We start from the raw sequence: 60948 nt of genomic DNA, 5'->3' as shown, positions 1-60948 counted from the left end.
CGCCAAATACAAGCCCAACGTGCACCCTATCCATAATAAGGAGTCATTCCAAACTAATATTGGTAATAAGGATAAGTCCCAAAAGGCAGGAAGGAGGAAGAAAAGATAAGACGTCCAGGGGGCAGCCACAACTGCCGCATTAAATGCAGGAAAACTACTTTCCCAGCCGCATTAATGTAGAGAAGACAGGCGAACAGTGTTACATTGGCCAATGCAACTCACAGAAAGATAAGGTGGATGTTCGATGGGACAGGCACTCAAGTGTAAGGTTCTTATCAATCTAAGGAGGCTATATAAGAGAAGGAGATCCTCATGAAAAGGGGATCGGAAAATTTAGAGGGAAAAAAGAGAGAGAGAGATTAAAGAATTCTGTAGTCTTTAATCAGAGCAAGAGGTGCACTCATACGTCTCCTCGGAACGGTATCCTGTGGACATAAATGAAATATTCTTACGTTCAGACTGTTGCATGACATATAACTAATTAACGTTCACTTCGTCCAGCCTTAGTTCTGTAACCCGCTCTCTACAAATTCATTGTTTAGGGTCTTTTGGGCCAGAACCACTTACTTGCTGGGCCTGGGCCCCAAAAACCGCCCCTACAATACCTTTAAGAAATATATATATATATATATATATATATGTACGTATGTATGTATAATTTTTATTTAAATTAATTATTCAAATTGTTCACTTTCTCAAAATAGATTATTATTGTAGTTGCACGATTTTCCTGGTCCAAACCCTATTGATCAAGCCTTGGCCCGAGGCGCAACACACAATAAATATTTGTAGAGGATGGGTCAAAGAACTTAGCCTCAGTGAGCTTAGTCGGTCTGATGCATGGACACTATTATTGTAGGTATTGGGCACGCTAAATCTAGAAATATTCAATTAGTCAACACACGTGAAATCTTGTTAAGTTGCATTCCAACCTATATTTGTGTCCATTCCCACCAAGTCTTTTGGGTCCCTCCCTATTATTTGATTTCCCCACGTGAAATCTTGTTGAGTTGCATTCCAACCTTCTGAATCTTCCCACCAAGTTTTTTGGGGCCCCCCATGTATCCCAAGTGGATAATATTTTATACTTAAAAAAAAAAAGATCCTTCTTTGTATTACCCTCCGGCTGCTACTTGGAGGTACTAACTAGCCAACCATATTGGACTATAAAATATTGTCAAAATTAATATATTATTTCCTTAAATTTTTTTTTTTAATATATTATTTTCAGAATGAGTTAGGATTGTCACAAAGGAGGAAGCGATGTCAAAACAATAATGCATCTTTTCATAAAATACTGCAACCTTGAAATGTCTCTCTCACATACATATATGAAAATATTCACAAATGAATTAGAAAATTTATTGTTTTAATTAAAAAAATTTTAAACTAGAGAAAATTTATGTAATTTGCAGCAACAAGCTTTTCATTATTCACCGAGGAAGAAAATCATTTAGCGAAAAGGGTCAAATATATGTGGGCAATAATGTCTTTTTTTTTTGGCTGGAAAAAATATAATAAAAAATTGAAGATAAATGCATTTAGAGGAATAACAATACTAATTTACTAACAGCTCTCATTTTCAACTCTTCTTATGGTTGATGGAAACATCATCCTACATTGATAAGATAGTACCATTGTCATCATTGTGAGCAACACTCTAGAAATTATTAGCTCTGGATCTAAAATTTTCATTAATGGTCTCAAGAATTAAAGAAGGAAAAAAAAAAAAAAAAAATCCCTCAAGGCGTTTTCCATATCAATGGTACATACTATTATATACTGAATTATATCAGCATATTGTAATTATTTCTAAAAAAAAAGAATTATATCATAATATTGATTAAAAAAAAAAAAAAAAAAAAAAGAAGGAAAAAAGAAAAGAAGGAAGTCAAAGAGACTGTATAAAGAGAACTTGGCCCCTTTCCCCCATCAACGAAGGCCATAATTGAGCTTAACTATTTACTCAGTGGTTGGGCAAGAGTTTTGATTATGCTGATTTGCCCTCCAAATCAGGAATCTTCCTGTGCCAAGTGGAGAGGTATAGATATACTTTTTTGGTATACAAAACAATGTCCTCAGGCTTATCTAAATTGGACCAAGCATGTAACGAGTCAACAAATCAATATTAAATGTTTGTTGGAATGTGAATACAATCAGCCATCATAATCAACGGTTTGCAGAAAATATTCAAGTAAAAAAAAAAAAAAAAAAAGAGTATGCAGAAACTAGAGTTTTTTTTTTTGAAAAATCACGTATAGAAAATCTTCATTTAGAAGTTGGTCCATATGCGTAGTCTTTTGCCTTGTTTTTATTTATTTATTTTTTATATTTTCTTGGCAATGCATCATAAAAGTCTTGGTGTGCGCAACTAGTGGGCAGGCAAACAAGCAGAAAGATTATTTCAACAAGTGAGCAGTCCAGATTTTGTTCTTCAATTATATATGACGAAGAATATTTAAGAAGTAGAAAGATCTCAATCGTGCAATACCTCTTGCATTTCCTTTGGATATCTCAATTTTCTTCCTTCTTTTATGTCTGCTACAAACTCTTTCTCTATCTTCATCTAATACATTAGACACTCTTAAAGGCACATCTCTGTCAGTTGAGAAACCAAGTCACAAATTGGTTTCAGAAAATGGTGAATTCTCTGCGGGGTTTTTCCCTGTTGGAGATAATGCGTTTTGCTTTGCCATATGGTTAAACAAGTCTTCAACTCCCACAGTTGTTTGGATGGCAAACCGAGATGAACCTGTTAATGGAAGAGGTTCAGTGCTTTCTATTTTGGCAGACGGCCAGCTTATACTAACCAATTCACTTGGTATCACCATTTGGACAACTAGAGCAGCAGACTTGACCTCATTAGAGGTCACCGATTTGCAACTACAGCTCCAAAACACAGGCAATCTCGTTCTTCATAATTCCAAAGGTGTTGTCATCTGGCAGAGCTTTGATTCACCATCAGATACGCTTCTACCTCAACAAGCACTCACCATGATGTCGAGCCTTATCTCAAGAAAAAGCCAAGATGACCATTCATCTGGCAACTATAAGCTCTTTTTTGACAATGATAATGTGCTCAACCTGCTTTTCCAAGGTCCAACAATGTCCAGTCTCTACTGGCCGGATCCATGGCTTGAAAACCCTGGACAAGCTGGAAGGTCTATGTACAATACTAGTAGACGTGCACTACTACACGACTCAGGTTATTTTGAGTCATCTGATCATTTTCAATTCAATGCAACAGATTTTGGTGTGGTAACTCACAGACGATTAACACTTGACCCTGATGGCAACCTTCGATTATACAGCCTACAAAAGATGAATGGGAGTTGGGATGTAACATGGCAAGCCTTCTCTGACCCATGCAGGATTCATGGCATATGTGGACCTAACAGTCTTTGCAGTTATGATCATGTTTCTGGCAGGAGATGCTCTTGCTTAAAGGGCTTCAAGATTAAAGATCAGACTGATTGGTCTTATGGGTGTGAACCAGAATTCAGCATCCCTTGCAACCATACAGATGAGTCTAGCTTTGTCCAACTTGCTCATGCTGAATTCTATGGCTCAGATATCTTCTTCTATCCGAATGTTACCTTTCAATTTTGTCAAGAACAGTGCCTGAATAAGTGTGATTGCAATGGCTTCCAATATAAATATGATGAGGGTAGTGGTTACTATAATTGTTACCCCAAATATCTACTAATGAGTGGACACCAATCACCAAATTTTGTTGGAGATTTTTATTTAAGACTACCAAAAGCAGGTCTTTTTCATAGCAAGACCCCTGGTGAAGAATTCAAGTTACAATGTTCTGCCAAACTATCCAAGCAAATCGTAAGAACGTATGAAAATAAGACGGTAAGGCTTTTGCTTTGGTTTGCCACTGCAGTGGGAGGTTTGGAGGTGACTTGTGTTTTTCTGGTCTGGTTATTCTTGTTAAGAACTAGTAAACATCCTAACCCAGATCCTACTTCACAAGGATATCTCCTCACAGCTAAATTTAAGCGATTCACCTTTGATGAGCTAAGAAAGGCAACGTGGGGATTCAAAGAAGTGATTGGGCGAGGAGCAGGAGGGACAGTATATAAAGGTGTACTGCCTGATCAGCGGGTTGCAGCAATCAAGCGACTTGATGAAGCTAAACAAGGAGAAGCAGAATTTCTAGCTGAGGTAAGCACCATTGGGATGTTGAACCACATGTACTTGATAGAGATGTGGGGATATTGTGCGGAGGGAAAGCATAAGCTTCTGGTGTACGAGTACATGGAACATGGATCTTTAGCTGAAAATATTACTTCTAATGCACTTGATTGGAAGAAGAGGTTTGAAATAGCAGTGGGCACTGCAAAAGGCCTAGCTTATTTGCATGAAGAGTGCTTAGAGTGGGTTTTACATTGTGATGTAAAGCCTCAGAATATATTGCTAGATTCCAACTTTCAACCAAAAGTCGCAGATTTTGGCTTGTCTAAACTAGTAAGTAGAAGTATGAGTGATCATTCAAGCTTCTCAAGGATGAGGGGAACTAGAGGTTACATGGCTCCTGAGTGGGTTTACAATCTTCCCATTACTTCTAAAGTGGATGTCTACAGCTATGGAATTGTGTTGTTGGAAATAGTCACTGGAAAGAGCCCAGGTGGCATGCATACCTCTGACAATGGAGAGACAAGAGAGCATAAGAGGTTGGTCACTTTGGTAAAACCGTAAAAGAGTATATAAACATTGGAGTTGCAACAAGGAAGTCATGGATCGAAGAAATTATAGATCCCATGATGTCTGGCAATTATGACAAGGTTAAGATGGAACTTTTGGTCAAGGTGGCCTTGCAATGTGTGGCAGAGGACAGGGATGAGAGACCCAGCATGAACCAGGTAGTAGAGATGCTTATAGGCCATGAGGATTAATATTTGTTGAATAATTTATAAGTTTTGTTTAATTTGAGTTGTAAAAAGATTTCATTATGCATTCCTATTTCTTTTTCGTGGAAGAATAGAAATTTATGAACTGTAATAAAGGAATTTATGGATTAATCTTCTCTCCATTGTATATAGACTTTTCTTTTATTTTTTCCAACATGTAAAATTTGATAAGGAGTAATGTTACAGTGACAAACAAATTGGCAATATTTTTACAAAATGTTGATGTGACAAACCTTTTATTAGTTTTCATTATGGCCCACAATTAATATAACTTTTTCATTTACCAATGATTACTTACCACATTAGCAATTTGTAAAATTTTTTATAAAATAATTTGTATTTCTATATTATTCTTTGATAAGTACATAAAAGAGAAAGCAGAAAATGTTGGATGCTTTTGGCCTATTGGTTAATTAAACATGCTTTACAAGGTTGTTACTAAGCTGTTGGCCAGACATATGAAGCCTTTCCCATATGAACTAATTAATCCACTTCCGGCAAGCTTCATCTTCGGCAAGAGAGCAATAGATAACATTGTATATTCCAAAAGGCTGTTATGAAATTCAAGGGAAGCAAGCCCAAATGTCGATCAAGATTGGTTTTGTGAAATTTTATGACATGCTATAATGGAGTTTCATTCCTTAGAGTCTAGAAATTGGTTTTGAGAAAGCCTTCCTCTTACTAGTGATAGGAATATAAAGGAGTACACATCCTAAGCTCTTGTGTTTCTTCCGTGTAAAGCCTTGGACCAGAGGGAGCTGGTGGTCTGATTAGGGTTATGACAGTAAGGGATAAATGGCTTTTCGAGGAATGTTAAGATAACTTTGGGAGAACCATGACCTGAGTGGGTCAAAGTGAGTTTCAAAATAGTTAATTAATGAAAATTTCCCATAGATAAAGGGTTTTTACATTTGCATTTGTCACTAATTATTTTAAGAAAAAACCAAGTAAAAAAAATTATAAAATATACATATTTATCTATCTATATACGTCTAAAAGCTGAAGTTTAGTATTTATTATTGCTATACTCTTGTTGAGCAAAATCAACAGCTACATCATCTACCCATTTTCAACATATGTATTTATATATATATATATATATATATATTTTTTTTTTTCCATATTAATTTCCCAACTTATTGTTATACTTTCTCCAACTTTTTCCCTCCCTTTTACATTTTCATCTTCCTGTTACTATCTACCTTAGTAACCGTTTGGATATTGCGTCTACATTCCATGTCCAGGGTTTCACCTTTTTTTTTTTTTTTTTTTTTGAGAAGAGCATTAATTGAGTTCCAGTGGGTCCTGTGCACTGTTCACAAGATCTACAAATCTCTTTTTTCAACAAAACTTTCATTAAAAATGGATCCCACAGCACTATTCACACATTCAAAAATTATTTTGCTACAGTGTTTTCAATTTTCAGCAAAATAAGCGATATCCAAATGGACCCTTAATATCACTTTTCCTCTATCCCTTTATCTTTATTTATTTTTGGCTTTATCTTATTCCCTTTTCTTACTATAAATTTACAATTATCTTTCTCATTCTATATATAGTTTTCCTACAAAAAAAATGTTATGTCTCTCTCTTTCTCTCTCTCTCTCAAAATTTTGTTTTCTATTTTTTGGTGGATTTAAAAAAAAAAATTCTTGCATCTCTAGATTCTCTACTTTAGGCTAATGAAATTTTGTATTATTTGGAACTCTAATTTGGGTTGATTTGATTAAGTTGTATTTTTAAGTTGTTTTCTTTTTTCTTCTCTCTGATTTCATAGAGGGGTGTTATCATATTGCATTATAAATATATTATATAAGAATATAATGTTATTTCATTACAAACATAACCTGATTTGGATAATTTAATACTCCCTCCGTCCCACTTTGTTTGTCCTCTATTCTATTTTGGGATGTCCCAAAATATTGTCCTATTTCTAAAAATAAAAGTCATTAATTTACTAATATTCCTATTATACCCCTATTTTATTAATAATTCAATTTTTTGATAAATTTATTTAATGGTAGTTTTGGAAACTTGTACATTTTTAAAAGATAGACAAGACAATAAATGATGTTCCCTTAAAAAGTTTGACTTTTCAAACAGGACAAACAAAGTGGGATGGAGGGAGTATTTATTACTATATATATATACTAGCCGCTAACCCGTGTGATGCACGGGATAGTTTAACAAAATTAAATTGTTGCACATCAATTATTGCAAAATGGTAGAAGAACTAAGAATAGTACATTGTACTCATATTCTGCATGATGACAATAAGGTTAAAAAATAAGAGTTGACAGGAAAAATATCAAAAGAATACAATTTGACTGGAGAGATACAGAGAAAAGCAACTCATATCGAATATCAATTATCAAATAACTCTTGTATGTAAATATCGTACACTACAGCATTAGAGGGATAGATATCATAATGATGATAACCGACTAAATCACATATAGTGGAAAGTCTTGTGCCACTTAGTTATAAGCTAACAAACATTAACAACCTCCACATCATTAGGTTTTACATGGATTGAGGCATTGTGTACACCATATAAACTTATCAAGAATTACCTCACGATGCTCCTAATTGAACTGCATTGGTTTGGGGTAACCTCTAGCAAAATAAGAAAAAATAATATCTATCAAAATAAAAAGTTAAGTCAAAAAAATATAATAGAAGCCATGAAGTCAATAAAAACAAATTTTAAGGATAGTTCAAGCTCAAAATTAAATGTGTGTCGGTTTTTTCCAACTTAATTTTGTCATTAAATATCCCTATTCAAAACTGAAAATATTAATGTTGTCTACTATTCAAATTTGTGTAGTAGTAATTTAAATATTCTAGAGCTATATCCAACCAAGAACCATAAAGAAAGGCAGAGGGAGGCAGACTAATTTAAATGAAGAAAAATGAAGGCCTCTAGCAGAATTCAAACTTGTAACAATAGTGAGCATCACCTCCAACTTAAACATTAGAGCCCTTATGTATGCTAAAATTATCATACATGAATATGTTTATGGAGTGGTCTCACACCCTTGGCCCAAATGATATGCATTTGGCTGTAGTTTTTATTGAAGTCTTTGACTATATAATTCCTCAAGGGTTTACTTTTGGGTGGGTATACAGTCATGAGGCCTCTCCTAAATTTTCAATAAAACCTAAAAACCAATGCACTATCATGGGCTTTCAAGTGGGAAATCATAATTTCAGCTATAATACTTAAGCTTATAACTTTAAATATACATGCAGAATCACTACTTCTCTTTTGCATAATTGTATGCCAAACGCAAGCATCAAAATGTGATTTGATTAGGTCTTTTCTTTATTCTGCTTGATAAAACATGTATTTAGTGCTCAATGTTTGTTTTGTAATTAGAAACTCTTCTCAAAATAGTTTATGAATTGAAGCACACAAATAACATTAAATCTCATGCTCAAACATTATGTCCAGTTTCATAGCAGTTACCTGCAAAACTATTGAATCTTTGACTTGTATAATCCTTTTCATGGCCAATTTTGGGTATCACTATCACTTCTTCTACCTAAAAAAACAACAAATTCCAAATAAGAAATCTTAACAACAGCAAACCCATGTCTCCAAGACATTTAATCAAACAGGTAGTATGTACAAACTCAGAAAACATAAATATTAACTTAAAGGGAATCCAAAACCATGTTAAATGAAAACTGATATTTTTCACTATAAACAATACATCACTAGCAACAATGACGATGAAGACACAATTAAGGACATCAAACATGCTTAGAATAACATGTGTTATATCATACCTTTACCAAGTGTAATACAAGACAAATTATTGTATCTGTCCAAAAATATGTCTAATTCCTCTATCAAAATTATTCATTGACTGCATGCCTTCGCACATGATCAGTTCTCTGCATACAAAACTCCTCAACAACCACCTATTATTTCATAATACAACTCTACAAAGTTAAGTTGATAATCCACTACTTAAAATTTTTAAAAATCAAATGAACTAACGACGAAAATCTAAAGATTTTCTAAAACAAAACCAATAACTATATAGCATCAAATCAATTGTGCCTAAAATTTTTATTGAACCCCATAAACAAAATCTATTTGCAACACTCAGCCCATATATATAACTGAAAATTCTGAAACCACCATCTACATCAATGCATCAACTTCAATTAAAAATAAAAACAAAAATAAAAAGAAAGAAGAAGAAATCAAAGACAAAACAAATGGAGAAGGAGAGAGACTTTTACAGGAGTGGCAAAACTTAAATAGATTACCAATCTAACAAAATAAATTTAGAGTGACCCTCCAATGAAATAAATTTAGCCCAAATAATCCATTTAAATTTTGAAATTTAATCCAAATAATTCAAAAAAAAAATAATCACCAGGCCCATTCTTAGGCCTTTCAAAAACATAGGAACAAAAAAACCATTAAAAAAAACACCATGGCTTTTGCCAAAACCTACAGCATGAACTCTAATGGCATGACCAGCATTGGCCTCTCTAAACAGGCCAAACATGTGATAAAAATAGAGATTAGTGCAACAAAGATCTCCTCCACAATGGCATCGAGAGTATAAGTATTGTCAGCACCACTGGCATATGCACTTGGTGCATGTAATTTTAGAACTAAACTGGCCTATCTAAGTAAAGCTAAATCAGATCTGCTAAGAAAACCTAGATATCAAAATTAAGCCGAGCTTGAAGCTAAAGCAAAACCTGTAAGGTTGCTGTCAGATTTTAAGGGTTGGGAGGCTCTTCATTACTATCTCCACTACGAAACCCATCCATATCCAGAATATTTTCCTACAAAACTTGTAGAATTTGATTTTCTATGATTGTTTCCCTCACTTCAAAAGAAAAAAAGAATAGAGAGGAAAAAGGGTTAGGAATTGAAATCCCTAAATTGATAGAAAACCTAATTGAAGACATAATTAAAACACAACTTCGAGCCTATGTTCTATTTAAAACAATTTCAATTTGAATTTTAAACCATATCAATAAAAGAAAATTGAAACTTGAAAAAGATCAGTAACTATCATTTCATCAAATGAATAGCATGCAAATTTCATCATTTAAATTGGAAAAAGTAGCTACTTGGAAAAGGTAGAAACTATCATCAATATACAATTTAAAATAAACAAAATGACTAAAATTGTATTATTAGTAAAATCTAACAAATCACTACTAAACTGTTCCAGTACCAGAACTTATCTTGTTCCTAGCAGGGACATAAAACATGGTCTCAATCAACACACCTCATTCTCCCTCGAATCTACATTTTAGTAGAAGGATCCCATTCCTAGCCAAATCATTTTTCCTTTAATACCAAGCAAAACAAAAACAAACAACAAAAGGTATATTATGTCCAGATAAAAGCAATCCTCAAGATTATTAAAACCTGATGTCAGTAATAGCACCTCAATCTAATTCCACACATTCAGCGACTATGCAACAATATTGGTTTCAAAGGGGAAAAACAAAAATGCACAACCCAAATGTATAATCCAACAATATGCAGAAGATGCTCTTCTTTTCTAATAAATCAGATCATTCACATAAGGCATAAAAGAAATTAGAATTAGAAATCTGAATAAAGAAATGCAAATAAGAAAACTAAAGACAACCTAAAAGAAATATGCAACAATACCCACAAAAAGAAATATTGCTATATTTCAGTCATATAGCAATATGCAACAATACCCACAAAAATAAATTTTGAATTTTGGGGTTACACCATCCTCCTTTCCTCTCATCCTAATAATTCCAATTCTCCAACACTACCAACCATGAACGGCTAAATAAAAACAAATCTCAAGAAAAACCCAAAACCTAAATCATAATGTCCAAAATTTTAAAATAGAAAATAATTACCAACAGTAGTCTGACGGTGGAGGAACAAATGCTCTCTGCCTTACAGACTTGCTTCGCTTGATCTCTCTTTACCTACTGACTTTCACTCTTAGTATTAGTTATTTTTCTTAATATAAGGCGAGCAAATACAAATTAGAGAAAATCAGCAGTGCCGCTGTCACTCTCGCCTTCAACGGACTGCGGGGAAGAGAGGCTTGGACGGTATTGAGATTGAAGAGGCGTTGGTTCAGAGATTGCGTTAGGATTTTTGGATTGCTCTCTTTTGATCTTAGCTTTGACTAATTCTGTAAGAATCTGAAAAGAGAGTAGAAGGCATCGGGTATTTTTGGGAGAAAAAAGAGTACCAGATTTAGGGGAAAAAAAAAAAAAAAAATACCGGTAGCGGTTTAGGCGACCTGATGTTGGTGAGCGACTGGCTTGCCGGTGGATGATAGTCTGAGTGTCTGACACTCCGAAGATTACTCTCTCAATTTCGTTTTTTCTGCCTCTTTTTGTCTGATGGTGAACGATCCTCATATTAACTTCTCTCTTTCTACGTTTCACAGATTATGGGTTCTCTCTGTTTTTTTTTTTTTTTTTTAGTTAAATGGTTAGTTAAAGGGTCCGTTTGGATTGAGCTTATTGTTGCTGAAACTGAAAACTGAAAACTGAAAATACTGTAGCAAAATAATTTTTAAATGTATAAATAGTATCGTGGGACCCATTTTTAATATTTTTTAATATGTAAACAGTAACAGCACAGTGCGTGAACAGTGAATTTACTGTTCAAAATAGTGAAATTTGTCTCCCAAAGTCAACAAAAGCAGGCCAAAAAAAAAAAAAAAAAAAAAAAGGAGAAAACGCGAACGGGAAAAACGCAGACGCAGCGGACGCGGAGCCCAAACGCTCACAAAATCCCAAAAAGTTACAATGTTTGGTGTTTTAAAATGTAATGGTGGCAACGTGGCGTAATGAGGTGCGATCAACAAAAAGTCAAACGTTTCGACTATGAGTTATTATATAGATTTTTTTTATTTTTACCTTTTTCTTCTCATATTATTTTTTGTAGATTTCTTATTATTCTCTCTTGATTTTTTTTTTTTTTAAAAATTCTTTCTTGCAATTCTCCTTTATACTAATGAATCATTGTGATTTATAAACTCTAATTTGGGTTTATATGTTTTGGTGTTGTATTTTTTAGTTCCCCATTTACAAGTAGTATCTCTCTCTCTCTCTCTCTCTCTCTCTCTCTCTCTCTCTCTCTCTCTCTCTCTCTCTCTGTGGTTTGATTTATTTATTTTTTTGAGTTAATACTTGATAATTTTGGAATTAAGAATTTGAGTTTATATCTAATCACAATTTTGGCTATGCTAATTATAGATTGACATTTAGTTCATTTTGGTCTATTTGGGTTCACTTCATCCACTTCAGTCCAATTCAGTCTACTTCAGTTCATTTTGGTCTACTTCGATCCACTATAGTTCAATTAGGTCCATTTGGTCTACTTTAGTCAATTCAGACCAATTCGGTCTAGTTTGAATAACACTAAAGCTACATTGCTGATTTGAATAAAATACATCTTTATTTATAAAAAATAAATAAATAGATAAATAAAATAAAGCCTTTTTGGGTGATTCCGATGTGGTTGGGTTTGTTATTCTCCAATTTGTTGATTTGAGTGGTTCTTCAATCAAATCAATACACGATTGGCTTGAATTAGTCTATATATAATTGGAACCATGATCATGAGAATGGCGATGGCAGTGCTTGACATTGCAAAACATCAGAGAGATGGAAGAAAATTTTTTTAGAGCCCAGACTCTTATACAATGAAAAGGCTAAATGTTGAATTGTGTATCAAATTTGTACAAAGGAATGCCTTTGATATACGCATAGAAGTATAAGTATAATATAGATGATGTCACTGAAGCCTGAATAAAGCACATATAATACTCTCCTAATGGAATAGAAACTAAACTATTAGCTTCTGGTATTAAATCTCAAGTTCACGAGGGGCTTCCCTGAATCCACAAGGCAATAAATTAGAATCCACCAAAGAAAGAATTTGACAAAAGTCTGTGTTTATTGATAATAGTCTATTTTGCCTTTGACGGCTACAAAATATATAAATATTAAGAAAAACGTCTAAAACCCTAATTTGCACTAATTATGTGATTAGGTGACAAAATATCAAAATTTACCAAAAATGGCAAAATTGAGTTAAATGAAGAATCATAAACTACTAACCTTAAGGGTTGTCCCAAAACAAGCGGGACCTTATTTTGACTTTTGAGAAAAACGTTTTTAAGGAAATAAAAATTACTATAAATGGCAAAATTGCAGTTTTTGAGGCTTAAATGAAGGAATTCGCCATTTTAGGGGTACCTCATGGAAAAGCAATGTCTATTGCTCAGAAGGTTGTTTCACTTCAGTCTGCCAAATTTTATGCAATTCCGACTCCGAGGCCCGTGATTTCTACTAGTGTCTTTTTGCCTTGTGCGATGATCTCAGGCATGCGTGAGAGTCTAGGAAGGCTATAATGGTTTGTATTACATCAATAGAAGTATAAATAAATGTGAAGTAAAAGGTAAAATGAAGTATACTGTATTACATGACTAGAATGAGCATAAGCCTATTGGACTTATATTTTAACATCCAACGAAAAGAATGAAAGAGAACAATTTTGAAAAAGTTTTCATAATTTAAATTACAAACAATTTCTAAATTATTTTTTCAACAACATTAATCCACATTCTAAGAAGCATCTCTACTACTTGGTTTATGTTGGGTCTCTCATCCTTGTCTTTTGCCACACATTGCAAAGCCACTTTGACCAGAAGTTCCAACTTAGCTTGATCATATTTGTTGGCTATCATGGGATCTCTAATTTCATCAATCCATGAATTCCTTGTAGGTGTTCCAATGTTAATATAATCTCTTACCAAAGTGACCAACCTCTTATGCTCCCTTGTCTCTCCACTGTTAGAGTATTGCATGCCAATTACTTTTAATCTTTATACACAATTACTTTTAAAAATCTAGTGAACAATGCTACATCTCATTTACCACCTCCTTTATGCAAAACATCAACCATTAAATATATGATAATAGTAAGAAACATTACAAATGAGATTACGAAAAAGAAATGATAACATTAACTAGATCCTATCATTATGAAGTAGTAGTCTATGATTTAACACATCTAAAGAAATTGAATATATAGAGTTTACTTAAGATATACGTAAAGATTCACATTAAAAAAAGCATATGAAAAGGTTTAAAAAAATGTATATTCTATAAATAAGAAAAAAAGGTATTTGTAAGGTTTTTATTGACTTAAAAGAATATGGAAAATTCAATTATTAATAACTAAAACAACAACAACAACAACAACAACAACAACAATATATATGGGTAATTACATTCTCCTTCCTTGAGGTTTGGAAAAATGATAGTCCACCGTAAATTTGAAGGGAAAAAATATTTTCCCCCTTTACATTTGTTTGGCCAAATTTTGTTAAATTAATATTAAAATATTGTGTACTAACCTGCCTATGCTTAAGGGTAGGTTTCTGAAATTATCCTTGTGGGGGTGAAAGACTAGGGAGCCCATATCTATGTATATGTTGGGCCAAGGGCCCAGTCCGAGGAAGAACTCCTTCTCAGCCAGGCAAGGTCGAGGACAAAGGGAACGGTCTGCCATTGAGAATGACACTCCAGACAATTCCATGGAAGATGATAAGTATTAAGAAAGAACAGAACAAAGGAAGACATGGAAATATCTAAGAGAAAGCTGTTACTATTGCATTAAATGCTCTGCAACTAACTGAACCATATTTTTCAACCTTTACAACCACTCCCAAAGACTTTGGGGAGGGGCTGATGGGACAAGTACCAGCACTATCAATCTAAATCTACACGTGGACGGTGGAAATGAGAGGATGATAGTATAAAATAGAGGAGAAGGGAAAAAGAGGGGGGGGGGGAGAGCAAATCTGGAGACCAAACTTATAATAAAGTATTACGAACTTTATTTAAGAATCAACCTCCTCGGGTAAAATCCGAGGACGTCTCTCCCTAGTAAACCTATGTTATCTTTCTTTTTTTATTATCAATATCTATTGGTCAATCATCTGATTCGCTAAGGTCCAAGTTTCCAACCAATTCTCTACAAATTCATTGTATAGGGCTCATTGGACCAAGACTCCATACATTTTGGGCTTGGGCTCCAAATTATGATCCTACAATTGGCGTCGTCTATGGGAACTTGGTGTTTTAGTGAGTTGAACACTCGACATACTGAGGCGATGCAGCGATATATCGACCATTGGTGGAGGAGACCATTTTGGCCATGGCGCATGCTACGCAGAGGATTGCTCCACATGGAACTATATTGGGGGCTTTTAATATCAAATATATATCTCGTGCCTTCATCAAGGGCCAGGTTCTCACGGACCTGGTGGCTGAGATCGCTGAACCCTCGCTAGATGAAATGATAGAAGCACAACACATAGATGGAAAATTAGTTGAAATGGTTTCACTGCGTGGGATCCTTTGTCTAGAATGGTACATGTTGATGGCACTACAAATTGAAGGTGATCCGAAGTGGGGCTAGTTCTATACTATCTCTTTAAAGTGCTTAAACAGAACCCACCGCATGCCTGAGTCCTCGGCTCGGATGCTTGGGGGAAGTTAACACTATACTATCTCTTTAAAGTGCTTAAACAGAACCCAATGCATACCTGAGTCCTTGGATCAGATGCTTGGGGGAAATTAACACTATACTATCTCTATAAAGTGCTTAAACAGAACCCAGCGCATGTCTGAGTCCTCGGACTAGATGCTTGGGGGAAATTAACAATATACTATCTCTTTAAGTGCTTATTAACATTATACTATCTCTTTAAAGTGCTTAAACAGAATCCAGCGCATGCCTGAGTCATCTGACCAGATGCTTAGAGAAATTAACACTATACTATCTCTTTAAGGTGCTTAAACAGAACCCAGTGCATGCCTGAGTCCTCAGACCAGATGCTTGGGTGAAATTAACACTATGCCATCTCTTTAAAGTGCTTAAATAGAACCCAGTGCGTGCCTGAGTCCTCGGACCAGATGCTTAGGAGAAATTAAAACTATACCATTTCTTTAAAGTGCTTAAGTAGAACCTAGCACATGCTTGAGTCCTCGGACTAGATGCTTGGGGGAAATAATACTATGTCATCTCTTTAAAGTGCTTAAACAGAACCCAGCGCATACTTGAGTCCTCGAATCAGATGCTTGGGGAAATTAACACTATGCCATCTCTTTAAAGTGCTTAAACAGAACCCAGCGCATGCCTGAGTCCTCAGACCAGATGCTTGGGAGAAATTAACACTATGCCATCTTTTTAAAGTGTTTAAACAGAACCCAACACATGCCTAAGTCCTCAGACCAGATGCTTGGGGGAAATTAACACTATGCTATCTCTTTAAGTGCTTAAACAGATCCCAACGCATGCTTGAGTCCTCGGATTAGATGCTTGGGGGAAATTAACACTATGCTGCCTCTTTAATTGCTTAAACAGAACCCAATGCATGCCTGAATCCTCGGACCAGATGTTTAGGGGAAATTAACACTATGACATCATCATAAATGTTGAATAGAACCTTAGCACACGATGGTCCCCTTAGATCATTTACTTTAAATTCCACATTTTTTGATGGCTACATTGTTTGTAGTATAGAGCACACGGTTAATTTTCTTGATTATTTCTACATAGTTAACTTCTTTAAAGTTAGCAGTCGGGTGCCACTGTCGGTTTTGATAAAGTCAGGGTGACAACTTTTCGTTACTGTCAACAGCATCAATTCTAAGTCCCATTTGAGGGAAAAATACCAACACACCCATTCGTGAAATAATTATTGCAGAAAAGGAAAGATTCATAAAGTAAAAGTGCAACCTTTTTTTTTTAATTAAATAAAGGAAAAATACATCATATACAAAGTGGCTTAGGCAGGCTTGTTTCAAAAGCTAGCTATAAAAGAGAAAGCTCATAGGAATGGTAGATCCACAATCTTGTTCTAGCAGCAATCGAGCCTGTATGGATGGTACCGGCGATGAGAAAGAAGAAGAAGTGGAAACGCTTGATCCACAATCTTGTTCTAGTAGAAATTGAGCCAATATGGATGGTACCAGCGATGAGAAAGAAGAAGAGGCGAAAACGCTTGATGGACTCCTCTTCTCCTAACTACAAGATGTTCTGCTATCAAGGCTGAGAAACAGGAAACTTGTCTATCCTTGTCCTTGTTGATTTGCTTGATCAACCTTGTATCGTTTTCACATCTGTGCACACATGATATATGTCACCAGATGAGACCCAGACTCTGTTGCACCAAAAATCTGATGTGATCTACACCTGCTTTGGGTCTTGGCTGAAGGAGGAGGGACTTCTTTCTTGCTCGGTTGAAAGGATGGAACGTCCTTGGCCTTTGTTTCCCTTGCCTTAACTGCGTCATCCCGGATCTTGGCAGTATCCTTGGTTTTTAAGGAGGGCTTGGTTTTCTTGCCCTCATCTTTATCCTTGGCCACCTTATTCCCTAGACTTTGATCACCATCTTGGCAGGGTCCTTGGGAATGCCTGAAGGGTTAAGAACTTGAGATTCCTACAAAACTCAAGGATCCGTAAATGAGGAAGAACGATTCCCCCAAAGTTGTCTTATATATAAGGCAAAATTTAGTGGAAATTAATTCGCCCGAATTTCAAAGAAAGAGTTACGGGCGAGATAAGTCTCGCTCAATTTCCAAAGAAATCCTCAATCGTTGGATTTGCGTCACTTCATAAAGACATTAATGAAGGCGCGCCTAGTGTACTGAAAACGTCAAGAACGCGACCTGGATATACTAAAAGATATCTTGCAATCAGAAGTGGTATAAAATGGGCGCGAAGGGGTTACTATCACATCGAGATCCTTCTTTCCTCCCATGGAGAAGAAAAGGAGAATTCCGAGGGGCTATTGTGGGGGTGAAAGACCAGGGAGCCCATACCTATGTATATGTTGGGCCAAGGGCCCAGTCCGAGGAAGAACTCCTCCTCGGCCAGGCAAGGCCTAGGACAAAAGGACCGGTCTGCCATTGAGAATAACACTCCGGACCATTCCATGAAAGAGGATAAGTATTAAGAAAGAACAGGATAAAGGAAGGCATGGATATATCTAAGAGAAAACTGCTACTATTGCATTTGATGCTCTACAACTAATCGAACCATGTTTTTTAGCCTTTACAACCACTCCTAAAGACTTTGGGGAGGGGCAGATGGAACAAGTATTAGCACTATCAATTTAAATCTACACATGGACGGTGGAAATGAGAGGAGGATAGTATAAAATAGAGGAGAAGGAAAAAAAGGGGGGGAGGGGGGAGCAAATCTTGAGACCAGACTTGTAACAAAGTATTACGAACTTTATTTAAGAATCAACCTCCTCGGGTAAAATCCGAGGACGTCTCTCCCTAGTAAACCTATGTTATCTTTCTTTCTTTACCATTAAGATCTATTGGTCGATCATCTGATTCGCTAAGGTCCAAGTTACCAACTCATTCTCTATAAATTCATTGTATTGGGTTCATTGGATCAAGACTCCATACATTTTGGGCTTGGGCTCCAAATTATGACCCTACAATCCTCAATTTCAAAATTAAAATCTCATAATTTTAAATTTTAAATTACAGTTTATTTTAAAATATGAAATAATGACTTTTGCTTTTTTCCTTTTTTTTTTTTCTCAATAAGTTATGGAGAGATTTGTCATTTCAAATGTTTTGGTACTTTATATATTTTGTATTTTTATTCTAAATTTATGAGTAATGTTTTTACTAATTGTGGTTAAATATTTATAAAGAAATTCTTTAAAAAATTTAAATTATTTTGTGATTAATATATACAGAAGGAGAGAGTGTTAATTTCTTCAAACTCTAAGGGAGGGAAGTGTTATTTCCCTTTAGGTTTGGAGTGGAGGGTCATTTCTCTAAACCTCATGGGAGGGGAGTGCAAAAAATAAATACCATCTTGGTCATTTCTCTAAAACAAATACCATCTTCTTCAATTGCATTAACTGTTCTTCATTGTATTGTCTAGACTATCCTGTTGTTTTCCAAATAAACTAAAACCTGATAACAACACAAAATATAGACATTATAATATGATTTTCCCTAAATCTGGTCAACAACATTAAAACTATTTGTGTTGTAAATAAAATGATAAAAAATACTTGCATCAAATAACACATATAAATTAGTCTATAATAAGACAATGGGAGTACAAACTTCATAAAAAATCCAACAAAAAATGAGAGAGAGGGTGAGAAATAACCTTTTTGTTTGAGAAAAATATGCATAAAATGGGAGAGCAGAGTGACAAATTTATAGTAAGATGATGAGAATAAGAAGAGCCAAAATAAAGGAAGATAAATGGACAAAATTATATGTAAAGTCAAAACCTTCTTAGAGGAATATGTATAGACAATACTTAGTTATAACATCAAAATTAAAGTAAGTGAATATGTAAAGTTAAAACCACCTAAGATGAATTTGCAAAGCCAATGTATTTATATATTTAATATTGTCAAAAATAAATAAATATGAAAAACAATAATGATGTGACAATGATGTAGACGATGATGTGACTTAATAGAAGCGTAGTAATAATAAATGATACGTTTCAGCTTTTAGATATATATATATATATATATATAGAGAGAGAGAGAGAGAGAGAGAGAGAGAGAGAGAGAGAGAGAGAGAGAGAGATTAAATAGAAGATCGTATATCATCATATAACAACTTGATAATGAAAGGAGAAGATTCTTTCAAACAACATTACATTCATCCTAAACCGTGCCCCAAAAAGCTGGAGCATGTTTATATTCACCATTTCGAAACAATGACTCCTTTCCATCTAGGAGAAAGTGACCCTTATGAAAATGGTTCGCAACAGATGAAGACCAAGTCGAATAGATATTCCGTGAGGAGTAAGTATGAGAGAGATTAAATAGAAGATCGTATATCATCATATAACTACTTGATAATGAAAGGAGAAGATTCTTTCAAACAACACTGCATTCATCCTAAACTATGCCCCTAAAAGCTAGAGCATGTTTATATTCACCATTTTGAAACAATGACTCCTTTCCATCTAGGAGAAAATGACCCTTATGAAAATGGTTCGCAACAGATGAAGACCAAGTCGAATAGATATTCCGTGAGGAGTAAGTATTGCTACACGCACAATACTTTTTATCATAGCTGAGTTAACAAATTTTTATAGGTTTCATCAAGATCTACCACAATATCACTTTTTTACCTATTAATAAGAATTTGCCCCCATGAAAGTTGTGAAAATTTTCATGTTTTTAAACTTATTGTTCCTAAATTCACCCACCCTCTCTAATGATAGTGTGCATTTTTTTATTATTTATTTTAAGATTATTAGAAATTTTTTGATTGAAACGAAAATCCATTCCCCCAAAAACTAAGAATCAAAATATACAATGGGTTGGAAAATAGGTGGACACTCCTCAATCCAGATTTGAGGATCCCCTATTCCAACAAAAGCAGCTGCTAGCAACTTTATTACAAGATTTGCTAATTTGTAATTACATAAAAAACAAGTACAGTCAAAATCATTGCAGCAATCACGAATATTCTTCACAATATCGCCATAAATTGTCAAGCTTGGTCTTGCATCACTAGCATTGGAATTTGAAATGTTTACATTTTTCTTTTTTTTAAAAGTCAAATATTATAGTTAACTTTCCCATAATCTTAAAATATAGTTACTATTTCATTATATATCCAATATTGTGTTTAACCGAAAAATTAATTAGCAACCTGATGGTAGGGAGGATTCATGGGGAATTGAAGGACTGTTTACTGATTCACATTAGGTTGGCATCTCTCTCTCAGAATATATATAGTTTAACTGGTTTCAAGAGAATCACTTTTTAGCAACCTGGTCTTTATCGAACGAGTTAGCTGATTCATTTGTTTTAGGCTCTGCCCCTCAAACTTAGTTGGATAATATTTAGTGTAGTTTGTTTAATTTTTGTTGTTTCAATAAAATTTTTTTATTCTCAACTAAAAAAGAAAAAAAGTTCTGTAAATAAAAAATAAACAAAAACTTTGACTAATTTTAATTTTTGTAGGGCTAGTTTTAATTAGGAGTGAGGAGCAAATATAATTTTCTTCAACCTATTTTTTTTTTTTATAAAAATAAAAATAAAAATACAATTATTCAAAAAAATTGGGGGCCTAGTCTCTTACATGGTTCTGTCCGGTGGGGCTTAATTGAAAGCTTTCTCCTCGCCACTTTGCTTCCATGTACATAAAATATGCACATTTTACAACCAAAAATAAAATAAAAATTGCCCTTATTTAGTCCTGCTCCAAATTAATAGATCAGTAGGTCTACAAGCACTGAAAGGAATTCGTTTAATCAAAACCTGCATCAAGTCAAGTGTGAGGAAAATCTCATCAATTAGTGGTCTCATTACATTAGATGATTGCCCATCTATATTGAAGTATATAAATCTCTAAACTCTTTCATTCTTGGTCTCAGGCCATAAGTCTTTTATCTTTGGGCCAAGGCTCTAAAGTCTTTCATTTTTGGGCCGGTGCCTTTGACATTCGTTTGATCTTTATTTTGGATTCTATTTTAGATGGATGCTTCTTGGATGGTGATTCTTTTGAAGTATGTATACAACCTCCTTTAGCTCCTGTGCATTCCTCAGGTAGAGTTTGCCATGACTCAAGTAGGCTATTTGATTTGTCCAATTCAGGTTTGTAATTGCTCAACATGGTTTTATCCCTAACTCTTATGGTTCTACACTCTTCATCCTCAAAATGACTATCAATATACTCTAATATATTCTTCTTTTTATGTTGATGCTATAATCATTATTGGAGATGATGACATTGTAGGGATATGAGCTCTTCAAAATTTTCTCAATAAGAACTTTGAGATAATTGATTTGGGGAGTTTGAACTATTTCCTTGGACTTGAGGTCACTTCCACCCATAATGGGTATCATCTCTCTTAGGCTAAATATGCATATGATCTTCTTTCCAAAGCCATCTTGACTAATTGCAAGACTGTTTCTAGCACTCTAGAGGTTAAGGTAAAGCGCCTAAATGCTTTTTGGTGGAGAACCACGCCTATATGCCAGTTGGTTTGGCAATTTTATCCATCTCACAGTACTTACAAGGACCAACATTTCCTATTTGTTCACTTAGTCAACCAATTTTATCCATCTCACCGTTGTTCTCTCTTATTATCACCAAACCAGAGATCAAGAAAAATCGATCTAAAGAAGGTTCCATTGAATATTGTAGATCAATTGTTGAAGTCATAGAACCATTGAATTTAGTTGCTATGAAGAGAATCTTCGAGGTGGTTCTCGAAATAACAGACGAAGTTCATGTGAAAAATCCATTTTGTCACTCTCTTTCTATGTGCTTTTCTTTATTGCTTTATTAGTTTATTTGCTGACTTGTTAAATCTGTGATAATAACCTAAAATCTATTGATAATCATAATTGGTTAAATTTGGTTAATTTATTTATTTGATGGAAAAAAAACGAGACTCGTGTGGTCATTATTTTGGCCCACTTAAACCTTGTCATACATGGTGTGGGACCACTTGCCCGATAATGGTGCTTGTTACTATTGTTCTTGATTCAAGGCTAATAAAAAGCTTCATACAAAGATTGCAATATTCAAACCTTCAAGAATTTTATTTAGAATTTTGTTTAGTCTATTCCTTTCAAATCTATAAATAAAAAACTGATTTCTCATTCATGGAAGAATTCTATAAAATATATAAACATAATAAATTTGTTAGGAATACACTAGTTAGTGAAGTCTCATATTGGATGAGAATGACCAAAGGAAGTGGTTAATACTTAAGAGGCTGTTTGGATTTTCAGTTTCCATCATCTATAACTCTGTTTCCATCACCTATAACTCAAAATTGGTGAGTCTCACAACTGAGTAGTGTGTTTGGATGTGTTTCCAGTTTTTGTTTCCATCTATCACTCAATTCTCTGATTTTTGAATGATGAGTTATGGAAATTGAAAACAACTTTTAGGTGTTTTTGAGTTATAAAAATAGAGTTATGATAACATTTTGGTAAATACACACATATTTAAGGGACCCACTGCATGTAAGTAGTCAAATCAGTCTAGTCTTCTTCTTCTTCTTCTTCTTTTTTCCTTCTTTTATTTCCTTTTCACATTGGGTTTTTGGGGTTTTTATTTTGATTTAATTTAATTAATTAATTAATTTATTTTTATGCTGGGTCTGGGCTTGGTTTCTCTATTTTTTTTTCATTGGGTTTGGTGAGTTTGGGTATTGAGGGTTGAAGGGAAAAAAAGAAAAGAAATAAGAAATAAGAAGTAAAAGCTATACCTAGTCAATCCGTGGGTCCCACAAAAAGTAAAATTTTTTGAGTTATTAAGTGCCAAAATTGGAAACAAGTGCCAAACATGCCACCTTAGAAAATTGTGCTATTTTCAGTGATAAGTGATGAGTTATAGAGTGTTGAGTGATGAATGATGAAAATTGAGTGAAGAGTAACGAGTGATAGTTTTTTAAAAACAAAACAGCCCCTAACATACTATAGTTGAACCCAAATTCACAAATTTAAGTCTTTTGAGTCAAATAGTGTCCCTATATTATTTCCCAAACAAAGTTGGTTGGCATTTGGCCCTCTAATCTCAAGTGAGAGTTTTTTGAAGTTAGAAGCAGATCCCACCTGCTTGAGTTCCAGCTGCTAATAGAGTAAATTAATTGGCAAAGCACAATGCACTGTACTATTGACCAAAATTTTGAACTTACATTTTAGAGCAAGTTGCGTATGTAAGAAAACAAGAAATTAATTAGTTTGTCAAAAGTTGACTGACATTTTTGGTGACAGGTATATACAATGACTGTCTTACATTTTGCTTGAAAATCAATTGAAGAAAGAGAACGTTGCCCAAAGGAGGCCTGTTTAATTCTTCCAATAACAAAGTCTCCAAGATGCCGTACTCGCAGGAACAAAATTACTATATTTGGTGTATATATTAATTATTAAACACTATCCTCAAGTTGTTCTAAACTAGACTATATAATTAAGCATGTAATTAAAATATCAATATTGTGCGTGGAATCGTGATTTCAATTAGGCAAATATTACAATCGAGAACTTATTACTCCTTATTGAGCTTAGTGCAGTCTTACTCTTAGGTGAATTCAGCTTATACTCTGTTGGTCACTGGTCAGTCTACGCAGCGTAAAACACACGGGGTCTTGCCGCACTATAGGTTTTTTTAACATAATTTTATCCACTGTCATTAAAAAAATGTTATTAAAAGCTTTAAGTTTCTACTATTGTACTTAATTGTTGAGTGAAAGTAAGAAAATTCACATACTCATTTTCACAGTAGGCATAACAGTTGAAATTAGTGTTTAAAAAATATATATATATATTTTTAGTTTTTTCTTCGGTAATGAAATACATAGAATCCACTAGAGATATAAAGAATATATATATATTTTTTTAACACAAGATATAAAGAATATTATTGAGACTTTTTTTTTTAAAGATTATTATTATTCCTTATTAATTTTTTTTTTGATAACTATATTATTCCTTATTATTCCTTATTGATACTTCTGAATTATTGTTTACAGCTGATGGACCACTTTTTATTTTATTTTATTTAAATTATAGACACCAATTTAAAAACTTTTAAAAAAACTTATATTTAAGACCACGTGCCATCATGATCCTGTGTGCTCATATGCACAAGCATCTCACATAACCCCATAACCATTATCAATCTTATATAAGCCTTTTGAGGGTAGACACTGACACATCCTGTGAACCATATGTCGTGCAACCACTAGTAACATTGTCCACATATGAATATGATACTTCCATTCGCGCGTGGATGCAATTTTCAGTAGTTGCTGTCAACCATGGTCTAATCAACTGCGGCCATTCGCTATCACCGACGTTCGTTTTTTGCATTTCCAGATTGGTCATGTTATACATTGAAGACATTTCAAAATCAAGGATTCATTTTAAGTTTGAGGGGGTGTGTTAGAACTTAGAAGTATTATGGCCCAATAAAATCAAACCATTCGTAAGCCCATATACTTGTAGAGTAAGTAAACAAACCCTAGGTTTAGTGTAAGAGTAGCCTAGGATTTTATTGTATGTAAATCCTACATTGTGTTTATATTTATAAAAATACGAATAACAAAGATATAGTTTTCAAGAGCTTTTCAATGTAGATGTAAACCATGTTATATTGTTGTTTCCGTTTTTCTCTTTTCAATTAGTCTTTCACTCAATAGCCTTAACAATATAAATTCCAAGGAAAAACAAGTAAATACATCATAAAAAATTCAGAAAGTTAAAAAAAAAAAAATCAAAGTATTCCAATGACAAGTATGATATCCTATGCTATCAATATAATATTTTCTAGTTTCATGTGAGACTCGTGTGGTCATTGTCTCTGTCATACAGGATGTGGGATCACCTGCCCAATAATGGTGCTTGTCACTATTGTCCTTGATTCAAGGCTAATAAAAAAACCCCATATATAAACCTATTATACAAAGATTACAATATTCAAACTTTTAAGAATTTTATTAAGAATTTTGTTATGTCTATACCATTTAAATCTACAAATAAAAAGCTGTTTTCTTATTCTTGAAAATTTCTATAAAAATATAATAAATTTGTTAAGTATACACGAGTGAGTGAGTTCTTCCATTAAATAAATAATGACAAGAGTAAGTAATTAATATAATATAATTGAGTCAAAACTTGTAAGTTTAAGTCTTTTAGGTCTAGTAATGTCTTTATATATTATATTAACCATTTAATTGGAAGCCACCCAAGATGTTATGTCCACATCAAAGTCTGTTTACGTTTTGCCTCCAATCCCGAGTGAGAGCATTTTGGAGTTAGAAGTAGATCCAACCTGCCCGAATACCAGCTGCTAATAGGAAAAATTAATTAGCAAACCACAATAGGCTATACTATTGACTAGTATATTGAAAATTATTTGAGCAAGTTGCTTATTTAACATAACAAGAAGTTAGTTTGTCAAAAGTTGACTGACATTTTTGGTAACAGGTGTTTGCAATGGCTGTCATATGTGAAATTGACGAATGTAAAATGTATATGTTAGACCATGAGATGTACCATTTTACTTTAAAATCAATTAATTGGTGATAAGTAATGGAGGCATACTCAAGTCATTTATGACATTCCACATCGTGTCTTGCAGGCCTGTTATTAGAATAGTCGAAGGGAACCGAATTGTGATCCTCTAATAACATATATCCACGTTAAAGGATAGTCAGAAGTTCAATTGAAACTTTACAATGTACTGTGTTTACTTTGAAATCTATCCCAAAAGAAAGAGAATTTGGATTACAAACTTAACCATTGTTCAAAAACTGACCCAGAAAATCATTCAGGGAAGGGCTAAAATGATTGTTATATTCAGTGGTCAAATAATGTCACTAGCACATATTACTAACAACTCCCATTTTCTCTTTGTCTTGAGTAATGGAAACATCTTCCCACATTGATATACCACTCTGAAGTATGACCATTGTGATAAACATGCATAAGCTCTTACAGCTAGATCCAAAATTTTAAGCAATTAATGGTCCCAAAAATGAAAAAATAAAACAAAAAACCCCCCCAAGACCTAGACTTAATCTTGATTAACTCTTCCGATAGCAAAATTGTCTAGATGCCGTACTCGCAGGAACAAAATTACAATATTTGGTAATATTAAACAAAGTCTTCCAATGATAAGTAGGATATCCTATGCTATCAATATCTCCTAGTTTCATTAATTTTTCTCATTTGTCTAACATGACATGCCAAGTCTTGGTCTGAAAACAACAAAGCAAAGAGACTTTTATTGGATTTGGTGAGAGACTTTAAAAGTCTTTTACGTGTGGATGGACGGTGTGGCTGTGTGGGGACGGAGCACTGTACCTCGCATGTGCAGACACTATATATTAGTCTCTATTCATTTATGATTATTGGTATAGTCTCTATTCACCACCGTAACCGTTCACCAACTTAGATATTTCTAAGTCACCAGATACAGTTTGTACGTTATGAGTAATTCTCTCTCTATATATTTTTTGGAGACCATATGCTCTTTTCATTTTGGTAGGGTCCATCTTTAGAGTCCTAATATTTAAATTATAAATTTTGTCAAAGCTATTAAAAAACAACAAAATATTGTAGAATAAAAGTTGTTACACACATAAAAAACAACAATTATAAATTGCACACACATAACCATTATGATTATTCAATTCAAGGAATGAGGGGGAAAAAAAACAACTTTGGAGTAATATTGTAGAATAAAAGTTGTTACAAAATGTCCCTCTTTTTTTCTCCTTATTTCTAAAACAAAATACACATCTCAAACACTCACAATCAATTTCAGCCTTTACAAAAACCATAAGTCCAAAGGAAAATAATAATATTAATTTTTTAATTTGAAAAGTTTTGAAACATTGAACCAAATGAAACAAAAATTCAATATTTAATTTTTTTTTTGTCTTTGATGTGACATTTGAGAATATTTCAATTGTTAGTCACAGTTAATCTACAAAGTTTGCTAGTAAAACTAAATTCAATCTAAACCCTACTCCTTAGACATACTTTTTATTCCAAAACTGGGTATTCTTTGTCTATGTAGTGTTTCATTATGAGTTGTAGAAGAGTAATGTGAAAACTATATTTACAATGTTAAAGAAATTACAGACATCAACATAAAAGATAAAAATTACCTTTGTCCTCCAAACGTCAATGTTTAATCAAATCTTGTTAAAGCTTAAAATGAAGAAAATTTTCTAGCAATACTTTATTATTTTTTGTATGTATCCCAAACTAATATGAAAATAACCTTTTGTAATATGCAGGCACTTATCAACCAAGAACCACAGTGGTTGAAAAGTGATTCTTAGAACATATATATCGATGCCCTCATAAAGCTTTCAAATCTTCATCATACATAGAACATTTTGTAAATTTACATAGTAAATTGCCAAACATAAGTATGCATATGGATACTCATACTCCTTTCCAAAAGCTGAATTTAAGAAACCATATTCTGGATTGCCCTCACAATAATAACTATAGCAGATATTGCTACCACGGGTGCCACCGCATGTGCCAAAACTCGCACCATTGTTACCGCCACGGGAACAATTGTGGCAACTGCAGGTACCACAAACTCAACAAAATGAAAAATTGGGCGCCAAAAAACAAATTTTTGACAATTTGCTTTATTTGTCAAGATGTCACAAACTTGTGTGTATAGCTATGGAATAAAAAGGTTGATATGGTCCTCTATTTATATGTTAATAAGATGGGAGAGACCTGATTAGTGATTAGCCTAGTTCTCTTGGACCAATGCACCTCCAATGGATTCATCTACTTCTCATAAATTCAAATACAGGAACTTACTTTGGAATGTTAACAATTTTACGATAATTCTTTCAATTTACCAAGAATTTTTCTACTATTTATTACTATTCAGTATTATATCATGTATACAGTCAATGATTCAATGCAGAATATTAACCTCAAGCCCAATGGTTGACTGTCAAGGTAAAAAAAAGAACCTTTGCTTTTAGAAAATTAGACCAAAGGTTATGAAGAGTCATTAATAATTAACATCCCTCTATCTTATCTATTACTTGAAGTTTAATTAGTAAATTACTGATGTTGTATCTAAAAAGAGTAGTAAATTAATAATGATGCATTCACCCAAAAAAAGAGTATTTAATGACAATTTGGAAGATTGTGGTGAGAGTTCAATTCTCCTTTCAAGGAGTGTGTCACTTGGTAGAACCTCATGCACTCCCTATGAGGTCTCTGCTTTTATATATACTAGTCTTTAACCCGCGCAATGCGCGGGATATTCCTAACAATGCAACTTATATCGTAGAGGCATTTTTTTTTTTTTGGATTAGTTTTCTATTATTTTTTTAAAAGTCAATACTTTCTATTCAACCCAATTCAAGTCTAATGCAATTTCTAGTTACAATTTATCCTTGATGCAATTGCAATAAAATATATGTTTCCTTCAAGAAAAAAAATAGGAAAGATAAGTTATTTAATTATTTGTGAAGCATTTGGATTGGCATTTTAGAGCTTCAACAATTATGAGGGAAGCAAGTGGAGAATTATTAGTTAAACTTTCTGCTACTTCTATTTTTTGATTGTTGATGGAGTTGGCAGCCTTTGGTTTTCCTACAACAATTTGTTTTTTGTTTCTTACAATGTTTGACATTTAAGGAAAACGATTCATCAAAATGTGTAAAACATATCCATATTACGTACTTTAAGCTTAACTTTCTTATGCAACTGAAGCTTAATCAAATAAAGATGTGGACACATTTATACTAAATTATATTCATAGTGAGCTGAAAACCATTAAAAGTGCAACTATATTTTTTCCCCAAACAAATACATGTCATGATCATCAACATGAAAATTCTCTTCAAGAATGAAAAATGCACAATAAGTTCCTTTAGTTATATATTTAAATTCAGTCATGTGAGTTTAAGTGTAAAAAGCACTACAATATTTAGACGTGCAGAACCCAAGAGATCCCCCTACACTAAGCCAGTTAAAAGCATTGAAGTAAGTATCTCAATTCTAGTATGTTTACTTTAAAAATTTATTTATGTAAAACTACTGCTGGTTTGTTTTCATTTATATTTTAAATGTTTCCTTGAAATCAAAGTAAATAAGCAGATTATTGACCTTTGTGAACAATGACAACTCCAGCCCTACAAAGTATAAGGTGGTGGTTATGGTCTGGAGGCATTCCTCTATGAATATTTCAAACATATTACCAAAAAAACAAAAGAGAGAAAAAGAACCTTGGATCGAAAAGATAGTAATTGGCATCATACAGCTATGGGCCATCCTTGGCCTTCTCTTTTGTAGGCGTCTATTTTATGAGTCAATAATAAAACCATCTTTTAATACCTCTGAGTCTATAGTGCAATCATCTTAATGGTATTAAAAGTCAGAGGATTTGTTTTGCACGTATATATTTTCTAAACAACATAATTCTAAAGAATTAAAATGCAAGTCCATAAGACATTTTGTCAAACACGTATCATGCTACAAAACTCAGCCAACAGTCAAACAAACACTGTTAACTCAGTTAAGATAAATCTGTTGTATATTAATTAGCAGCCCAAGTATTAAAACAATCTAAATATCTTATCATTTGAATTATAAGTCTGGAGTACCCCAAAAAATAAATCCAAACATTCCAAGCAAAGCCAAATCATTTCAAAGGCTGCAGAATGAAGAAGTAACTGAATTTAAAATCAGGAAAAAAAATTGACTTTTCTACTTTCTGCTCTATACACAGATGGAAAATCAATGACAGATAAACAGGGAAAAAAAAAATCTAATAAAAGCATCATACATAGGGGGGAAAGAAGAACAGATCAAGCATGAAAAAAGAGTAAGAAAGCAAAAAATCTGGAGAACATTAATAGAACAAATCTAAAGGTCTAAAGCCTTCTTCACAATTGTCTTTGACAATGATCATAATCATTGCCCACTACCTTATCATTCCACAGTTGCCACATTACAATGAAATTTTCAATGCCACAGATAAAGTCAATATATATTCCAATCTGGATGCCCACCAAAAGCCAAACACAAACAGAGAAACCAAGATATTGAATCAGAAATCTAACAAAAAAGCAAAAGATGCTATCCAATATTGATTCAGTCTGCTCTCTACGATGATTGCAAAATTACCCCAAAAAAAAAATCATCCAAATATCCAAACCAAAACCAAAGCTAAGCAAAAACAAATTATAACCAAAATACCTTTATCGAAACCATATTTAACCCAAAATCCTCAATCAAAACCCTATAATCAACACAATAAGAAATAGAGAAAGCAAAAAGGTAAAGGAAACATTAACGAAAGACATTTGAATTAAAAAAAAAAAAGAATACATTAGAAAGCAAATAGAAAGCCAAAGGTTATATACGCCAAGGAAAAACATACAAAGAAAGAGCACCCAAAAAAAGAGCATTACCCCCATCAATTAACCATGCAAACTACTGGCAGAAACAATATTTGATTAAGAGAGAAACCAAAAAAAAAAAAAAAAAAAACATTATGCTAACCCCCTCAATCTTCTCATCGTTAACCAAATCCTCATTCGTTTTCTCGACTCCCGGCTCCGTCTTCATCTCTTCATTCACATTCGGCTTGCTTTCACACACTAATTCCTCTTCCTTCACAGGATTCTAAACCATTACAACCACTCCACCCTTCAATTCCTCGTCGAAAACCAGCATTGACTTGTCCTTCTTGGAACCCCCTTCTCCGACCAATTCCGATTCTCCAAGTGCCCCTTCGGCTCGTCGTCGCTCGTTAGGTCCACCACGTCGCTTTTTGCTTCCTCCTCGCTCATCGAATCGACCAAATCCTTCGCCTTCTAATCCATAACTTCGTCATTCTTGGCGTCCTTCGGATCCGACTTCTTCAATTTCTTGCTTCTATTGGTCGCCACAGCCTCATTCCGGGTCTTCCTGGACCGGGTCCGACCCAAGGACCCGCAGATCTCTGATTGCGCCTTCATTGCGAAGGTGAACTCGCGCTTGTGACCCGTCCGAACCCAAGATAGCAACACGAACTCCTCCGAATCCATACCGTTCGCCATACACACACAAAGATCGATTCAAATCTGATTTTTCAAAAAAAATTAAAAATTTGAGGAATTCAATAATATAGAGGGAAAGAAACAAATACGTGAACCTTAAATTGGAAAAAGATTAAATTAAAGAACAAACCTGTAGCCTGGATTGAAGGGATTGAATATTCTTCAAGAAAAAGATTAGGGTTCGTGAGAAGAGAGAGAGAGAGTTTGGGGATATTGGAAGAGACTGTACGGCTCTTCTTCATCTTGATTGGTGTCTAATGTTTTGGGTTTCAGTTTTTGATCTCTCGATCTTTCTCTCCTTCTTCGTTCTCAGTAACACAAGTGTTTTTTGGGAGTATTGTAAGTCCTTTTAATTGTATTTTAACCGGTTAAATATATATATTTTTTTTTTAAACGGTGTTGTGGCCTTGCCAAACAATATAATGTATCGCTTTTTAAAGTTACACATGTTTGAATTTTAGGTAGGGACTTTTCCTATTTGTCATTACCTCCTTAATTCTAGAAACTCATTTTCTCTCAGCTTCTGCTATTATATATATATATATATATATATATATAGATGATAATAATATTGATATTGATTGGACTAAGCATGTAACGAGTCAACAAATCAATATTAAATGTTTGCTGGAATGTGAATACAATCAGCCATCATAATGAACAGTTTGCAGAAAATATTCAAGAAAAAAAAAAGGTTATGCAGAAACTAGAGGTTTTTATTTTTATTTATTTATTTTAAAATCACGTATAGAAAATCTTCATTTAGAAGTTGGTCCGTATGCATAGTCTTTTTCCTTGTTTAATTAATTAATTAATTTATTGTTTATATTTTCTTGGCAATACATCATAAAAAGTCTTGGTGTGCGTAACTAGCGGGCAGGCAAACAAGTAGAAAGACTATTTCAACAAGTGGGCAGTTCAGATTTCGTTCTTCAATTATATATGATTGAAAGTTCAATCAGTGTATAAAACATCCTTGAACGTTTAGACCCCCAATTACAAAATAACTAATTCAAGTTTTATGACAAACAACTAGTGTGCGGAAAATGAACACAAGCTATAAACAGAATTGATAATCAATCTAAGCCAATTAAAATCACATCCACAGCAGAAAATAAAAGGCAAAGATTAAGGGAAAGAAGATGCAAACACAAGGACAACACACGATGTGTTATCGAAGAGGAAACTGAAGCCCTCGGCGTAAAACCTCTCCACCGCCCTCCAAGTGGTAAGTAGTCCACTAGAAAATGTAGTTGGGATACATGAACAGTAATAGACCCTCCAAGCCTAATCTACCCAATGTACCTAAGCCCTCTAAGCTTCTTGCTCCAACGAGATAGCGCCGAACCTATTTCTTTCCTAGCTTCCCGGATTCCGCTACTTGACCATAGCATCAACCAATGTAGATTGGTTCCTTCCTAACTGCTTCCCAAAACACCAAACAGCTCTCTCATAGTAATGGATATGGTGAGAAAAGGTTTTGGTAAAAGACATCTCAAGGGTTTAACAATGGAGAGGAAGAGAGTTAAGGAATTTAAAGAGTCTCTTATGTGAAGATTGTGGATGAATCAATCTTGTTTTACTCTAGGGTTTCTCTCTCAAAATTCTCTCTGGAAGCTCTCTTTCTTTTGTGGGTATAAGGGGTATTTATACTGGGGTGAGAATGGAATGTGAAGAGTCAGGTTTTTCAAAACAGGGCTGGCTCGCGGCTTGACTGAGTCACGAGATCCAGCCGCGAGATAACAGAACGACCAGTTGTCCTATTTTGTCCTATAGTGCTCTAGCTAGCATGACGCTACAACTTTTGGCGTGCTTGGCACGTGTGCATCTTCTGGCAGTTTGCAGCCGCAAGTCACCCTCGAGATCCAGTCGCAAGTCTCTATTTTCTTGCACACTCTTGAGCATTTCATCACACTATCTCACTCACTACCCTTACAACAATCCCACCTAAATACAAGGTTACTAATTGCTGAAATACAAACAATTTGGCACGGAATAAAGCCAACAAGATGGTTGATTAAATTCAACCTTACAATGATGAAGATTATTTAAGAAGTAGAAAGATCTCAATTGTGCAATACCTCTTGCATTTCCTTATGGATATCTCAATTTTCTTCCTTCTTTTATGTCTGCTACAAACTCTTCCTCTATCTTCATCTAATACATTGGACACTCTTAAAGGCACATCTCTATCAGTTGAGAAACCAAGTGACAAATTGGTTTCAGAAAATGGTGAATTCTCTGCGGGGTTTTTCCCTGTTGGAGATAATGCTTTTTGCTTTGCCATATGGTTAAACAAGTCTTCAATTCCCACAGTTGTTTGGATGGCAAACTGAGATGAACCTGTTAATGGAAGAGGTTTAGTGCTTTCTATTTTGGCAGACAGCTAGCTTCTACTAACCAATTCACTTGGTATCACCATTTGGACAACTAAAGCAGTGGACTTGACCTCATTAGAGGTCACCAATTTACAACTACAGCTCTAAAACACAGGCAATCTCGTTCTTCATAATTCCAAAGGTGTTGTCATCTGGCAAAGCTTTGATTCACCATCAGATACGCTTCTACCTCAACAAGCAATCACCATGATGTCAAGCCTTATCTCAAGAAAAAGCCAAGATGTCTATTCATCTGGCAACTATAAGCTCTTTTTTGACAATGATAATGTGCTCCGCCTGCTTTTCCAAGGTCCATCAATGTCCAGTCTCTACTGGCCGGATCCATGGCTTGTAGACCCTGGACAAGCTGGAAGGTCTATGTACAATACTAGTAGACGTGCACTACTACATGACTCAGGTTATTTTGAGTCATCTGATCATTTTCAATTCAATCCAACAGATTTTGGTGTGGTAACTCACAGACGATTAACACTTGACCCTGATGGCAACTTGCGATTATACAGCCTGCAAAAGATGAATGGGAGTTGGGAATGGGTTGTAACATGGCAAGCCTTCTCTGACCCATGCAGGATTCATGGCATATGTGGACCTAACAATCTTTGCAGGTATGATCATTTTTCTGGCAGGAGATGCTCTTGCTTGCAGGGCTTCAAGATTAAAGATCAGACTGATTGGTCTTATGGGTGCGAACCAGAATTGAGCATCCCTTGCAACCATACAGATGAGTCTAGCTTTGTCCAACTTGCTCATGCTGAATTCTATGGCTCAGATATCTTCTTCTATCAGAATGTTACCTTTCAATTTTGTCAAGAACAGTGCCTGAATAGGTGTGATTGCAATGGCTTCCAATATAAATACAATGAGGGTAGTGGTTACTATAATTGTTACCCCAAGTATCTACTAATGAGCGGACACCAATCACCAAATTTTGTTGGAGATTTTTATTTAAGACTGCCAAAAGCTGGTCTTTTTTATAGCAAGATTCCTGATGAAGAATTCAATTTACAATGTTCGGCCAACCTATCCAAGCAAATCATAAGAACATATGAAAACAAGACCGTAAAGCTTTTGTTTTGGTTTGCCACTGCAGTGGGAGGTATGGAGGTGACTTGTGTTTTGCTGGTCTGGTTATTCTTGTTAAGAACTAGTAAACATCCTAACCCAAATCCTGCTTCACAAGGATATCTCCTCACAACTAAATTTAAGCAATTCACCTTTGATGAGCTAAGAAAGGCAACGCGGGGATTCAAAGAAGTGATTGGGCGAGGAACAGGAGGGACAGTATACAGAGGTGTACTGCCTGATCACCAGGTTGCAGCAATCAAGCGACTCGATGAAGCTAACCAAGAGAAGCAGAATTTCTAGCTGAAGTAAGCACCATTGGCATGTTGAACCACATGTACTTAATAGAGATGTGGGGATATTGTGTAGAGGGAAAGCATAAGCTTCTGGTGTATGAGTACATGGAACATGGATCTTTAGCTGAAAATATTAGTTCTAATGCACTTGATTGGAAGAAGAGGTTTGAAATAGCAATGGGCACTGCAAAAGGCTTAGCTTATCTGCATGAAGAGTGCTTAGAGTGGGTTTTACATTGTGATGTAGAGCCTCAGAATATATTGCTAGATTCCAAATTTCAACCAAAAGTAGCGGATTTTGGCTTGTCTAAACTAGTAAGTAGAAGCATGAGTGATCATTCAAGCTTCCCAAGGATGAGGGGAACTAGAGGTTACATGGCTCCTGAGTGTGTTTACAATCTTTCCATTACTTCTAAAGTGGATGTTTACAGCTATGGAATTGTGTTGTTGGAGATGGTGACTGGAAAGAGCCCAGGTGGCATGCATACCTCTGACAGTGGAGACACAATAGAGCATAAGAGGTTGGTCACTTTGGTAAAAGAGTATATTAACATTGGAACTGCAACAAGGAAGTCATGGATTGAAGAAATTATAGATCCCATGATGTTTGGCAAATATGACAAGGGTAAGATGGAACTTTTGGTCAAAGTGGCCTTGCAATGTGTGGCAGACGACAGGGTTAAGAGACCCAGCATGAACCATGTAGTAGAGATGCTTATAGGCCATGAGGATTAATATTTGTTGAAATAATTTAGAAGTTTTGTTTAATTTGAGTTGTAAAAAAATTTCATTATGCATTCATATTTTTTTTTTTTTTTTTTTTTTGTGGAAGAATAGAAATTTCTGAACTGTAATAAAGGAATTTATGGATTCATCTTCTCTCCATTGTATATAGACTTTTCTTTGATTTTTTCCGACATGTAAAATTTGATAAGGAGTAATGCTATAGTCACAAACTATTTTACAATATTTTTACAAAATGTTGATGTGGCAAACCTCTTATTGATTTTCATTAAGGCTCACAATTAATATAACTTTTTTATTTATTAATAATCACTTACCATATCAGCAGTTTGTAAATTTTTTTATAAAATAGTTTATATCTTTAGCATTATTCTTTGATAAGTACATGAAAGAGAAAGTAGTAAATGTTGGACACTTTTGGCCTATTGGTTAATTTAACATGCTTTACAAGGTTGTTACTAAGCTGTTGGCCAGACATATGAAGCCTTTCCCATATGAACTCATTAATCCACTTCAGGTGAGCTTCATCTTTGGTAGGAGAGCAATAGATAACAATGTATATTCCAAAAGGCTGTTATGAAATTCAAGGGAAGCAAGCCCAAATGCCAATCAAGATTGGTTTTGTGAAATTTTATGACATGCTATAATGGAGTTTCATTCCTTGGAGTCTAGAAATTGGTTTTGGGAAAACCTTCCTCTTATTAGTGATAGGAATATAAAGGAGTACACATCCTAAGCTCTTGTGTTTCTTCCTTGTAAAGCCTTGGACCAGAGGGAGCTGGTGGTGTGATTAGGGTTATAACAGTAAGGGATAAAAGGCTTTTCGAAGAATGTTAAGATAGCTTTGGGAGAACCGCCATGACCTGATTGGGTTAAAGTGAGTTTCAAAATAGTTACTCAATTGATGAAAATTTCCCATAGATAAAGGGTTTTACATTTGCATTCGTCGCCTATTATTTTAAGAAAAAACTAAGTAAAAAAAAAGGTACATATTTATCTATCTATATATATCTAAAAGCTAAAGCTTAGTATTTATTTTTTCTGCGCTCCTATTGAGCAAAATCAACAATTACATCTTCCTATTACTATCTACTTTAATATCACTTTTCATCTATCCCTTTATCTTCATTTATTTTTGGCTTTATCTTATTCCCCTTCTCTTACTATAAATTTACAATTATCTCTCTCATTCTATATATATTTTTCCTACAAACAAAATGTTATGTCTCTCTCTTTCTCTCTCTCAAAATTTTGTTTTTCATTTTTTGGTGGATTTAAAAAAAAAATAAAAAAAAATTTCTTGCATCTCTAGATTCTCTACTTTAGGTTAATGAAATTTTGTATTATTTGGAACTCTAATTTTGGTTGATTTGATTAAGTTGTTCTCTTTTTTCTTCTCTCTGATTTCATAGATCAATGTTATCATATTGCATTATAAATATATTATATAAGAATATAATGTTATATCATTACATTATATAACCTAATTTGGATAATTTAGTGTTTATTACTATATATATATATTTTTTTATTTTTACCTTTTTCTTCTCATATTATTTTCTATAGATTTCTTATTATTCTCTCTTGAAAAAGTAACTACTCTCTCTCTCTCTCTCTCTCTCTCTTTTATTTATTTTTTAATTCTTTCTTGCAATTCTATGTTATATTGATGAATCATTTTGATTTATAAACTCTAATTTGGGTTCATACATTTTGGTGTTGTATTTTTCAGTTACATTTTGGTGTTGTATTTTTTAGTTCCCCATTACAATTAGTATCTCTCTCTCTCTCTCTCTCTCTCTCTCTCAGGTTCAATTTATTTATTTATTTATTTTTGAGTTAATACTTGATTATTTTGGAAGTAAGAGTTTGAGTTTATATCTAAACACAATCTTGGTTATGCTAATTACAGATCAACATTCGGTTCATTTCGGTCTATTTGGGTTCACTTCATCCACTTCGGTCCAGTTCAGTCTACTTCGGTCCATTTCAGTCTACTTCGATCCACTCCAGTTCAGTTAGGTCCATTTGGTCTACTTCGGTCAATTCAGTCCAATTTGGTCTAGTTTGAATAATACTAAAGCTACATTGCTGATTTGAATAAAATACACCTTTATTTGAAAAAAAATAAAACCTTTTTGAGTGATTCCGATGTGGTTGGGTTTGTCATTCTCCAATTTGTTGATTTGAGTGGTTGTTGAATCAAATCAATACACAATTGGTTTGAATTAGTCTATACATAATTGGAATGACCATGGGAATTGCAATGGCAGTGCTTGATATGGCAAAATATCGGAGAGATGGAAGAAAATTTTTCTAGAGCCCTGACTCTTATACAATGAAAAGACTAAATGTTTCCGTTGAATTGTGTATCAAATTGTATAGAGTAATGCCTTTGATATATGCATAGAAGTATAAGTATAATATACATGATGTCGCGGAAGTCCGAAGAAAGCACACATGATGCTCTGTTGATAGAACAGAAACTAAACTATTAGCTTCTGGTAGTAAACCTTGAATCCACGAGTGGTTTTCTCGAATCCACAAGGAGATAAACTGGAATCCACCAAAGAAAGAATTTGACAAAAGTCTGTGTTTATTGGTAATAGTCTAATTTTCCTTTGACGGCTACAAAACATATAAATATTAAGGAAAACGTCTGAAACCCTAATTCGCACTAATTACGCGATTAGGTAACAAAATACCGAAATTCACCAAAAATGGAAAAATTGAGTTAAGTGAAGAATCATTAACTACTAATCTTAAGAGTCGTCCCAAGACAAGTGGGACCTTATTCTGACTTTTGAGCAAAAAGTTATTAAGGAAATAAAAATTACTATAAATGGTAAAATTGCAGTTTTGGGGCCTAAATGAAGGAATTTGCCATTTTTAGGGGATACCTTATGGCATAGCAATAATTATTGCTAAGAAGACCATTTCACTTTAGCCTACCAAATTTCATATGATTCCAATTCTGAGGCTCATGATTTCTACTAGTGTCTTCTTGCCTTACACAATGATTTTAGGCGCACGTGAGAGTCTAGATAAGTCATGGCGATCTGTTTTACATCAATAGAAGTACAAATAAAAGTGAAGTAGAAGGTAAAATGAAGTATACTGTATTACATGACTTGAATGGGCATGAGCCTACTGGACTTATATTTTAACATCCAACGAAAAGAATGAAAGAGAACAATTTGAAAAAGTTTTCATAATTTAAATTACAAAGAATTTCTAAATTATTTTTTCAACAACATTAATCCTCATTCTAAGAAGCATCTCTACTACTTGGTTCATGTTGGGTCTCTCATCCTTGTCTTTTGCCACACATTGCAAAGCCACTTTGACCAGAAGTTCCAACTTATCTTGATCATATTTGCTGGCTATCATGGGATCTATAATTTCATCAATCCATGAACTCCTTGTAGGTGTTCCAATGTTAATACATTCTCTTACCAAAGTGACCAACCTCTTATGCTCCCCTGTCTCCACTGTCCATGCCAATTACTTTTAATTTTCATACACAATTACTTTAAAAAATTTAATGAACGATGCCACATCTCATTTAACATCTCTTTTTTGCAAATCATTAGTCAGTAAATATATGATAATATTAAGAAATGTTACAAATGAGATTACGAAAAAGAAATGATAAAATTAATTAGCTACTATCATTATGAAGTAGTAGTCTATGATTTAACACATCTAAAGAAATGGAATATATAGATTTTACTTACGGTATATGTAAAAATTCACATTTAAAAAAAAGAGTGTATGTAAAGGTTTTAAAAAAATGTATATTCTATAAATAAGAAAAAAAAGGTATTTGTAAGGTTTTTATTGATTTAAAAGAAAATGAAAAATCAATTATTAATAACTAAAACAACAACAACAACAACAACAACAATATATAGGAGTAATTACATTCCCCTTCCTTGAGGTGTAGAAAAATGACAATCTAGGGAAAAAAATATTTTCTCCCTTTACATTTGTTTGGCCAAGTTTTGTTAAATTAATATTAAATATTGTGTACTAACCTGCCTATGTTTAAGGGTAGGTTTCTAAAATTATCCTCAATTTCAAAATATTGAGTAATGACTTTTGCTTTTTTTCCCTTTTCTTCTCAATGAGTTATGGAGAGATTTGTCGTTTCAAATGTTTTCGTATTTTATATATTTTGTATTTTTATTCTAAATTTATGAGTAATGTTTTCAATAACCATGGTTAAACATTTATAAAGAGATTCTTAAAAAAATTTAAATAATTTTGTGATTAATATAAACAGAAAGAGAGAAGTGTTAATTAAGCCTAAGAGTGTTAATTTCTTCAAACTCAAGGGAGAGAAGTGTTTTTTCTCTTTAGGTTTGGGGTGGAGGGCCATTTCTCTAAACCTCAAGGAAGGGGAGTGCTATTACCCCAAATATATTTAATGAAATTACCCTAAAAAAATTATCCCGCGCAATACGCGGGCGGTCTGCGTTCATGTTAAAACTTAAAACTACATAGGAGGGCTTTCTAATGGTCAAAGTACAACTAAATATATTAAGGTCAATTATGGCTTTTTCAAGTGGGGGCATTAATAAAGAGCACGTTCATTAGGCTTAATTTTTAAAATCGAACTTGGGTATTTTTCTTTGATTTGTAATAAAGACGATAAATTTTATGACAATTAAATAGAAGATCGTACATCATCATATAACTACTTGATAATGAACGGAGGAGATTCATTCAAACAACACTGCATTCATCCTAAACTGTGTCCCTAAAAGCCAGAGCATGTTTATATTCACCATCTAGGAGCAAATGACCCTCATGAAAACAGTCCGCAACAGATGAAAGACAAAGCCGAACAAATATTCCATGAGTAAGTAATGCTGCACACACAATACTTTTTATTACAGCTGAGTTAACAAGTTTTTATAGGTTTCATCAAGATCTACCGTGACATCACTTTTTTACCTATTAATAACAATATGCCCCCACGAAAGTTGTGAAAATTTTTGTGTTTTTAAACTTATTGTTCCTAAATTCACCCACCCTCTCTAATGATAGTGTGATTTTTTATTTTTTTATTTTAAGATTATTAGAAAATTTTTGATTGAAGCGAAAATCCATTCCCCAAAAAACTAAGATTCAAAATATACAATGGATTGGATAATAGGTGGAGAGAGAGGCAAATTGGGTCTGTGAGAGAGAGACCCAATTTGCCTCTCTCCCTCACGGCCTCTCTCTCTCTCTCGCAGCTGCTAGTAAACTGATGTGGGTGTGTAAAATAGAAAAGTTAGCTTTTTTTTTTTTTTTTTTTTTTTTTTTTTTTTGTGTGCAAAAAAAATAGAAGGAAAGTTTCAGTGGATGCTCTTAGAATATATAGTCTAATTAGTTCCAAACTGTTCAGCAACCTGGTCTTTATCGAACGAGTTAGCTGGTTCTTTTGTTTTAGGCTCTGCCCCCCAACCTTAGTTGAATAATATTCAATGTAGTTTGTTCAATTTCTGCCGTTTCAATAAAATCTTCTTATTCTCAACTAAAAAAAAAAAAAAAAGTTTTGTAAATAAAAAATACACAAAAACTTTGACAAATTATAGTTTTTGTGGGGCTAGTTTTAATTAGGAGCGAGGAGCAAATATAATTTTCTTTGACCCTTTTTTTTATATTAAAAAAAAATTAAAACTAAAATTATTCAAAAAAACTGGGGGTCTAGTCTCTTACATGGTTCTGTTCCTAGCTGGTGGGGCTTAATTGAAAGCTTTCTCTTCGCCACTTTGCTTCCATGTACATAAAATATGCACTTTTTACAAAATTATTTGCCATTATGCAATCCTGCTCCAAATTAATAGATCAGTAGGTCTACGAGCACTGAAAGGAATTCGGTTAATCAAAACCTGCATCAAGTCAAGTGTAGGAATTCGTTTTATCTATAATATTGAAGTATGTAAATTTCTAAACTCTTTCATTCTTGGGCTGAGGCCATAAGTCTTTTATCTTTGGGCCAAGGCTCTAAAGTCTTTCATTCTCCGGAGTGATGCCCTAGGTCTTTCATTTTTGGGCCCGTGCCTTTGACATTTGTTCGATCTTTATTTTGGTTTCTATTTTAGAGGGACGTAAAAAAGTGCCTTCTTGAATGGTGATTCTTTTGAAGAAGTCTGTATGCAACCTCCTTTAGGTCATGTGCATTCCTCAGATAAGGTCCGTGGAGTTTGCCATGACTCAAGTAGGTTATTTGGTTTGTCAAATTTAGCTTTGTAATTGCTCAACATGGTTTTGTCCCTAACTCTTATGATTCTACACTCTTCATCCGCAAAATGATTATCAATATACTCTTATATATTCTTCTTTTATGTTGATGATATAATTATGAGCTCTTCAGAAATTTCTCAATAAGAACCTTGTGATGAATGATTTGGGGACCTTGAACTATTTCCTTGGGCTTGAGGTCACTTCCACTCATGATGGGTATCATCTCTCTCTTAGGCCAAATATACATATGAGCTTCTTTCCAAAGCCATCTTGACTAATTGCAAAGACTTAGGCCAAATATACATATGAGCTTCTTTCCAAAGCCATCTTGACTAATTGCAAAGACTGTTTCTACCACTCTAGAGGTTAATGTGAAGCGCCTAGATGCGCTCTCTATTGCCAGTTGGTTTGGCAATTTTATCCATCTCACTATTACCAGGACCAACATTTCCTATTTGTTCACTTAGTCAACCAATTTTATCCATCTCACCGTTGTTCTCTCTTATTATCACCAAACCAGAGATCAAGAATGTTAGGTTCTAAGGAATTAGGAACCAATGTATTAGAACTTCATTTTGTAATGTTGGCAAACCATGATCAAAACGTTTTTAGTCTTGTTTAGACTTGTTCAAAGTATTTGTTTTTATGTAAAGTTGGAATCGAGTTACTGCAGGATTTACTATGTAAATCTGCCTGGCTCGATTGATCGAAAGTCGTGCAGATTGTTTTTTCTGCAGAATTTCCAACTCTGCCCAAGCCCATTTGACGTGTAGGGTTTTATGTTTTGTCATAAGTATAAAAGGGAAAATCTTAGCCACGTTTTAGTGTTGCTCTTTATGTTGTGTGTGTGAATCTTCTGTGAGATCTAGAGGTGTTTGCCTTTACATACACTTAGGGTTTCCAATCTCAAGATTGATGTCAAGAGTTTGGTGATCAATTCAGTTGCTGATTTAAGAGCTTAAAGATACACAATCGGGAGTGCTTGTACTTGCTGGGAATCCAAGAAAGAAGTAGTCTGTGGACTCGGAGCTATCACATGGTCGTGGTAGTAAGTTTCCTACTCGAGGTAGCAATGGGATGTTAGTGGTCTAAGTTGCTATTATGTAAATTTCAATTCTTTCATAGTGGATTTGTTTTACCTTGAGAATAGCTAGGTTAAATCCTCCTCAAGTTTTTTACCGGTTTGGTTTTCCTCGGTTATCATATTGTTGTGTTCTTTATTTTCCATACTTTACAATAATATGATATATGTGTGTTAACCTAGCTAGATTTGATAATTTGACTAAGTAATCACTTGGCTAATTAACTAAATTAATCTGGTTGTGTTTTAAGGGGTCTAAAAACAAACAAAGAAAAATCAATCTAAAGAAGGCTCCATTGAAGATTGGAGATCAATTGTTGAAATCATAGAACCATCGTATTTAGTTGCTATGAAGAGAATCTTCGAGGTGGTCCTTGAAATAACATACGAAATTCATGAGAAAAGTCCATTTTGTCACTATCTTACTATGTGCTTTTCTTTATTGCTTTATTACTTTATTTGGTGACTTGTTAAATTTGTAGTAGTAACCTAAAATCTATTGATAATCATAATCGGTTAAATTGGGTTAATTTTTTTATTTGATAGAAAAAAATTAGGCTTGTGTGGTCATTGTCTTTGCCTACTTAAATCCTGTCATACACGGCGTGAGACCACTTACCCAATATTGGTGATTGTCACTATTGTCCTTGATTGAAGGCTAATAAAAGGACCCATACAAAGATTACAATATTCAAACGTTCAAGAATTTTATTCTGTCTATGCCCTTCAAATCTACAAATAAAAAATTGTTTTCTCATTCATGGAAGAATTCTATAAAAATATATAAACATAATAAATTTGTTAGGAATACACGAGTTAGTGAAGTCTCATAGTGGATAAGAATGACAAAAAGAAGTGGTTAATATAATATAGTTGAATTCAAACTCACAAACTTAAGTATTTTGAGTCAAGTAGTGTCCCTATATGTTATTTCCCCAACAAAGTTCATTGGCATTTGGCCCTTTAATATCAAGTGAGAGTATTTTGAAGTTAGAAGCAGATCCCACCTGCTTGAATTCCAGCTGCTAATAGAGAAAATTAGGGCTCGTTTGTTACCATTGTGACAGTTTTTAGACCCCTTAAACAATTGATTAAACTTAGGTAATTAGTCAAGTTGTTACTTAGTCCAATTAAACAAGTCTAGGTTATCACAATAATAAAGATCAAATCATGCAAAGCAGCGGAAAATAAATAAGACAATGATATGATCACCCAGGAAACCGAACCGGTAAAAACCTGGGGAGGATTTGACCTAACTATCCTCAAGGTAAACTTGAATCCACTATCTTGAAAGAATCGAAGTTCATACAAAAGGACTTACAAGTACCCCCGCTTGACTTCCTAATGCTACCAACTAGTAGAACTTACTGACACGACCACGTGCAAGCTCCGAATCCACGGACTCCTTCTTTCTTGGATTCCCACCAGTTACAAGCACCCCCGCTTGTGTATTCTTTAAGTTTTAATGGCAGCAACTGAATTGATCATCAAGGTGTAGAAAATATCTCCTCCTTGAAAACCCTAAGTTTGTGTAAAGGAAAGCTCCTCTAGATCTCACAAGAGATTTACACAAACCGCAATATGAGCAACACTAAAACGTGGCTAGGGTTTGCCTTTTATACTTAGGACAAATAAGAAACCCTAAAAACGTTTTAAAACAAATAGGACTGAGTTGGACGAATCTGCAGAAAAACGATCTGCCCGAGCTTCGATCGATCGAGCCAGGCCGAAAGCCACAGTGCTTCCTGCTTTAAACTCGATTCCAACTTTACATTGACATACAACTTTGAGCTAGTATTAAACACTTCTAAACACATCGTTTTGATCGTGGTTTGCCAACAATACAAATTAGAGTTCTAAATACATAAAATCCTAAACTTTAGAACCTAACACATTGTTTAAATAACAGTTTTCAGTGTTTAAACAACATTACACATATTTTCACACACTTTTTTATCCACACGTATTTCCACAAAATACAAATAACATTATTAGAACAACATTACCAAACCTGCCCTTAATTAGCAAACCACAATGCACTGTACTATTGACCAAAATTTTGAACTTACATTTTAGAGCAAGTTGCGTATGTAAGAAAACAAGAAGTCAGTTTGTCAAAAGTTGACTGACATTTTTGGTGACAGTTGTATACAATGGCTGTCTTACATTTTTCTTGAAAATCAAATGAAGAAAGAGAACGTTGCCCAAAGGAGTCCATTGTTTATATTTAGCTATATATATATACGACTAGACTTGGTCCTGATTAATTCTTCCAATAACAAAGTCTCCAAGATGCCGTACTCGCAGGAACAAAATTACTATATTTGGCATATTAATTATTAAACACTATCCTCAAGTTGTTCTAAACTAGGCTATATAAGCATGTAATTAAAGAGTTTAAAATATCGATATTGAGCGTGGACTCATTATTTCAATTAGGCATCAATTCGGCAAATATATTACAATAGAGAGCTTGTTATTCTTTATTGAGCTTAGGTGAATTCAGCATATACTCTGTTGGTCACTGGTCAGTCTACTTAGCGTGAAACACAAGGGTGCATGGGTCTTGCCGCACTATAACAAACTTGAGTTTTTTCAACGTATTTTTATCTACTGTTATTAAAAGCCTTAAGTTTCTATGATTGTACTAAATTGTTGAGTAAAAGTAAGAAAATTCACATATTTATTTTCATAGTTGGTATAATTGTTGAAATTAGTGTTTAAAAATATATATATATTTTTAGTTTTTTCTTCAGTCATGAAATACTTAGGGTGTGTTTGGATATTGTTTATTTTGTTGAAACTGAAAAATTATTATTGAAAGTACTGTAAATAAAGGTAAAAGTTAGTTGAAATGGTACAGTGAGGCTCATGAATAGTGCCTGTGGGGACCGGCCCAAAATAACAGGCTGGGCCTAGGCCCGTCTGAGGACGCAGCCCATCCGAGGAGCCAGCGTGACTCAAGCAATCCTTATTCAGGCCCACTGGGGTAAAAAAAACATGTCCAAGGAGTAATTTCTCCTCGGATACTGCAAAATCCGAAGTAAAGGTACATCCAAGCCACTACAGTCCATCTTCTGAATACGTAAAAAGGAAGGAAACCCGAAATATCTCAGCAAAGGCTGCTACCACCACATTAAATTCATTACAATTACTCTCCTGGCCGCATTAATGTGGAGAAGACCCCTGAACAGTGTTACCTTGGCTACCGCAACTCACAAAGAACTGAGAGAGGTGTCTGATGGGACAGGTGCTTAAGTGGGGGTTTGGATGATCAATAAGTATAAAGCCTAGATGATTGGAAAGGGCCTATATAATATGTAAAAGTCCCCCAAGAGAGGGGGACGAGAAAAAAGAAGAGAATACTGTAGCATGAAGAGGAGTCCTACTGCATTGATTTGTATCTATTAATCAACTTTTTAGCTCTATCATTCCGGGTGACCTTTCAACACAATAGCATTTGTTCTTGTTCGTGTGTTCCCTTAACCCATGCAACAATCCGTTTAAACTTACTTAAATCGAGTTCTTTAGCCCATACTCTACAAGAATTCATTGTGTTGGGCTTTTTGGACCAAGGCTTGTAACAGCAAGAATTTGGTTACTAAATTGTGCCCTTACAGTGCCAAAAAGTGCAGTGGGGTCCATGATTAGTACCAAAAAAATACATGAATAGTACCGTGGGACCCACCATTTTTTCAATAAACGCAAAATTTTTTCATCCCAATGCAATCCAAATGTACGCTTATAATCCACTGGAGATATAAAGAATATTATTTTTGACACAAGATATAAAGAATATTATTGAGACTTTTTTTTAAAAAAAATTTATGATTATTATTGTTCCTTATTGAGACTTCTGAATTATTGTTTACAGGTGATGGACCACTTTTTATTTTATTTTATTTAAATTATAGACACCAATTTAAAAACTTTTAAAAAAACTTATATTTGAGATGTGATAGTTCAAGAGATCCAAATATTGATGGCGCAGACATTTATAAAACAAATAAACTAGTCTTAGAGTTAGTCTAAAATTTGTTTAGATTTCTCAAGTATTTGAACTCTATATTGAGTTTATTATAATAAACACTTGAATATTAAAAGATGTTGCTTCTATTCAAGTGTTCAATGTAATAAACACTGGAATATAAAACAAGTAAACTTATTTTATTTTATTTTTCAATTTTTACTTTCCTTTTATAACTTCTCAACCCTAAAAAAAGATTGATAAATAGGAACACTTTATTGCTCTTTATTCAATGAACTTTCTGTTATGAGTATATATATAAAATGATAGGCCAAAAACGAATTGACCCCTTGTGATGAATTAATTGATTAATTAGTCAAGTTTATTAATTAATCAAATTAACTTGCAAATACATGGTAGCACAAACAAATTACCAATAAACTAATTATGCAGCGGAAAATAAATAACACGGTAATTTGTTTACAAATGAGGAAAACCTAACGGCAAAAACTCCATCGGGTGATTTTTAGGTCACCACTCTTGAAATTCCACTATTATCAAAACAAGCGGTTACAAGTAAAGGAATCCCAGTACCTTATACCAACCTACAGTTGAACCCTTACCCCAATACCCAATTAGACTTGTTTTGTAGTGACAATTTCCCCTTTTGAAGCACGACTTCCAAGTACATGACTAACCAATGCGCGGATCCCAATATGAGACTTCAATCACCAACTAGAGAAGGTTGTTGGCTGCAAAGTTCTTCAGTTCATCCCAACGATGAATATCAAGAAGATGCTTGGTCACAAAACCCTATGGTGGACATATACAGCAACTTCTTCACAAGAATGATGAACTAGGGCAAAACTTTGTCTCCGGTTACAAATTGTTTGAACAAACTTTGCTTAACACTTGTGCAACTTGTCTACACTTTGACGGCCCTCAAAATAATCTTTTTATATGTCTAGGGTTAGAAGAAAAGAAAGTCCAAATACATAATCCTGGATTAGAGTCAAAATAGAACTAGAATTTTGTTTTTCATAAAGCTCGACAGATAGCTGTCTGTCGAGATGCTGTCGAGCAACTGTTGAGCCATGGGGCTAGAACAACTTCTTAAGCTCGATGGATAGCTAGCTCTCGAGCTAGCTGTTGAGTTTTAATGAACAACACTTCTTCAGCTTGAATCTTGGACAGACTTACATGTCTTCAATACTTGATCTTGAAACACAGTTTCTTGAAGTATTAAACACATCCTAGATCTACCCAAATACAAGTAAAGTGCGTTTTGTCAAAGGATAAGCCAATTACATAAAATAGTGACATATGTTCCTAACAAGTGAATCACATATGTCCTAACATAAAAGATGCATAAAAAATACATATAAATATAAGAAAAAATAAAGGATGAGAAGATGATCACGTGCCATCATGATCATGTGTGCTCATATGCACAAGCATCTCACATAACCCCATATTTATATTTATATTGTGTTTTTATTTATATAAATATGAATAACAAAGATATAGTTGTCAAGAGCTTTTCAATGTAGATATAAACCATATTATATTGTTGTTTCCGTTTTTCTCTTTTCAATTAGTCTTTCACTCAATAGCCTTAACAATATAAATTCCAAGGAAAAACAAGTAAATATGTCATAAAAAATTCAAAAAGTTAAAAAAAAAAAAAAAATCAAAGTATTCCAATGACAAGTATGATATTCTATGCTATCAATATAATATTTTTGAGTTTCATGCGACTCGTGTGGTCATTGTCTTTGTCATACATGGCGTGGGATCACCTGCCCAATAATGGTGCTTGTTACTATTGTCCTTGATTCAAGGCTAATAAAAAACCCCATATATAAACCTATTATACAAAGATTACAATATTCAAACGTTTAAGAATTTTATTAAGAATTTTGTTACATCTGTACCCTTTAAATCTACAAATAAAAAACTGTTTTCTTATTCACGAAAATTTCTATAAAAATATAATAATTTTTTTAAGAATACACTAGTGAGTGAGGTCTTCCATTGAATAAATAATGATAAGAGTAAGTGATTAATATAATATAATTGAGCCAAAACTCATAAGTTTAAGTCTTTTAGGTCAAATAGTGTCTTTATATGTTATATTAACTATTTAATTGGAAGCTACCCAAGATGTTATGTCCCTATCAAAGTCTGTTTACGTTTTGCCCCCAATCCCAAGTGAGAGCATTTTGAAGTTAGAAGTAGATCCCACCTGCCCGAATTCCCGCTGCTAATGGGAAAAATTAATTAGCAAACCACAATGGGCTATACTATTGACCAATATATTGAAAATTATTTTAGAGCAAATTGCTTATTTAACAAACAAGAAGTTAGTTTGTCAAAAGTTGACTGACATTTTTGGTAACAGGTGTTTGCAATGGCTGTCATATGTGAAATTGACGAATGTAAAATGCATATGTTAGACCATGAGATGTACCATTTTATTTTAAAATCAATTAATTGGTGATAAGTAATGGAGGAATACTCGGGTCATTTATGACATTCAATATCGTGTCTTGCGGGCCTGTTATTTGAATAGTCGAAGAGAACGGAATTGTGATCCACCAATAACATATATCCACGTTAGAGGATAGTCAGAAGTTCAATTGGAACTTTACAATGTACTGTGTTTACTTTGAAATCTATCCCAAAAGAAAGAACCATTATTCAACAACTGACCAAGAAAATCATTCAGGGAAGGGCTTAAAATGATTATTATATTATCAGTGGTCAAATAATGTTACTAGCACATTGAAAATAATATTATTAACAACTCCCATTTTCTCTGTCTTGAGTAATGGAAACATCTTCCCACATTGATATACCACTCTGAAGTCTGACCATTGTGATAAACATGCATAAGCTCCTACAGCCAGATCTAAAATTTTAAGCAATTAATATAATGGTCCTAAAAATGAAAAAAGAAAACAAAACCCCCCTCCCCCCTCCCCCCAAAGACCTAGACTTTATCTTGATTAACTTTTCCAAAAGCAAAAGTCTCTAGATGCCGTACTCGCAGGAACAAAATTACAATATTTGGTAATATTAAACAAAGTCTTCCAATGACAAGTAGGATATCCTATGCTATCAATATCTCCTAGTTTCATTAATTTTTCTCATTTGTCTAACATGACATGCCAAGTCTTGGTCTGCAAACTGCAAAGGTTTCGTTATTTGCCATTTGCCAAGCAAGGAAAACAATGACTTCTGGTTTTGACTTGTGAGCATTTGCTATCTTCAATTATATATATAACAAGTAGATTGATCTCGATCGTGCAATGCCTCTTGCATTTCTAATGGATACCTCATTTTTCTTCCTTTTTCTATGTCTATTACAAACTCTTCCTCTATCTTCCTCTAATACTTTTGACACACTCAGAGGCACTTCTCTCTCTGTTGAGAACCCAAGTGACATATTGGTTTCAGCTAATGGTGAATACTCAGCTGGGTTTCTCCCAGTTGGGGACAACGCATTCTGCTTTGCTATATGGTTCAACAAACCCACAGTTTTCACCGTCGTTTGGATGGCAAACCGAGATGGTCCTGTTGATGGAAGAGGTTCACAACTCTCAGTTTTGAACGAAGGAAAACTTATCCTGACCAACTCAGTTGGTATCACCGTTTGGACCACTATAACACCAGCCTTGACCTCATCCGAGGCCACCAATTTGCAACTACAGCTCCTGAACACAGGCAATCTCGTTCTTCATAATTCCAAAAGTATTGTCATCTGGCAAAGCTTTAATTCACCAACAGATACTCTTCTTCCCCACCAAACACTCACCATGGTTTCAAGCCTCATCTCAAGAAGAAGCCAAGATGACTATTCCTCTGGCTACTACAAGCTCTTTTTTGACGATGATAATGTGCTCCGCCTGCTCTTTCAAAGTCCAACAATGACTAGTCTGTACTGGCCAGACCCTTGGGTTGAAGACCCCGGACAAGTTGGAAGGTCTAAGTACAATACAAGTAGACAAGTACTACTAGATGACTCAGGCTATTTCCGGTCATCTGATGATTTCACATTCTTTGCAACAGATTTTGGTGCAGTAACTCACAGACGATTAACGCTTGATCCTGATGGCAATCTTCGATTATACAGTTTGCAAGAGATGAATGGGAGTTGGGATTGGGTTGTCACATGGCAAGCCTTCTCTCAACCTTGCCACATTCATGGAATCTGTGGACCCAATAGTCTTTGTACTTATGATCATGTTTCTGGCAGGAGATGCTCTTGCTTGCAGGGCTTCAAGATGAAAGATCATACTGATTGGTCTTACGGGTGTGAACCAGAATTCAGTCTCTCTTGCAACCGTACAGATGAGGCAAGCTTTGTCCAATTTGAACATCTCGAATACTATGGCTCAGATCTAAACTACTATCCTAATGTTACCTTGCAGCAATGTCAAGATATATGCATGAATTGGTGTAAATGCAAAGGTTTTCAATTTAAATTTAGCAGCAACGGTACTGTTGGTGCATATAATTGTTACCCCAAGTTTCTGCTAATAAATGGTCACCAATCACCAAATTTTGAAGGAGATTTTTATTTAAGATTACCCAGAATTGGTCTTTCCTATAACAAGACTCCTGGTGATGAATTGAGGTTAGAATGTTCTGACAAAAAATCCAAGCAGCAAAGAATAACATACGAAAATAAGACGGTAAAGCTTTTGCTTTGGTTTGCCACTGCTGTGGGAGGTATTGTGGTGACCTGTATTGTCCTGGTTTGGCTTTTCTTGTCAAGAAGTAGAAAAAATTCAAACTCAGCAGCACAAGGTTACCTCCTAACTAATAGAATTCAACGATTCACCTTTGATGAGCTAAGGAAGGCATCGCGAGGATTTAAAGAAGTGATTGGACAAGGAGCAGGAGGGATAGTATACAAAGGTGTATTGCCTGATCAGCGGGTTTCAGCAATCAAGCGCCTCAATGAAGCCAACCAAGGAGAAGCTGAATTTCTAGCAGAAGTGAACACCATTGGAATGTTGAACCACATGTACTTAATTGAGATGTGGGGATATTGTGTAGAGGGAAATCATAAGCTTTTGGTGTATGAGTACATGGAGCATGGATCTTTAGCTGAAAATCTTAGTTCTAATACACTTGATTGGAATAAGAGGTTTGAAATTGCTGTGGGAACTGCAAAAGGCCTGGCTTATCTACATGAAGAGTGCTTGGAGTGGATTTTGCATTGTGATGTAAAACCTCAAAACATACTTCTAGATGCTAACTATCAACCAAAAGTAGCAGATTTTGGCCTGTCTAAACTACTTAGTAGAAGTGCAATTGATCATTTAAGCTTCTCCAAGATGAGGGGCACTAGAGGTTATATGGCTCCTGAATGGGTTTACAATCTTCCCATTACTTCTAAAGTGGATGTGTACAGTTATGGGATTGTGCTATTAGAAATGGTAACTGGAAAGAGCCCAAGGGGCTTGCATACCTCTGACAGTGGAGAGACAAGAGACCATAAGAGGTGGGTCACATTAGTAAGAGAGACTATTGACATTGAGAATGCTACAATGTCATGGATTGAGGAAATTATAGATCCCATGATGGCTGGTAGATATGATAAGGTTAAGATGGAACTTCTGATCAAAGTTGCTTTGCAATGTGTGGCAGAAGAAAAGGATGATAGACCCACCATGAACCGGGTTGTAGAAATGCTTTTAAGCCATGAGGAATGATGTTGTTGGAAAAGTAATTTAAAAGATCGTATGTGTTTTTTCTTTTGTGAAAAACTAATGTTTATGAGCCGTAATAAAGGGATTTAATATTTATTCGTCCTTCTACCTGCAAATCTTGCAAGGTTACACGATAGCCTTACACCATGGGTGAGATACGTTATTAACAGCAATATTTTTATATTTGTTTTGAAATCTGTAGAAGTATACCCGGAAGTAATGCAACGTTAGATGCATTAAAAAAATGTATTTGTATTTTATATTTACTGCATGTTCCAATTTTATCGAAGTAATGCAACGTTAGATGCATTAAAAAAATGTATTTGTATTTTATATTTACCTTTTCCCGCATGTTGTAAGCATTAAAAGGTTTTCTTCAAAATCTAAATTTAAAATATACCAGAGGAGTCTATAAAATCATTTGTGATAAACAAGTTGCAATATTTACTATTGAAAGCTCGAAAATGTGCTAAAAACACAAGAGCTGTTTAAACCCCCAAATTAAAGGTTACGGCTCGATAGATTTTATACTAACTTAATTCTAAGTGCAGAATAGTATAAATGCGAGCGGATAAACAAACAAGCTACTCTAACACATATTCATATAATCACAACAGTAAAATGAAATGTAAAAGAGTAGGGAAGAAGAATGCAAACACAGATAACACGCCGATGTGTTATCGGAGAGGAAATTGAAGAACTCGGCGAAAAACCTTTCCGCCGCCCTCTAAACGATAATCGATCCACTAGACAATCAGTTGAGATACATGGGTTAGCAAGAGACCCTCCAAGCCTAATCTACCCGATATACCTAAGCCCTCCAAGCTCCTACTCCAACAAGACTTCTCGGAACCGTGTCTTGTCTAGCTCTCCGGATCCCGCAATCCACCCGATTGCACCCACCAAGCCACACTGGCCTCTTTTGGCAATTCCCCAAAGCTTCCCAAGCTCCAAAACACTCTCTACACTCTGAATAGATGTGGGTTGTGTTTGAGTACGAATCTCCTCTCAAGGTATGACAATGGGAGAGGGATGAAGAAGATGCTACAATGATTTCTCATTAAGGATGAGTAGCTCTCTCTCAAAAAGATGGGTGTGTGTTGTAGAAAACCTATCTAGGATTTTTATCTCTGAATGGCCTCATTTACATTTGTGGTTAATAAGGGTATATATAATATGGGTGAAGGGTAAGAAGTCACTCTTAAAAATCCTCCAAGCAGAATGTTTCGCGACTATCTCGTGGGAAGGCCTTACCCGCGAGACACTCGCGAAAACGACAGCCTGACATGACTCTTCAGCTTCCAGTCATGTGCTTCTCACGTAGCTCTTTAGTGGCTTAGCTTCTCGTGAGCTTCTTGCGAAATGCACTGATTCTTCACCAACTTGATACTAAACCCAATACAATAAAATCTCACAAAATACAAGGAATAAAATTAAAGAAATTACAACACTTTTTGTCATGGAATAAAGCCAACATAAAACATAGTTGTAAATCACAACTTTATAATCTCCCCCTTTGACTATTCTGTGACAAAACACCTTATAACAGACTCTAGACTTAAACGTGAGTTTGGGAACAATGACAAACTCACTTACACCTAAATCTAGAAGCTGTGATGAAACTTGGAACATATGTACCTGTAACCTGAAACACTTGCACAAAACACATTAGACCCTCAAGGTAAATCAAGTGATAAAAGGACAGGTATAATGTAACAAGTAAATTGCGATCAAGTAAACATTATGTGAAGCATATGAGCATCTTGACCATACACCAAAACAGTCATATAGAAATGACTACAATGATCATATAGCAAAGCAAATGATCATGCGAACATGCAACCAATAAAGCACAATAGCATAAGGATAAAAGCATGTCCAACACACGACCAATGAAAAATACATGAAGTATATGCATCTAGGAACAAGATCCTACTAGGGCACAAGAGCATGATGCGATGAGAGCTGCAAAGCATAGATGACACTAAACATAACTCAAAGCACCATAAAGCAACGAAAAAACAAGCATAAAGCAAAACGAGGTTTTCTAAAAAAAAAAATGTCTTCTCTCCCTTGGTATATGCATCTCCCCTATGGCTTTCTCCCCCTACGAATGTGCACGAGGTAGAATTTCTCCCCCTAAAAATGTGCACAAGAGTCATATAGAAATGACAAAAGTATACACTCCCCCTTTTTGTCTCAAATAGACAAATGAATCAAGAGGAAGGTGGGAAAGAAAAGAAGATATGACAAGGGTAAAAGATGATGCATGAGGGGTGCAAGATGAATGAGAAAATGAAGCTCAAACATAAGACAAAAACATAAAAAAAAATGCTACAAAGCATAAAGTAAACATGACATGCTAAGGATGATTGAACATGATATAAACCTAGGCACAACAAGGACACAAGAACATGTTATATGTGTTAAAAGGTTTAAAAAGACTTAACTAGTATGAGTGAATGCAAAACATGTCAAGTGTTAGAGTGTGTGCAGTAAGGTGCATCTAGTGTGCATGAGAGATGCATGACTAATGAATGAATAAGCACTCATAGGGCAAAGTGTATAAAACACACCACCAATGATCAAAACATGATAAACATGAATAATTATGGTGATCTCCAAAATTTGGTACTCATCGGAATCCAAAACAGCGAGAAAATGCCATCTGGGCATTTTATCAAACATTTAGAGTGCACACACTACACATGTATCTTAAACAATGCAAGAACATATGAAAAACTTGCCTAAATACATGTTATTTTTGCCATAAGGGGCCAACACCCAAAACAAATCAACATTTAAAACAAAGCCCAATAAAAAAGATTGACAAAAATCAAGTTCTCCAACTTCCATTTGAGAAAATTTCAATTATGAACATAAAACCCCCAAAAACATAATCTAAGGGTCAAAATCGATTAAAAGAGTTAAAGATTACCTTAGAGATGTTAATTGAATGAAAAACACTTGAAATTAGTTGGGTTTCGATGTAAAAACATTAAAACAGGGGTTTGGGAGAAGATGGGAGACGTTTAGAACAAATGTCACATGAAATGCCCTTTAAAAGCTGATCTGGAAATTTTCGTGGGAAGTTTTGCTGGTTATATACCTGCGAAATTTCGTTGGTATCTCGCTGGTAAAATTTACTCGCGAAACAATCACGAAACGTTCTGTCCAAAACTGAAAAACTTGAGAATTGGACCCTGTAACTCGTGACTAAACTTACACATGAAATAAGTCACGAAAACACCCAGAAAACATATTTTTCACACAAAAACAACTTGAAAAACTTTGAAAAATATGGGTGATACAAATCACATCCAAAAGCAAACAAAAAGAACAAAATCTTTTTGGTTTGACCCACATATGGTTGAGCACACACACATCACATTTGAACATGTACAAAAACACAAATGAAATAGGCATTCATTGAACATTAAACTTGTGTGTTGTGTGTGTGGATCAAGTGTGGAATAATCCTTAGTCTAGAGTGAAGTTTCAATGATCAATTCAATCAAGTTATACACAACTAGTACTAAGTCAAGTGGTCTATCTCAATTATAGAAATAAGCATATATGACCTCCCACAAGAGAATGATTACAAAACTCAGAAGCTTTTCATTTGGCTTTTGCATAAATCATAACATTTTATCCTTTTTGGATAATACATCTCTTTTTGAGATCAGTGCTTGAAAGTTTTGATATTTCAACATTAAGAGATAGCCTTTGGCTTTTTGAACACCATACATTTCAATACAAGAGTCGCTTTCCCTTTTTCCTAGTCAAATACTAGTATGTGCGATAGGCTTTTACAGCTCATAATATCTTTTCATTTTGAGAGGTACATTTGGTGAGCTTTTTCGCAAAAACATAAAAAATAAAGGTGGGAAGATATATAGGCACAAGTCTATGCAAGTATCAAGACCATCAAGACAATTGACCAATCAATCATGACAAGCTTGAAGATCTATTTACAACAATCACACATAGTTTTCAAGATTTCTCCTACAAAGATATATGTACATACATAACAAGCTAAGCTTATAAATGCATTATGCCATTAGTACGAAAGTACTAGGTCAAATTCACATGAGATATGTGCTCAAACATATACGATCAAACTTTTTGAATTTTTCACTTTTTATGCGGTTTTGGATTTTTTTTTTTTTTTTTACTCACACAAAACAAAAACATAAAAGTAAGATAAAAAACAAAAGCAATGCATACAAAAAAATGCAAGATGCACAAAATGCATGAAGTTATGACATTTAATGCATAAAAGGTCCTACAAAGATCGAAAGAATTAGATCAAGGACCAAAAGAGTAAAAGCTCAATTATAGGAACCCTTCCTCATCCAAACACAATAATTGTTTGGAATGAGTGTCTCATGAGAAGTGAGACAAGGGTTGGAAGAATGAGAATCGGAGATGCACATAGACAAGTAGTTAAGAGCATTAAACACTTTCTTTAACAACATGCTATCATCACTCAAATCCGGTTTATCCTTTTTAGCACAACTTCCAAGAAGCTTAATTTTCTCTTTTCTTTTAATTCTTTTAAGAGCTTGAAACTTAGAGTAATGAGGTCTAAGATGACCAAAGACACCACAATGATGACAAACAATATGTTTAGGTCCACTAGGCCTTTTGGGAAAGGATCTAACAATATGAGTTTGTTCTATCTTTAATTTATGACATTGAGGTCTTATATGACCAATTATACTACAATGGTGGCAAGTAAGAACAAACTTAAATCCACTCAATTCCCTAGGATTGGACCTAAACAGAGGCTTAGGCTTAAGAGCCTTTTTCTCCACTTTTTGGTTTCTTTTGTGTGGAGGAATGTACACCAATTTGTCTTTAGAGGTAGAACTCACAATTGACACAAAATCGAGTACCGCAACATGATTGCAACGAATATTTTCATCCTTTTTAACACTCGGTTCAGCAATCAAACACTTGGCATGCATCTTAAGAAATTCATTTTCACATTTAAGATCATCAACAAGTTTGTTAGACAAAACTAGTTTAGTATCCAAGTCCATATTTAAACATTCAAACTCTTTCAGCTTTTCAAGAGAATTTTCAGCGAGCTTCTTATACTTTTCAACCAATTTATTGGATTCATTGAGCTTAGAAATCAAATCATCCTTTTCACAACAAAACTTGCTCAAATTCTTATAAGACTTCTTAGCTTCTTTCTTTAAGAGTTTGTCAACAACACCCATAAATTTAAGTAACATGTCATCACGATTGTGAGGATTAACACTCATAGAGGCATTTTCACAAACACATGGCATGTTACAATCAACAACATCCATAAAAGCATATAAAGCATTATCTATGACAAAACACACAAGGGGTCAAGGATCACACTTAGGTAATGAAACCAAAACAAGTATACATGCTCTGATACCAATTGAAAGCTCGAAAATGTGCTAAAAACACAAGAGCTGTTTAGACCCCCAAATAAAAGGTTACGGCTCGATAGATTTTACACTAACTTAATTCTAAGTGCGGAATAGTGTAAATGCGAGTGGATAAATAAACAAGCTACTCTAACACATATTCATATAATCACAACAGTAAAATGAAATGTAAAAGAGTAGGGAAGAAGAATGCAAACACAGATAACACGCCGATGTGTTATCGAAGAGGAAACCGAAGTACTCGGCGAAGAACCTCTCCGTCGCCCTCCAAGCGATAATCGATTCACTAGACAATCAGTTGGGATACATAGGTTAGCAAAAGACCCATCAAGCCTAATCTACCTGATGTACCTAAGCCTTCCAAGCTCTTACTCCAACAAAGTTTCTCGAAAACGTGTCTTGTCTAGCTCTCCGGATCCCGCAATTCACCCGATTGCATCCGCCAAGTCTCACCGGCTTCTTTTGACAATTCCCCAAAGCTTCCCAAGCTCCAAAACACTCTCTACACTCTGAATAGGTGTGGGTTGTGTTTAGGTATAAATCTCCTCTAAAGGTATGACAATGGGAGAGGGATGGAGAAGAGGCTGATAGTTTTTAGACCCCTTAAACAATTGATTAAACCTAGGTAATTAGCTAAGTTGTTACTTAGTCCAATTAAACAAGTCTAGGTTATCACAATAATAAAGATCAAATCATGCAAAGTAGCGGAAAATAAATAACACAAGATATGATCACCCAGGAAACCAAACCGGTAAAAACCTGGGGAGGATTTGACCTAGGTATCCTCAAGGTAAACTTGAATCCACTATCTTGAAAGAATCGAAATTCATACAATAAGACTTACAAGCCCCTACGCTCGACTTCTTATTGCTATCAACTAGTAGAATTTACTGACACGACCACGTACAAGCTCCGAATCCACAGACTCCTTCTTTCTTGGATTCACCACTAGATACAAGCACACGCGCTTGTGTTTTCTTTAAACTTCAATGGCAGCAACTGAATTGATCATCAAGGTGTAGATAAATCTTCTCCTTGAAAACCCTAAGTTTGTGTAAAGGAAAGCTCCTCTAGATCTCACAAGAGATTTACACAAACTGCAATATGAGCAACACTAAAACGTGGCTAGGGTTTGCCTTTTATACTTAGGACAAATAAGAAACCCTAAAAACGTTTTAAAACACTTAGGGCTAAGTTGGATGAATCTGTAGAAAAACATTCTGCCCGAGCTTCGATCGATCGAGCCTGTCTTTCGATCGATCGAGCCAGGCTGAAAGGCACAATCCTTTCCTGCTTTAACTCGATTCCAACTTTACATAGATGCACAACTTTGAGCTAGACTTAAACACTTCTAAACACATTGTTTTGATCATGGTTTGCCAACAATACAAATTAGAGTTCTAAATACATAAAATCCTAAGACTTTAGAACCTAACAAACTCCCCCTTTGGCAATCCGTGACAAAACACAACTAGAAGCTCAAAGTTTACAAAATAAAAAGCCCTTTACAAAATAATGCTCATAAAACAAATTCAATCCTAACTACTATCCATCAGTTGCAAGTGTAGACAGTAGCTCAATTGAATCAACCTGTATATTTCCTGAAACACTTAAACAAAATGCATAACTGCATGTGTGGAAACAATACAAGTAAACAAAATAACTTCTTGATTTCAAACAACACACAAATAAAGACAAATATCAATGAATAACTCATAAATATAAATCAATAAGCAGTTTGAAACAAGAAACATATAAAGTACCAACAAAACATAAACTCCCCCTAACATGAATATCCCATCAAAAGCATGGCAAGAGCTAAAAATGTAAAGTACAAAGTGAAGCACCTAGATACAATCTAAACTCCACAAGCTCCAACCAAAATAAATAAACTCCCCCTGAAAGCAAAAACTTCCCCCTTTTTGTGACGGAATGCCAAAGGGCAAACAGAATCCATCATCAAAAGGGAGGTGGTCTAAACTGCACAACCTCTGCACGCAAGGCACGGATCTCATCGAGCATGTCCACCAAAATCTGTCCATAAGCAGCCAGAACGGTTAAGACGTGATCCAACGTGCAACAAATGTCGGAATCATCCGTAGCAGTCGGTGGAGGAGCATCATCATCAGCAGCAGCACCTGAAGTCTTAGCGGCATCAACACCTGTAGAACAGGGAGGAGGGGGAACAACACTAGATAACGCACCTCTAGGACGAGAAGGAGCAACTCTCAATTGAGCAGCCCTTTGACGAAGAAAGGTGGCACCTATGGGAGCAATAACATGAATAGGCTCACCAGACGAAAAACCATCTAGACCTAAAAAGAGCTAGATCCTATGAATGAAAATAGAATGAATCAGCGCATGCCCTACGACAGAACTCCTATGAATCTCGTTCAAAGAACGAAGGAACAAGTGAGGAAAACTGATAGATGCTCCAGAAACAAAGGCATACAAAAACACACATCGCTCTA

General features: G+C 34.6%; 2 protein-coding genes and 2 long non-coding RNA genes across 4 annotated transcripts; 2 read left to right on the top strand and 2 right to left on the bottom strand.

Annotated features, from left to right (window-relative positions):
• Positions 1 to 244: 244 nt before the first annotated feature.
• LOC126716506 (putative receptor protein kinase ZmPK1) lies at positions 245 to 36034 on the top strand. Its single transcript, XM_050417325.1, has 3 exons — positions 245 to 268; positions 2470 to 4682; positions 35821 to 36034. Exons 1-3 carry the CDS (start codon positions 245 to 247, stop codon positions 36032 to 36034), a joined length of 2451 nt encoding a protein of 816 aa, XP_050273282.1.
• On the bottom strand, positions 7275 to 11367 carry LOC126716599 (uncharacterized). Its single transcript, XR_007652141.1, has 4 exons — positions 11176 to 11367; positions 10800 to 11093; positions 8389 to 8464; positions 7275 to 7535 (listed from the first exon to the last, which is right to left on the bottom strand). It is a non-coding gene; the product is annotated as an uncharacterized LOC126716599 (long non-coding RNA).
• Positions 30968 to 31879, bottom strand: LOC126716600 (uncharacterized). Its single transcript, XR_007652142.1, has 2 exons — positions 31673 to 31879; positions 30968 to 31566 (listed from the first exon to the last, which is right to left on the bottom strand). It is a non-coding gene; the product is annotated as an uncharacterized LOC126716600 (long non-coding RNA).
• A 14433-nt stretch (positions 36035 to 50467) lies between the features above and the next one.
• On the top strand, positions 50468 to 53260 carry LOC126716594 (putative receptor protein kinase ZmPK1). Its single transcript, XM_050417430.1, has one exon. The coding sequence runs from the start codon at positions 50640 to 50642 to the stop codon at positions 53049 to 53051; it is 2412 nt and encodes an 803-aa protein (XP_050273387.1). The 5' UTR covers positions 50468 to 50639; the 3' UTR covers positions 53052 to 53260.
• Positions 53261 to 60948: the final 7688 nt, after the last annotated feature.

This window comes from Quercus robur, chromosome 3, assembly GCF_932294415.1.
Source record: "Quercus robur chromosome 3, dhQueRobu3.1, whole genome shotgun sequence".
Taxonomy (NCBI): domain Eukaryota; kingdom Viridiplantae; phylum Streptophyta; class Magnoliopsida; order Fagales; family Fagaceae; genus Quercus; species Quercus robur.
This window is presented reverse-complemented; position numbering and strand designations above follow the sequence as displayed.

Excerpts from the sequence above, each read along its gene's own strand:
- LOC126716506 (XM_050417325.1), top strand. The coding sequence starts at position 245 with ATGGGACAGGCACTCAAGTGTAAG. Across the intron at positions 269-2,469 it reads GACAGGCACTCAAGTGTAAG|AAAGATCTCAATCGTGCAAT; the intron begins GTTCTTATCAAT and ends TTTAAGAAGTAG. Across the intron at positions 4,683-35,820 it reads GAGACAAGAGAGCATAAGAG|GTTGGTCACTTTGGTAAAAG; the intron begins GTTGGTCACTTT and ends AGAGCATAAGAG.
- LOC126716594 (XM_050417430.1), top strand. The coding sequence starts at position 50,640 with ATGCCTCTTGCATTTCTAATGGATACCTCATTTTTCTTCCTTTTTCTA.